General features: G+C 35.4%; 5 protein-coding genes and 1 long non-coding RNA gene across 16 annotated transcripts; 3 read left to right on the forward strand and 3 right to left on the reverse strand.

Moving 5' to 3' along the window:
- The first annotated feature begins 2,927 nt into the window (after nucleotides 1-2,927).
- On the forward strand, nucleotides 2,928-6,011 carry LOC117923447 (protein SRG1-like). Its single transcript, XM_034841735.1, has 4 exons — nucleotides 2,928-3,263; nucleotides 3,578-3,825; nucleotides 3,914-4,238; nucleotides 5,517-6,011. Exons 1-4 carry the CDS (start codon nucleotides 3,015-3,017, stop codon nucleotides 5,781-5,783), a joined length of 1,089 nt encoding a protein of 362 aa, XP_034697626.1. The 5' UTR covers nucleotides 2,928-3,014; the 3' UTR covers nucleotides 5,784-6,011.
- A 1,350-nt stretch (nucleotides 6,012-7,361) lies between these two features.
- On the reverse strand, nucleotides 7,362-7,745 carry LOC117923135 (uncharacterized mitochondrial protein AtMg00820-like). The gene has a single exon (XM_034841375.1). It carries the CDS (start codon nucleotides 7,743-7,745, stop codon nucleotides 7,362-7,364), a length of 384 nt encoding a protein of 127 aa, XP_034697266.1.
- A 3,000-nt stretch (nucleotides 7,746-10,745) lies between these two features.
- Nucleotides 10,746-18,325, forward strand: LOC117923136 (amino acid transporter AVT3B-like). The gene is made up of 2 exons (XM_034841377.1): nucleotides 10,746-10,858; nucleotides 17,071-18,325. Exons 1-2 carry the CDS (start codon nucleotides 10,746-10,748, stop codon nucleotides 18,014-18,016), a joined length of 1,059 nt encoding a protein of 352 aa, XP_034697268.1. The 3' UTR covers nucleotides 18,017-18,325.
- A 3,302-nt stretch (nucleotides 18,326-21,627) lies between these two features.
- LOC117924163 lies at nucleotides 21,628-25,049 on the reverse strand. Of its 3 annotated transcripts, none has more exons than XR_004652734.1 (6): nucleotides 24,762-25,049; nucleotides 23,500-23,544; nucleotides 22,681-22,882; nucleotides 22,498-22,599; nucleotides 22,376-22,418; nucleotides 21,628-22,098 (listed from the first exon to the last, which is right to left on the reverse strand). It is a non-coding gene; the product is annotated as an uncharacterized LOC117924163 (long non-coding RNA). The 3 variants fall into 3 exon arrangements; XR_004652732.1 differs by having other exon boundaries at nucleotides 22,376-22,421; XR_004652733.1 differs by lacking the exon at nucleotides 23,500-23,544 and having other exon boundaries at nucleotides 22,376-22,421.
- A 9,001-nt stretch (nucleotides 25,050-34,050) lies between these two features.
- LOC117924372 (eukaryotic translation initiation factor 4E-1-like) lies at nucleotides 34,051-39,191 on the forward strand. Its single transcript, XM_034842993.1, has 5 exons — nucleotides 34,051-34,430; nucleotides 36,993-37,158; nucleotides 37,240-37,365; nucleotides 38,708-38,773; nucleotides 38,879-39,191. The coding sequence occupies exons 1-5, from the start codon at nucleotides 34,129-34,131 to the stop codon at nucleotides 38,927-38,929; spliced, it is 711 nt and encodes a 236-aa protein (XP_034698884.1). The 5' UTR covers nucleotides 34,051-34,128; the 3' UTR covers nucleotides 38,930-39,191.
- A 429-nt stretch (nucleotides 39,192-39,620) lies between these two features.
- On the reverse strand, nucleotides 39,621-58,811 carry LOC117924370 (transcription factor GTE9-like). Of its 9 annotated transcripts, none has more exons than XM_034842985.1 (13): nucleotides 58,637-58,811; nucleotides 46,016-46,019; nucleotides 44,313-44,606; nucleotides 43,431-44,143; nucleotides 43,149-43,212; nucleotides 42,985-43,077; nucleotides 42,839-42,903; nucleotides 42,660-42,717; nucleotides 42,499-42,582; nucleotides 42,230-42,351; nucleotides 42,012-42,078; nucleotides 40,261-40,382; nucleotides 39,621-40,140 (listed from the first exon to the last, which is right to left on the reverse strand). In XM_034842985.1, the coding sequence occupies exons 3-13, from the start codon at nucleotides 44,401-44,403 to the stop codon at nucleotides 39,898-39,900; spliced, it is 1,722 nt and encodes a 573-aa protein (XP_034698876.1). In that variant the 5' UTR covers nucleotides 44,404-44,606; nucleotides 46,016-46,019; nucleotides 58,637-58,811; the 3' UTR covers nucleotides 39,621-39,897. The 9 variants fall into 9 exon arrangements, with proteins under 9 accessions (XP_034698876.1, XP_034698883.1, XP_034698879.1 ...); XM_034842992.1 differs by having other exon boundaries at nucleotides 44,313-44,434; nucleotides 58,637-58,749; XM_034842988.1 differs by lacking the exon at nucleotides 46,016-46,019 and having other exon boundaries at nucleotides 44,313-44,412; nucleotides 58,626-58,811.
- Nucleotides 58,812-64,700: the final 5,889 nt, after the last annotated feature.

Genomic DNA, 64,700 nt, shown 5'->3' on the forward strand with positions numbered 1-64,700 from the left:
TTTACCTATTAATATTCATTTACTGATGTAATTTCCTTTCCAATAAAGCTTATACCCATGTATATCCATTTTGATCAATGAAAAAATCAAGCTCTACCGCCTAACTTCTTACAAAAATCTTCAATACAAACTCTTTTTCAACATAAACGTACGTATATTATTGTATTTTCTAATATTAATATATATCCAAACAGCCAATTTAACATAAGTGTAATGAATATTTATCATCTACCAAAGTTTCGTGACAAATATTCATATATTAATACTTCCGTTTGATGGTATGTAAGCGAATTTATTACTTCCATCCATTGGGTGTTCTGAGGTGATGAGATCTTAATTTTCCAAGGGATTAAGATCGCCAAACACGACTCCTAACGTCTGGGCATCCAAGTACTGACAAGCCAACTTTTTTTGTGGAATCTAGTCAAAACCATAAAGGTAGACTAGCAGACAAAAAACTTTAGTTTGTCAGAGTTGCATCACGTTCCTTTGATCCTTTCTTGTCAAACTTTTTCGAAATAAATGTGGACCTCGTGTCGATTTGCAGTGTCGCAAAATATATTCCTATGCTTATTGGTAGATGACCAGCCGGGCCCTTGGACGGCAACCAACCTTCTTTTTTCAAAAGCAGACTGTCAGTTTAGTGCGCCAGACATGGGAGTGGGATATGAAGTGAAATGAACCTAACCTATGAACACATTTAACTTGTTGTGTATCACCTTTTCAATGCTGACTTAACCTCCTAGACACTGCACCAATATTTGTACCTTCTCTAATTCTAGAATAAGTTTTGGCGTTGCTTCGCAATAAATTAAATAAAAATAATTACTATATATAGGTAATAATCTGTGTTAATGTCATTAATTTAGGATAAGAACAAGAACTTGGTAAAGAAAGCAGAAAATTTTATCATTAATCAATCAATTGAGTCACCTCCAATCTTTCATTATCATGAATATGAATATGAAGTGGGCCACCAAGCCTGATAATTAAGATCATTCAAAAACTCCCTAAATTGACGTTAATTCAATTTGGATAAATTGGATGGAAAATGCCAACCAAGGATGCAATGAAATTTTCTCATGACTAATAATTCAGACAACTCGATATGAAAGCCACGTGGAAAGCAAAGAGTGGTGGCATTAGAGACAATTTGGCAATCCAAATAATTTTTCGTTGATATTTTAGGGATTTAGTCGTTGAATTTTTTCAAAAATTTGGGAGCATTCACTTTGATCCAACATTTGCACGATCTAACAATCGCAAATACACGATCCAAAGATCGTTTTAATCAAATTTTAACTACATACATACCTCATTTTAATCACAGTGCAACTAGATCTCACTTGATTATTAATCGATTGTTTATAAATCATGAATTTATTAGTTTGTTTATTAATTATAATTATGAATAAGTATTTTAATATCGAATGATTTCTATCAATACACATTTTATTATTACTCATCAATATAAATTTTATTATACATGTATTATTTTCTTAAATAAATAATTCAATATATTTGTTTATTTGTTTATTTGATTTATTTATCATCTTTTTTTATTTATTGATTAGTTTTTTATATTTTGAATATTTTGGTAAAATCCAGTCATAGGTGCTTGCTTTTTTATTATTTGTCATGATGGCAGACGGGAAATGTATGGCACGTGTTATCATCGTGTTAGACTATGGAAACAGTAATGGACACATCATTCAGTATAGCATTTTTCATGACACAAATGCCCATGGCCTTCAGGTCCATCCCATGCATTTCATCTCAATGGGGGACCATGTCGGCCAGCCAGGCATTCTTGATGGGTGCACCCAAACATAATTGAACAGCTGATACGATCCTGCTAACCATTCATTTGTGCTGAGCTTTCTCGGAATCATCATTGCTGACGATTGAGCATTTGATCAGCTTCAAGCATGTCCCAGGGAGGCTGTCCAGTCTTAATCAGGATTATATATATAATAGACATCTTTTGTTAATTTCAAACCTTACGGTTAGGTTACACATAAAAGTATTCCATATTTCAGCTCGTTTATCTTCTGAAGAAGCTTAGAGGATCCATGGCTTAAGAAACAAGACGTAGGGGGAAATAAAGGGATCCAAATTAACTAATTTTTAGGCTTAAGAAAATATGGCTTAACCATTGTACTACCTTGACTGTGGAATATTTGACGACTTTCTAGCTAGTCCGTGTGGCTATGCCTATGAGGAGTTCCATCAAGCTTTTTACTGTTTTTTACGCATTTGTATTTTAGCAAGTTATGAAGCGATCTCCTTTACTTCCTTCTGACCATTTGCTGAGAGGCAACTATCAGTAATATGGATCTTGGTACCTAAAAACATAAATTGCCAACCCTGCATAAACCTGCATTTATGTGAAAAGCAGCTAATATTGATCTTTCCAGAGTGCGATGAGGGTATTGTTGCAAAGCAAAATCTTGGTTGTTGCTTTTTCAGGATACAATTTGTCCTAATTGGATCCGTTACCAATTGAAAGGGAGAGTAACTAAATTTAGTATTAGATACGAGTTGTTTACATGGGTCTGTTGTTGGAAATCCAACATAATAAGCACTAAGAAGATGCATTGCATTTGTCATGGGGACATGATCTAGGCAGCAATAATCCAGAAACAGTCAGCTTCATTAATTCATGCGTGTACCACCATGGATAATAACACAAATGGTTCCTTAAATTTCGTTCTTATGAAAATTTGGTTTAGTCATGTTAGCAAACTTAATTTGAATTTGCTTCAATATTTGTATGTATGTATATATGTATGTATGTATGTATATATGTATACAGACATGTATGCTTACATATATTGCATTTCTGGTGCTATTTATTAATTTATTTTTTCTTGGTTCTCATCAACTTTCTAGTAGTTCTTCATAAGCTGAGTCATTTCTTGTTTCTTTTTCGTTTTTCCTCCTAAGACGCATCTGTTTTATAAATACCTATCTTAAGATGGTTGAGTAGATGCTCTCAATTAGACCCATTAGCAATGGCAGAGTCTTCGAGCTTTTCGAGTGTTCCTCCTATACTAAGTGTTCAGGAGCTCGCCAAAGAGCCCATGACTGCAGTCCCGCAGCCCTTTATCCTGGATGATCCGGAGCTTCCCCTTGATCTTTCAAAGCGAGCCTCCCTGCCAACAATCCCCACTATTGATATGAAACATTTGATCATGAGTGAAACCACGGATTTCGAGCTGGAGAACTTGCACTCGACTTGCAGGGAATGGGGCGCCTTTCAGGTTTTTCTCAGTGATCTTTATTTATTTGTCAACTTAATAAACATGATTGCACTTGAACTTTTAGGGTTTTTTTGGGTGTGTATGAAACCTAGTTTCATGGATCCAGCAAATGATGAGGAAGATATGATGGGGAACAAAAATTATTCATAAAGGATTTGGCACATATCATATAATTAAGTTGTAATTTTTGTATATAGTAGACTCGGGATTTGGGCAAACCCATTATTAATTCGGTAGGACCAGAATTTATATATTTATGTAAAGATAGGATTAGAAAAATAATGGGAACTAACAGTTGTGTTGATGACTCACAGTTGGTGAACCATGGAGTCAGCTCTTCACTTGTGGAAAAACTGAAATCTGAGATCGGAAAATTTTACAGACTCCCCTTGGAAGAGAAGATGAAATACAAGATCAGGCCAGGTAGTGTTGAAGGATACGGCCTGTCCCTAATCCGATCGCAAGATCAAAAACTTGATTGGGGTGATAGGTTTTACATGATAACCAACCCTTTTCATAGAAGGAATCCACATCTATTGTCAGAGCTCCCTCCATCACTGAGGTTCTCTCTCATGCATCTTCTTCCTCCTCCTCCTCATCATCTTCTTCTTCTCTTTCTGTCAGGCCCACATATCTTTTCTTGACTGCAGGGATACCTTGGAATCTTACTTATCGGAGATGCAAAAACTTGCGATGACGCTTCTCGGGTTTATGGCTAAAGCTCTAAATTTGGACAAGAGAGATATGGAAGAGTTGTTTGATGATGGGATGCAATCAGTGAGGATGACCTACTATCCTCCATGCCCACAACCAGAGCTGGTGATGGGCCTCACCCCTCATTCGGATGCGTCTGGCATCACCATCCTTCTCCAAGTCAATGGAGTAGATGGTCTCCAAGTAAAAAAGGATGGGGTTTGGATTCCTGTGAACTTCCTCCCAGATGCATTTGTAGTGAATCTAGGAGACATTCTAGAGGTTTTCCCATACCCCATCTCTCCCCCTTGAAAGAAAAAAAAAAAAGGGCATTAGAACAAAGTATATGACAACCTGAGTTTAGCTCATAATTTAGAGACACCGGATATAATTTTTCAAACTTTTTAAAGTTTTACGTTTTAGATAAATATCATCTTCAATCATTGTAGTTAACTTGCAGCTCAATTTCTTAAAAAAGAAAAAGAGGGGAAAAGAGAGAGAGAGAGAGAGAGAGAGAGAGAGAGAGAGAGGATCCACCCCACAACAACCTGAACTTTCCCTTTAGTTAGGCAGCGTGCATGAACGTAATAATTGTATGCTTTGAATCGATCCTGGCCCATATTCTTCACATTCTTACAGAAAAAAAAAAAGTGGGGGGGGCTACTCCAACAAAATTGCATTTTGTTCCACCTACTCATTCTAATTGGATTTCAACATCAATACATCTCAGTTGGAAGTGAGGAGTAGCACTATCACTGACTGCACAAGTGTTCATGCATGATTAGGCAAAAAGTTCTATGGTTAGGTGTCACTACTAAAATTCATTGGAGAAGCTAGCATTCTAACGAACTAATCATTTTTGGAAATCATGTTTCTTTACAAAAAAATCTATTTAAATAATTTTATAAATAAAAATTTTGCTAATTAATGAGGCTACATGATAAGTTAAATAATCAAGCCTGTGAATACTAAGGTGAATATCATGATTTAGGAAGTAGAAGCCATTTCAGTCCCATGTTTCTTGGTTTTAATAACTATATACGAGTTAGTTAAAATATCACTAAAAATTTCATATTAATTTTTTGCATTATTATTTGTGTCACCTCAAAGATAGTGGGTTTGTCATTTAAAGAAAGAATACAATCAACTTTTAGTTGGTTTTTAAGGTCAAAATTGGACTACAAATTGTGTTTTTTTACTTATTTTATACGGAGGATCGACTGGGATCTATACACATTTGCAGGTGGAGATATATAGAATCTCACTATCTACTGTGTGATCTTTTTAGTGGAAGCGGTTCCACTAACCATGCATGTATCTTCGTTTATGGATGTTATCATTGTCATTCTGAAATGGGTGAATCCTTATCCATTTTTTCTTCTTTTATTTTCAATGGAATCTGGTTTTTTGTCTCAACACAACTGTTAAAAGTTATGTACTCATGATGTATTAATAAGACTATTCTAAGTTGCGATATTCACAAAAGGAAATCAAAACAATTGCGGAAACATTTCTTCTTCTTTTTTTCTTTTTGACCAAGTAGTGCTTCCTGTATTGCAGATTGTGAGCAATGGGATCTACAACAGCATAGAGCACAGGGCAGTGGCAAATTCAGTGACAGAGAGGATCTCCATTGCCATGTTCTTCAACACCAAATTCTCGGCTGAGATTGGACCTGCAATTGGTCTGATAAATCCTCAAAACCCACCTTTGTTCAAACGAGTGGGGATGGAAAAATACTTCAGAGATTTCTTCGCCCGTAAGCTGGAAGGAAAAGCATACCTAGAGTATATGAAGATTAAAAATGGGGAAGGCGACACTGCTTGATGGCAACAATTATATGGTTACAATAACAAGTGTAAGCAATATATTATGGTTTGGCAATTGCTATCTCACTACATCTGAAAGTAAAGATTTCTTGTAATGGGTTGTTTCCTTTGTTTTTCCTTTTGTCTTTATATTGTACAAATAAAAAAATATAAAAATTATATGGTGGTTGTAAAGTTGATACATATTATCAACTTTTAATTATTTAAGCTTCAGATTAAATGGTTACATCAGAGTATACCTATGTTGAATTAAATTTGTATGAAATGTAATTTTTGTTAAAATGGTTATGCTGGAGTATATAATATGCATCCCTTGAGAAGGTACACAATAGTGTAGTAAGAATGGAGAGTTATTTTTCTGTTATTGAGCTTGAACTATTTATACAAAGAAGTTCTTGAATCTTGATCCTAACTACCCTAGGTCTAATTACTTACAGGTGTAACAGTTTAACAGTTCTGAAGTTGTTTGTTAGTGAGAGTTAGGTGCCCCGCAAGTGCAAAGGGCAAGGAAAGAAAGGTTTGTGCGAAATATACAGAACTGTGCATTTGGAACATGCTTGGTGAAGATGTCCATGACATGTTGAAGGAATATATTGAATATTTAGGTCTCGTTGAAGAATCTTATCTCGAATAAAATGGGGATCAAGTTCTATATACTTGGTGCGAGCATGGAAGACAGAATTTGCAGTAAGCGCAATGACACTTTTATTGTCACACCAAATCAGAGGAGTATTCTGTGGAATGCAGGGTTCTTTTAATTATGCTTTGAACCTATATGATTTCGGCTGTTAAGGTTACAAAACTTCTGTACTCTGATTCTGCATTGCTTCAAGAAACCACCTTTTGCTTGGATGAGGACCATGAAATAAGATTTGGTCCTAGAAAGAGGCAGTAGCCACTTGTCCTCCTACAATCATCTGGATAAGATGCTTAGTCGGCCAGCATCAGAGTATCCTTTTAAAGCAACAAATGAGGATGATTGAAGTAATAAACCATGTGCAGGTGTTCCTTTGAGATATCTAATCCTTTAACAGTAGTCCAATGCCATGCTTCGGTAAAGAATTGCATCAGAAATAGGATCACCACCGGAGAAAGATAGTGTCTTGCCTAGGCAACCAGGTGTGGGAGTTGGTTTAGCTTCAGTCAGTGTTGTTCGATGTAATAAGTCACTGATGTATTTATGCTGACTTGGATGAAAATGGGTATTATCTTTATGAATTTCAAGACCAATGAAGTAGTTAATAGGGTAAAGGTCCTACAAAGCAAATATGGAGCTAAGTTGCGCAACAAAGGAGTGAACTTGTGGTGTAGAACTCCTTGTGACTAATATGTCATCAACATAGATAAGAAAATGAGAACATCAGTTGCTATGTGGTAAAAAAAAAAAAAGGGAATTGTCAACACGAGAGCACTGGAATCCCCAAGTAATTAGTGAGTTTTTGAGTTTGTTTAAGCCCATAGATGGCTTTGTGGAGACTGCAAACACAGGAATGATGATGAGGATGAACATAACCAAGTGGTTGTTACATGAACACTTGCTCCTGAAGCTCCCTATTCAGAAATGCATTCTGAATGTCTAGTTATCGAATGGTCCATTAGAGTGCAAGGGTGAGCAATACACAGATAGTAGAGGGTTCACCACAAGGCTAAATGTTTCGAAGTAGTCAATACCCTGAGTTTGATTGAACCTTTTTGCAACGAGGCAGGCTTTGTAGCAATCTATGCTGCCGTCTGGTTTATATTTCAGCTTGAAAACCCATTTGCATCCTATTATGTTACCATGAGATGAAGGTGGAATGAGGGTCCACATATTGTTTTTCAGAAGAGCTTGATATTCAGTATCCATGGCTTGTCTCCAATTGGTGTCCTTGACAGCTTGTTGAAATGTGTGTTGTTCAGTAACTGAGAGTGTGAAGAAGATTTTGGGTTTGATAATGCCAGCTTTGGATCGAGTAGTCATGAGATGGATGCTTTTGACAGAACTGAAGAAGAGGAATCAGAAGTGGAAGGGTCAACAAAAGGCACCTATATAAGTAAAGGAATGGTTTGAGTATAGCTATCAGCTATGGCCAAAGGGAAGGGAGTGAAGTTGTTTGAAGAAGAAGACAGGGTCGATGTAGTATTATTGAGAGAAATAGCAAGAAGTACGGGTGATGGAAATTCAGGGGTGTTGACAGGCTGATAGGAAGAGGTAGATTGTTGTTACGCTAAAATTGTTTGAAATGGGAATGTGAGCTAATCAAATGTGACATGTCGGGTTATGTAAATGCAGACTGAATTAGAATGGTAGGCATATGTAGCCTTTGTGAGACATGCTATTGCCCAGGGAAATACATGGAAATGATTGAGAAGAAGTTTATGAGCATTGTAGGGCCTGAGATGTGGAAAGCAAAGGCACCCAAATACTTTGAAATATTTATAGTTTGGAGATTTTTGAAAAAGAATTTGAAAAGAAAAGACTTGAGCAAAAACTGGTGTTGGCATACCGTTGATGAGAATTGTAGATGTCCGAAATGCATAGGACCAAAATTTGAGAGGAAATTAAAAATGTTGTTTGTAGAAATGTTAGGTCGATTTCAACTATGTGGCAAAGTTGACATTCGACTATGGTGTATAGGGATAGGAGAAACAATGTTGAATGTCATGTTTGGTAACGAAATAAGTGAGGGCTTTGAACTATCCTCCATTATCAAATTGTATTTGTTTAATAGGTAGAGCAAACTATTTGTCACTAATGTTTTGAACTAGACAAAGGTAGATAACGCTTGGTCCTTAGTGTGTACAAGATAGATCCAAGAATATCTGGAGAAGTCATCAAGAAAAAACAATAAGTATTTTGCTCCTATTATGAAAGACACTAGGGTTGGTCCCCATAAGTCTATGTGAAGCAATTCAAGGGGTTAGGAGGCTCTATAAAAGGATATGGTAAAAGGTAACTTGTGACTTTTAGACATTTGACAAGAAGAATATATGTGACCTGTATTGGTATGACTATTATAGGAAATATTACAAGTGAAGAGCATTTGTTTTAAGACAGGAAGTGTTGGGTGGCCAAGTCATTGATGCCACAAGGAGACTTCATGTGAGGACTTGGTTGTAAAGGCTAAGTGATGATTTGGAATGGATGTTAAAGAGGAAACTTCTATAACCCTCGTTCAATGTTGCCTTGTAGTAATGTTTTCTTGGTGAGATAATCCTTGATACAAAAGAAGGTAGGATGGAATTCAAAGTACAAGTGATTATCATGGCAAAACTTGGAAACACTTATGAGGTTAGTGGCAAGGTGAGGTACATGAAACGCAAATTGTAAGTGAAAGAATCGGTGAGGAATATGAAATGCCTTAAAACCAATATTGGAGATTGTCAGTTTCTTACCATTGTCCATTGTAACTTGGTTGTCACCTTGATATGGTTGAACATTGTGAAAGTTGTTTTGATTGTGGGAGAAATGGTGAGTGACTCCAGTGTCTAGGAACCAAGTATCATCAAAGCCTAGAGTGGGTGAAGCCATCATGGCTTGTTTAGGGTTGTTGTTAACAATCTATTTGGATTGAACACTCTCTAGTCCTTGGAAGTTTATATCAAACATGTGGTAACAAGATACTACCATGTGACCTTACTTTCCACAAAGTTGGCATTGTGGACAGTGATTGTTACTATTGTTGTTATGGCTAGAATGTAGATTGTGACCTCGTTTACCAAAGTGGCCTCGAGCATGAGACTGGTGAGAGTTAAAATAAGTATTGAAGGAATATGGATGCTTCCTAGGTGCATGTCATCTTGGTTGGGTGGTCCATGTTTGTGTGGCAAGGTGGGGCAAGGTATTTTCTTCTTCTAGTATGGTATTTTGCACATGAATTTGTTGTTCATGGGTCAGTAGAATACTATGAACAGAATGTAGTGGTGAGTCGTCTTCTCTAACAGTTAAGATGATACTATCAAATTATATTTTGCTCCCAATCCTCCAAGAAGTTGGAAAACCTGATTTTTCTTAGATATAGGTTCACCAATAGCTACAAGATTGTCTATAAGGAATTTTAACTTGAGAGTATATTTCATCATTGACTGTGACCCATTCTGAGTGGTTTGGAATTCTAGTCTAAGCTACATGATATGTGCCTTAGATGATGTAGAAAAGATTTTCTCTAAGGCAGACCATGTCGCCTGAGATGTTTAGTGGTCAATTATCTAGCTCATTATTTCTGGTGTAAGTATGGAATAGATCCAACTAAGAATCATTCGATCATGTCTTCTCCATTATATGAATTCTAGGTTTATGGTTCCTAAATTTGTTTCTTTTGGTGAACAAACCTTTAAGCCTTCAATGTAATCCTCAAAACCATTTGCAAACACTATGTTTTCCATTTGTGTTCGCCAAATGATTTTTTTGCTTTTGGAGGCAATTGAGATAAACATTTACCTCCCTTTAATGGACAGCTATCAAAAAAACATAGGCTTGGCCCCTTATGAGGCATTATATTGCAAAAAGTAAAGATCCTCCGTATGTTGGAATGATGTTAAAGAAAAATGACTAGGCTTGAAAATGGTAAAGATAATGATGGGATAAGATATCCCAAGTTTAGAAGCATCCTCATATAGCTTAGTATAAAGAGAAGAGTTATGTTGATGTTTATCATAGATATTTGGAGTTTGAAGTAGGAAACCATGTGATCTTAGAAGTGTCACAACTAATTGGAATTTTGAGGTTTAGTGGATAGCGCAAGTTGAGTACAAGGTATGTGGGTCCATTTGGAGTTTAAGAGAAAGTCAAACACTAGTTGGTTATCAAGTTTGTTGGTAGATCGGAGGGTTGGTCACATCTATCAACTCCCCTTGTGTTCATCTTGGGCACTTGGGTGAATGCACTATAAGGATATAGTATGCGCCTTTCCTACAAGTAATTGCTTTTAGGAGAGTTGGTAGCGCCTGAGGTCTTACAAGTGGTATCAGAGCTGAAGTCATGGGTTCGAACCCCAGGGGTGTTGCTGGGGGGAAGATTGTTGGCAGATCGGAGAGTTGGCCGCATCCATCAACTCCCCTTGTGTTCGTCGTGGGCACTTGGGTGAATGCACTGTAAGAATAAGGTATGCGCATTTCCTACAAGCAATTGCTTTTAGGAAAGTTGGTAGCGCCTGAGGTCCTACAATATTTAATGTGTCCCGGTTTTTTTTATTTGAAACACACCAAATCTCTTTTTTCTTCCCATTTGTCCTTGTCACCATAAGATGAAGATTTTTTTTTTAGAAAGGTCTCTTCTAGAGGTGAACTTTCTTTCTCTAAACCTTTCACTCCTCTTATATTTGTTGAGCTTTCTTGTGATGAGGGCTAAATCATCATCTTCTTCACTTGGTTTTTCTTCTTCAACATCTTCTTCTTTCTTAGTTGTAGCTTTGAGAACTATGATTTTCTTCTTTTTGTCTTAACCCTCTTGTAGCTTCTTTGCCAAATTGATCTCATATGTCATTAATGACCCTATGAGCTCCTCCATAGGTAACTTGGTCAAGTCTTTTGCTTCTTGAATTGCGATGATCTTTGTATGCCACTTTGATGGGAGTAACCTCAATATCTTCATCACTTTTTCGGATTCCTTGTAGGTCTTTCCCAAAGCTTCAAGACCATTGACAATGTTGGTGAACCTAGTAATCATCTCAACAATAGTCTCATTTTCTTTCATCACAAACAATTCATAGTTATGAACAAGTATATTTATTTTTTACTATTTCACTTTATTTGTTCCTTCATGAGTTATTTCAAGCAATCTCCAAATTTCTTTAGCTGATTTACATTGTCATATTCTATTATATTCATTTCTATCCATAGCACATTGCAAAGTAAAAATGGTCTTAGCATTTAATTGAAAATTTCTTCTATCAAGCTCATTTCATTCTTGCTTGGGTTTTGGAACCAAGACTCCATCAACTAGTTTTGTAGGAAAAGTTTGGTCATCTTCAACGATGTCTCATACGTCTAAATCGGTTGATTGTAAATACCAAGCCATTCTAGTTTTCCAATAAGGATAGTCGGTTCCCGTAAAAAATGGAGTTCTATGTTTTGTAACATTTTCAATTTGAGATGAGCTTGATGGAATAGTCATTTCCTCTTAAATGATTAAGTCTTAAACAAGAGGTCTTGTTCTGATACCAATTGAGAAGATAAAGGTTATGCTTAATTAAGAAAAACACCCAAGAAGGGGGTGAATTGGGTTTTTCAAAAACTTTTTCAACACAGCAAATTCAAGCACAATATAATCAAAAATTAAGATCTAAAGTTAGAGAATTCAAACTTGGATTTTATAGTGGTTTGACACTTCCTTACCTATGTTCACTCTCCTCAATCTCCTAACCGAGTGAAGGTTTCACTAACTTGAAGCTTCAACCAAGCTTCAAATCCTTTACACTTGGATTCCAGTTCCAATGGGCTCTTACACAATCTCTTCAACACTCAATTTTTACAAGAAAGAATCCCTCAACCTAACTCAAAGATAGCTCAAATACAAAACAAAGCTAGGATGACTCACAAGGGTGCACTAAAAGATATGCAAGTGAGGATTCTATGCACTAAGAAAGAAATGAGAGTTTTTATGCCAAGAACAGGTAGGTAGACAATTGATTGCAAGTGTTCTCTATCTCATAAATGAAGTGAAGCTGTCAATTTATAGGTTTCTAAGCTCGAGAGCCAAGAAAAGCAAAAGGCAGTCTCGACCGGTCGAGTTGGGGGTCGACCGGTTCACTAGCCATTGGAGCATTTAATGTTTTGGCAGGTTACCATTGCCTCTATCGGACCTCGATCGAATGTCAATTAGGAAAAAGGAAATCTCAACCGGGAAGAGGAAGCTACTGGATAAGAGAAAATGTTTTTGGCACTCATCGACCGGACCTCGACCGGACAAAGGCAACCAGTCAATCGGTTCCCCAACCAGTTGAGCCGATTGGCCAGAGCCTCAACCGGTTCAACATTTTAGCCCCGAAAACCTATCTTTTTCAATTCCTTTCTTTTCTAACACTTAGGCAATATCTTTAGGTAAATTAATATGCCAATTTTGAAACGTTTTGCCTAAGGTACATTTGATAAAACTCGGGTTTTAATGAAATCGAAATTTTAAAGAATAAACCAAGTTTTCAAAGATGCATGAAAATGTATGAAAAACCTAAGTGCACCAATGCATTCATCTTACATTCGTTTCCTATGATCTAAAGTCTTCCAAAAGTCTCGATCTTGTATCCATTTGGTCATTTGATGAATTTCCGAATTTATACGTGGGATTCTTTACCATTCAAACCAATTAGTCACTTAACCATGGTTTGTTATCATCAAAACCTGATTAGGAGAACCCTTGGGCTAACAAAGTTACCATACCAACTAGTCCCTCATATAATGACAATGTACTAAATGATCTTCAATAAGAAAATACATATCAAATTCATCACACATCCTGGACACAAGTAGAATTATGCAAGGAGTTATCTTATGAGAATCAACATGTCCAGATTATGGATCATTAGGAGAGGGTACTATGAAACAATTCATACAATTATCAATTGTCTTGTGGTCCAATCGTCTTATTGAAAGAGCTACATGGAAGACAAAGTGTGAGATGAAAGGACAATACCTTTACTTGTTTAAGCAGAATTATAAGAAATTCCAAGGACAGAATTTATTGAAGGAGAAGAAATACAACATCTCTAACTTTTAATACTAATATTTTTGAAGTTTCCTTTTAATTGCCTTCTTGCTAAGCAAAAACATCACTTTTTTGCTCATCCCTTACCAAGCACGAGGTGTCTAAGGTAGGCAACCAAGCATAAGGAGTCTAAGGCAGGCAACCAAGCACGAGGTGTCTAAGGTAGGAAACCAAGCACAAAGAGTCTAAGGTAGGCAACCAAGCATGAGGTGTCTAAGTTGTCGCACCTGCCAAGCAGCTGCAAGGATTAAGCATGTGTCACATGTTGCACCTACCAAGTAGTTGTAAGGATTAATCACGTACCACGTGTCGCTTTCATGCAATAAGGAAGACACTAATCACTTCCCTTTGATCGACACCTAGCGACGGGTCACTTAGGTGTTTACTTGCTTAGATTTCTATAAATATGGGCATTCACCTACCAAGAAAGGAAACTAGAGAAGTATGAAAAGCTCTTATGGTGGTGTTATGTAAAAGGTTCAATCTTTGAGTCCTCATAAAGGATGTAGTGTGACAATTCTAGTCTAAAAAGTGAGTGATCTTATAATGCATGATTTTATATGAATTTAGAATTATATATCTCATGTTTCAAATGTTATATATTTATATATTAGTTTTCTTAAATATCATGAGATATGCTTTGAAAATGTGTTGGTTAAATGTTATGTTCATAATAGATATGTGTTCCTTATATCCTTGATATATATGTATGTAAATAGTTAAGATGGTTCTATGATCATGAAGGGATGAGTACATATTAGGGAAGCTCTATCTAAGGAAGATGGGTTTTAAGCGGGACAATTGTGACCCCTCCAATCTTTCCTAGAAGCCTACCTAGAACGTACTATTCATCGAATATCACCGGTACTGTCATTGTGGTACTTTAATTATTACTATGGATATTATTGTAATATACTCTAGGCCTATATCGTGTTGTTGAGATGGAAGGGCACACCATAGCCGATTGACCTAGTGATCTTTTGTGTCGTGAGATGAAGGGACATTGGATCAATTTGTATGAGAAGCGTTCTGAGAAATATAGGAGCACTATGTTTATAAGGCACCATGCTATGTGAGACATATGTCGTTTGCAAACACATATGTGAGACATATGTCATTTGTGGACACATATGTGAGACATATGTCATCTGTGGATGCATATGTGATATATGCCGATGGAGAAAGACACAATAATAGAAGTTATATTGTATTATATTGGGATGTGCCGAGAGTGGAGTGGCACCATAGTCGTGGATTATGCATGTGTTTGACTAATTATACATCAATTTGTCGATGTTGTATGTTTACTTGATTGTTATGCTATATATTATTTACGTTGAGTGTTACATGCATGATGAAACTTATTTTTCTATCTTAGACTGACCATCCTAAAACCTTCATTATATGATCATTCACTAAGTTATATTGACTTTGTAGTTTCCTAAATTTTTCAAATGAGGACCTAGTAGAACCAAATATTGAGCAAGTTCCAAAGGACGAACAACAAGGCATATAACCATTGTTGTCTTTTTCTTTTTGCTTCTTCTGGATAGATTGTTAAGATGTAGTCATATCCTTAGGTATGTATAAGTTTTCGATCCCTTAAGGCTAGCTCTTATGTACTAAAAACTTTGTACTTCAGAAGAATAATGATTATATAGTTCCTTTAATATGCTTCCTTCTGCTGCTATGACACAACTTATTTGCTCACAAGTTAAATCCGCTTTGTAGGATAGTATCCCCATTTCAATCTTTAGACTAGAAAGAAGCCATTGTCTTATAGGGATGGCGCCTGCAAGGGCAGGTCATCACACATTAACTCTAAAGCATCACACCGCATCACACCACATCACATCACATTACCTCATATTTCCAAAAACATCCTTTTACACTCTTAAGTATGGCAGTCATGATGATATTATCATCAATTACGGTAATCAAGGTCCTAATACTCATATCAATTGCACTAATTTTATTACATCTCAATCTAAACATTACCTAAATAATGTTTTGTTTGCAATAAAAATCTTTAAAAAATATATATATCTATGTTCCAATTTTACAATGAAAATCACATTTCCATTGAATTTTTTCTTGATTGTTTTGTTGTTAAGGACCTGAGCATTAAAGTATCTCTCATTCAAGAGCCAAATAATGGACACGTGCACAAGTGGTCATCCTCTTTAATCGTCAATAAAATTGTTTGTGTCTTCCACACCTCCAAGTCGTCAATCAACCAATAGCATCATCACCTCCATCATCCATTAATAAAAGTTCTTCAAAATGTTGTGTCCATTGAGTCTTAGCATGTTATGCATCCAATTTTAGTCATTTCAATTCTTGTTTGTGTAATAAGAGCCATAGACTTTCTTTGGGAATTTCATCTATCACTTTGGATAAACCTCGTGAAGTTTTATATAGTGATGTTTGGGATCCTGCGCCCATTGATGCCTTTGGTCAGTTTCACTAATATGTTATGTTTGTGGATTATTATACTAAATACTTTTAGCTTTATCTTATGAAACAAAAATTGAAAGTTATCGCTATATTCTAAAATTTTAAATTTGTGATTGAAAAATAATTTCAAACTAGCATCATTACAATTCACTCCAACGAAAGAAGGAATTTGACTTGGTAAATTCTTCATTCTGCCTCCATCGAGTTAGGCAAGTAGGCTTGTCGGTTGAAAATGGAATTTTGAGTATCCATTAAAAATAGTAATGATGCAAAAAGCATGAAAATAGAGCAATATGCAAAATTCTTACAAAGTAACATTAATAAAGTGTCCTATTAAGAAAGTGAGGAGTTGATAAATGCAAATTGTGGGTGAGTCGAGATGAAGGCTGACTTGTCTTTATGCTTAAGGAAAAAATTTTAAAGATCTTAATAAAAGATAAAGAAGCATTGGTGGAGAGAATCTATAAATTTTTTCTTTTTTTTTTCTTTTGAAATCACATTAACCTTGAAAATGTTGAACAATTAAAAGGAAATAAAATAGAGATTAACAATAAAATGAAAAAAGATACTAAAGCTTATAAAAGAGAAAGGTTTAGATGAAAATGATGGAATCGGAGATGGAATCGGAGATGGAAACTTGAAAAGACCGCCACTTATCAAACTAATTGAGGATTTCTAGAGAAATTGTCAATCACTCTATGAGTGATATGATAATCTCACTTAAATGCTAAGGAATAAAATTGTCAAGGCAAATATAGGAAGGGAGAATTGTGTTTTGGGCCCAGCTGGGCCCAAAAATTAACAAATGGTCTATTTAATTGACCTAATTAATGATAAGGATATCAAATGTTAACAGACGAAAATGCCCTTTACATTTCCAACTCAAATGGTTGTAAATTAATGGGTTTCACAGCTGGTAAACTTGAAATGCCATGTCACCAGAGTGAAAATTCTGAATCTTCCTACCCTTTTCTCTCCCTCTGTAAACAACATACGCACAAACGATGCCGACCTTAACTATCCCCCAATCGCTTTCTTCAGCAGCCGAGGATTGTGAGCATTTCAGAAAAGCTTTTGTAGGTATTTTATGAATGATCATTCCCAAATCCAAATGATGGGGGTCTGAATTATTTTGCTGAATTATTTGTTGTGTTCTGGCCTTCGGACGGATCGCCGTGGACGCCATGATTGTTCTCTCCCAAGCTGGGTTCTGCATTAGCTACCTTATCTTCATTGCCAATAATCTGGCGTACGTTTCCAACAGCTCGCCCTCGATTCCGATTCTAGTTTTAACTCCCAAATCGCTCTACATCTGGGGTTGCTTTCCGTTTCAACTGGGGTTGAATTCGATTCCCACACTGACTCACTTAGCTCCCTTGAGTATTTTCGCGGATGTGGTCGAGATCGGAGCCATGGGAGTGGTTATGGTGGAAGATGTATTGATTTTTCTGAAGCAAAGGCTTGCCCTGCGAGCTTTTGGGGGTTTCTCTGTTTTCTTCTATGGTCTGGGCGTTGCTGTCTACTCCTTTGAAGGAATCGGCATGGTCTTGCCATTAGAATCAGAGGCTAAAGACAAAGACAAATTCGGAAAAGTTCTCGCCCTGTCCATGGCCTTCATTTCTGTGATGTACGGAAGGTTCGACGCTTTGGGCTACTTCGCATTCGGGGAAGAAACCAAAGACATTATCACCACCAATCTGGGGCAAGGTCCGCTGAGCATCATGGTTCAGTTGGGTCTCTGTGTGAACCTCTTCTTCACTTTTCCTCTCATGATGAACCCCGTCTATGAAGTGATGGAGAGGCGGTTCCGTGATGGCGCCTACTGCCTCTGGCTGAGATGGGTGGCGGTGCTGGGAGTGATCCTGGTGGCTCTGATGGTCCCCAATTTCGCAGACTTCTTATCTCTAGTGGGCAGCAGTGTGTGTTGTGTTCTGGCCTTTGTGTTGCCCTCTTTGTTTCATCTGATAGTCTTCAAGGATCAGCTGAGCAGGAAAAGCATGGCCTTGGATGTGGCCATTCTGGTTCTTGGACTGGTTTTTGGAGTCTCTGGAACCTGGTCTTCTCTTTTGGAAATCGTCTCGCCCAGTGCCTGATCACACCCATCATGAGTAATACCACAATCAGTACTTGCAATACTGGAAATTATAATATTTTGTGATCAAAATATGAGATTTGGCTTGTTTTTCTATCCATGTTTGGCTCTGAAGAATTGCTTGGATGAGAAAATGGTGAGTACTCTAAAAGTGAGCCACAGTTAGAAGCATTTTGGTCTTCTTCAGAGTTTCCTCGTAAATTATAGACAATTGTTAGGCCTGGTGCCACATGTGATGTTTAAAAAGCTGTTCACTAGTTGAATGGAACCCATCTTTAGGCATGCTTTTTACTAAATAAAATATATGTTTGAATAATAATTTGTCATGCTTAACATATAATCTTATTTTGAATTCTAGCTGGAAAGTTGGAATTAACTTTGAATAGCTTCACATTAATGGACAGATTGCTATTTTTTAATTTGCTTGTATTGTTACAAAAGTATAGGGAACAAATTGAGACTTCAGTTTTTCCTTATTTTATTAACCAAAAGATTGCAAACATGATTAACCTATGCATGAGTAGACATTCAGTAGTGGTTGTATGGAATTTATGTCTGTGTACAAGACATTTACACTAAGTGTACAAGGTACCTGTGCTTTATGTACAAGGGTGTACAAATGTACCTATGTTGAAGTATTTGCAATGTTTTAAAATCATTTCCATTTTGAAAGGATGAGGAACATTCCCTCACACACATTCCTTGATCACGCACTCATCCCGTTCAATTTTATTACTTCATACGTGTTGATTGGATGACCAACCACAATAATGATGAATAGGAACCTATATTGGGTTTCACTTCCCCCTTTTCCCTTCCCCATTTTCCCTTAGGCATCACATTGGAACATGGTAGCTCACCCATATGCACGCTTTTAGTTTTAGGTATGTCAAATTTTTGCCATTGTATAAGACATTTACACTAAGTGTACAATGCAAATGTGCTAACTGTACAAGTGTGTACAACGCTACCTATGTTGAAGGATTTCAAATGGTTTTGAATAAATTGCTTGCTCATTTTATTTTTCTAAGGGTGACATTCCTCATAAACATTCCTCATTTCCATTTCTACACATTCATTGGATGAGATAGCGCGCTTATGATGAATAAGAACCTCGATTTGGTGTCATTTTTCCCCTTTTCAGTGAGCCATGACATTGGAACGTGGTTAACCTGGCCATATGCACTAGTTCTATTGTATCTAGGTGGAATTTCTGCAACTGTACAAGGCATTTAAACTAAGTGTACAAGGCCAATGTACTAAAAGTACAAGGGTGTACAAGGGTTTCTATCTTACTTTTTCCAATTGTGGGGAACAATCCTCAGACATGTTGCTTGATAACACACGCACTGCATGCAATTTAATTGATGTCTACCATGTTCATTCATCCTATTAGCTTCCCTAGTAATGATGAATATGAATCGAAATTAGGGTAAACATTTTTGTCATTTTCCCTAGTCCATGGTAATGGAAACATTGGTTACCCACCCATATTCACTTGAAAATATATACCTATTAGGGATTTGGTGATTAGACAAGGAATTTACACTAAGTGTACAAAGCAAATGTGCTAACTGTACAAGTGTGTACAAGGGTGCCTATCTTGAAGGATTTGAAATGCTTTTGAAAAAATTGCTTGCTCATTTATTTTTTCTAAGGGGGACATTCCTCATTTCCCTTCGTACACATTCATTGGATGAGATAGCGCGCTTATGATGAATAGGAACCTCGATTTGGTGTCATTTTTCCCCAACTCGGTGAGCCATGACATTGGAACGTGGTTAACCCAGCCATATGCACTAGTTATGTTGTATCTAGGTTGAATTTCTGCAACTGTACAAGGCATTTACACTAAGTGTATAAGGCCAATGTACTAAAAGTACAAGGGTGTACAAGGGTGTTTATCTTACTTTTTCCAAACGTGGGGAACAATCCTCACACATGTTGCTTGATAACACACGCACTGCATGCAATTTAATTGATGTCTACCATGTTCATTCATCCTATTAGCTTCCCTAGTAATGATGAATATGAATCGAAATTAGGGTAAACATTTTTGTCATTTTCCCTAGTCCATGGTAATGGAAACATTGGTTACCCACCCATATTCACTTGAAAATAAATACCTATTAGGGATTTGGTGATTGGACAAGGCATTTACACTAAGTGTACAAAGCAAATGTGCTAACTGTACAAGTGTGTACAAGGGTGCCTATCTTGAAGGATTTGAAATGCTTTTGAAAAAATTGCTTGCTCATTTATTTTTTATAAGGGGGACATTCCTCATTTCCCTTCGTACACATTCATTGGATGAGATAGCGCGCTTATGATGAATAGGAACCTCGATTTGGTGTCATTTTTCCCCAACTTGGTGAGCCATGACATTGGAACGTGGTTAACCCAGCCATATGCACTAGTTATGTTGTATCTAGGTTGAATTTCTGCAACTGTACAAGGCATTTACACTAAGTGTACAAGGCCAATGTACTAAAAGTACAAGGGTGTACAAGGGTGTCTATCTTACTTTTTCCAAACATGAGGAAACAAGTCCATTGATAATTTAAACACAAATATTGACTATAAGTCTCTGAAAAACCTTATTATTATAATCAATCAAGCCAATATCCACCCAACTAACCTAAGGGCAAAGTGGGTTCTTATTACCAAGCCATGAGCAAAGTGGGTCTTGGTATTAAAAAGCTACCAACAAACCAACAAGGTGTTGCTAGGCAAGTGCATCTAGAGGTTTGCCTCAGAGAATGGGTCCCTTTGGAAGCGGGTTATTGTTGAAAAGTATGGGGAGGAGGGGGGGTTTCCTAAGGTAGTAGGGGTAATCATTTTATAAGGGCTATTGGTTTGCATCAGTTTTATTGTAAGTAATCATTTGTGGAATCATTTTCTGCTTCATAGGTCCCTCTAAACAATATGTTTGGGTACTCAACATCTCTTCGTTCAATGACTCAGGTAAAACCAAGTATCATTTTATAAGGGCTATGCCATAGCTGGAGTTGCTCTGCAGAATATGTTAAAATATATGTTATTTGATCCTCTATGTGCAGGGGAAAGGTGAATTCACAATGGAATACAAAGAGCATTCACTGGTTTCTCAAGATGTGCAGCTGCAATTAGTGAACACCTACAAGGCCAATAAGGCAGCTTAAAATAGTTAGGATTCTGCTGTGACTTTTTTAGGAACACGTCCCTACATTCATAGTGTAAGCCATCTCTTATTTTTTGATATTTTTCCGGGCCAAAAGTGTTCTGGTCTCTAAATTTTGACAAGCCAAATAATTGTTACCTACATTCTTTAATACAAAGAATGTATGAAATCACTGTACTTTAAACAGGTATTCATCACAGTCAAATTGTCTTAAAAAGGATAAAAGGGCTATGCAATTTTCATCTCCTTCTCTCTCAAATTGTCTCATATTGTCTTTAAACAGGTATTTATGACAAAGGAAGAAAATGATGGATCTTCAACTTGAATGATAATTCAAATTTTCAATTGAAAAGTTACAATATGTAGTTAAATTAAAATAGGAAAACCAATCTTTGTTTCAAATAGCCTATACTGCAGAGAAGGGTAATATAATGTTTTCAACTATGCCCTAGAATGACCCATTAAAATGAAATCGTGTTCTATTAAGATGTTTTATTACAAGGGATCCATTACATTAACCCAGAAAATTCCAAAGCAGAGAACCCAAAACTTGAAAGACTGCACTTCATAGAAGCTTATTGACGCTTGTGTTTGCTTGGTTTTTCTCCAGAGACAATTTCTGTTGTTTCTCATAGGAAGAGTTTCCAGGAGACAAAAAACATTGGTTTTAGGAATGTCTAGCTTACCATTGCATAAACAAAGTAAACCTGTGTAATGCAACCATAACCAATTTTCCCAAAGGGCAGGCTATCATGTCATATTGCATCCACATTTCCCTACTTCTCAAGTCACTCAAATCAGATAACAAAATTTTTCTTTTTGGCCATCTGGGTAAATGCTTCTTCCTTTCTTGTTGGCATCTCTAGTTCTGGCTCCAGCTTCCACCATGTCATTGGATACTTGTTCCAAGCTAGGGGGATCCACTGCATGTATAAAAATGACAATAATCTTACAATCTAAACTGCTTGATGGCTAATTGCACATGATAAGCAGCGTAGCAATATCACCAACACGGTTTTGATAACCTAGTGGGAGCGGATTATGATAATTCAGTGATTGTGAGAACCCCAACTTATGCATTTTCTCATTAACAACCATTTTTAGGCATTGAAAAGTGGAACTTTTTATTGGATTGTCACAACCCCCATGGAAATATCATCATCCTCCAACGTACTGGAAAATAATGTACACTACTGATACATTTAGCTGCATAGTCCTTTTCCACCATTCATGCTCGGACCCCCTACTAAAAAAAGGACAGAAATAGAGTGAAAAGACCAAGAAAGTTTCTATATCCACTAGGAAATAAAGAAACTTTGTACCTCACGAAAGTAATTGGAAATCTGTCCAGAAAATCCTTGAACAGACCTTCTATACTCACAGACAAGGCATTGATCATGAGTTTGAAATCTGCCTTCTCGTATCTGAACCAGCCATCAATGCAATGTTAGAACCAAGAGTGATCTGGGGCCAACACAGAAATAAAATGAGTAGAAGGGACTCACTGATCTCAGGCAAACCTTCAAGCTCAATGGTGAAGCTTCTTTAAGCCTCTTTAAAGTTGAATATCACCAAGGGTCTTGAGTTCTTGCAGTCTCACTTTCCTGACAAATTTTGTGATTTTCAGACATGATCACAAGCTGTACTAAATCCAAAAATGGAAACCCCTGCTATGCTGCCCATGGTAATGCCATCCAAAATTGCCACCTAAATGCAGGTTCTTAATGCATTAGTATAATGATGGTGACTAATGTAGCTAAGATAAATAGATAAACTAGAAGTTCCATCTAAATGATTTCTCTATCCATTCCATCAGAAGAAAAAACAGAAAACCCAAAATCAGACCCCAGTTGTACTAAATAATTCACGTATCAAAAGACAAAAAAGCAAATATCATGTTAATCAGAAGTTAATGCTTTGTTTTTTAACAGTACAGGAGAAAGAAAAGTAAAAGAAAAAGGGAAAACATGGACAAAAGGAATTGCTCAAGTATTAGACCATGAATAATAGTTCAAAGAAAAACATAAGAGAGTTGTTTGCAGCAATTTTTTTTTCCTTTATCTGTTGGTGAATCAAGAATTTATTGTCGTCAGAAGGTCAGCCACCCATGCACGTGAATCATACACTATAAGGCATGAAGTAGCAATTTGAAGTCATCACTGAATTTACTAAAAGAGAGTTATAACCCTATCCCCAGGAAGCTACTCCATAAAACAAAAAAATAAAAATAAGATATCTTCCACAAATGAACTTCAGCTTCACAAAATTGAAACATTCTACCATCTGTGAATTAGCATAGCAATAAAAGGAGAGTGTCAACTAACCTCCATGTTCAATAATATCTTTTTGCTTAAAAGAATCTCAATGGTCTGAAATACAGAGGTAATTTCATTAAAAATAATTCATCTGAAAGAAGATAGGGCCTAAATCTGAGAAAAAAGTATCTATAGAAGAGTGGAAGTAGATGTGTAAACATGCAAAAGGAATCATGGAAACCCATATAAATGCACAATATGCAACAGCAAAGTATAGGCTATTGAAATGCAAAAGATGCAATAAATACGAAAACAGAGAGAATCTAAAAGCTGAAGATATATCTTTCAAAAGCACGTGGGAAGGACATGTTTTTGTCTAGGTATGAACCATTGCAGAGTCTAGGACCACAAAATATAGCATTCCACTTGGTTTAATTTCTCATCAATCACCTTTTTCTTTCATCAGTTTCAACTCATCTTTGGTAGCTTAGTAACTATGTTTTAATTAGACATTTTTTAATTGTATGTTCTAGAAAAGAAGCAAGTAAAGTGCTCTACCCATATAAATTTTGAATAAATACCCAAAAAAGAAGAAAAACAAGTGCAGCCTATAGAAGATTTTGTTAAAAAATGAAGTTCAATCTCCACTTCGTGTCCCACATGTGCGTGTATTGTTTCAAAGTTCTTTATTCAAGAACCTATCTTTGTTTTCGAGAAATGAGTTTGGAGATGCCTACCCCATATAATTTAATATTCAAGCAAAAGCTAAGAAAATGAAATGGCCACTTCAGTAAAAAAACCAGTTTTAACAAGTTGCTCCACATGAACTCTGTGTGTGTGCAAGTTCTTTATTCAACCCAGTAAATCTAAAGGAAATTTTAAAAGTTATCTTGGGTCTTAATGACATTAAGGGCATGGAGAACTAAAAACTGAATGATCAATGCATTGGCAAGCTTATGCTACCATGAAGCCTTCAAAAATCCGATTCTTTCCTAAAAATTGAGAAGCTGCTGACAAGCCAAAGACACATCATAATCTCTTTCTTTAGAATGAAAAATTTAAAAGCAGCTGGAAAAACATATTTACAAAGCACAAACCGACTAAAATATGAGTTTATGTCATAGAACAAGATTCCCATTCCTTCAGTTTTGTTGTTTTCTGACAAGGAAATCAATTCAACCAAACTGAAAAAGGGCAAAAACCCATGTAAACAAATATTATAATACAGCAAAAAATAAAGGATCAGAAGGATCTAACAACTAAATGTAACCTTGCTTAGCAATCTACTAACCTCAAATATGCAACAAGAGAGACCCAAATGAAATCCATACCTTATTCAAATTTTCGAGAGAGACGAATGCGAGAAAAAATGAAAGAGCCGCAGAGATTGAGATGCAACCGATGGAGGTGCTCGGGAGGAAGAGAAGAAAACGGCTTCTAGGCTTGAAATGCTGAAGAGAGACCAAAATTAGGGCAAAATTCCAAAAAGCAGCAGAGATTGAGATGCAAGCGATGGAGAAACTCGGGACGAACAGAAAAAACGGCTTCTAGGCAGAGAAGAAAACGACTTCTAGGCAGAGAAGAAAACGGCTTCTAGGCAAAGAAGAAAATGGCTTATAAGCTTGAAATGCTGAAGAGAGCAAAATTAGGGCAAAATTCCAAAGAGCCGTAGAGATTGAGATGCAAGCGATGGAGGAACTCGGGATGAAGAGAAGAAAACGGCTTCTAGGCTTAAAATCTGAAGAGACACCAAAATTAGGGCAAAATTCCAACCTGGATTTTTTTGTTTATTATTTTTTTTTTCATAATCAGCAAAGGTTATTCTTGGAATTAATAAAAGTGCATATCCTTCTTTTTAATTTTGACACTTCCTATGGGTTTTCAGCTTAAATGGGTCGATTAGATGGACCATTTGTTAATTTTTGGGCCCAACTGGGCCCAAAACACAATTCTCCCATATAGGAAAGGTACTTCATCTATCAGTAGTTTAAAGTCAAATTCAGATCATTTAACAAAGGAAAGGAGCAATAAAAATAAAAAAGCTTTGAGCAAAAAACCTAGAAGCAGAGGAAATCATCACACATTGGAAATCTAAAGTTGAAAGGTTGAATGGTAAAAATAAATAAATAAACTTTTGATTGAGAATGGAGGTCTGAAGAGAAAAAAAACTAGACAATACTAGTAATTTAGAAGTTGAACTAAACTAGAGATTGGAATATTTAAAGCAAGAAAGAGAATTTAATCATAAGAAAAGAGACTATCATGAGAAGGAGCAACAAACATAAACTTCTTCATTCAAGAAAGCAGATGGACAATGACAAGAGGAGAGGCCATCGAGATAAAGACAAGGGAGCACAACACAGTGAAAAAGATGATAATTTAAAGAGTCATTATATGGACACTTGGATGAACTCCATAGCAAAAGAAGGAAAAATGAGGAATACCTAAGAAATGGTCATGCTGACAAAGAAGAAATCTTCTATAGCCACAAAGAAAGTACCAATTATTGGAAACGCGAAAATGATGTTATTTTGGATTGGCACAAAAGAGATAATCAACCAAGAATAAGCGATAATCTGATGATCACCATTCTATCAGACACAAAAATGAGGGTTAATTAGATGCAAAGGGAAAAGGAAAAAAAAAAAAGTAAGAAATGGGCAAGATGCAAAAGACAAAGTGGGTAACCCATACTAGGAGAAAGAATGAGTATAAAGGCTCTAATATTATATAGTAAAAGAAGAAGATTGAGAAAATATAACAGTCTTCTCATTGATGATTGGTGAATACTTATATACAAATATCTTTTGAGTCTAACCTCTACTTTAATTCAAACTCTTATCTTTTACTCTAATCAAAACTAATAATAATTATCTTCTATTTTAAGTTAAAATAATAAAGAAATAAATTATAATATTTAAATTAAGAATAAACATTAACTTTTGTTAACAATTAAAATGTTCACATATTATAATTAACTTTTAAGATATGTTAATTAGTATTATTATATAAATGATAATATTTTTTTTTCACTTTGTTAGGTTATATCTTTTATTTAAAGAATTAAAAATACAAATACAAATTAATTTGACAAATTTACAAGTCCCATAAGAAATGTAATTAATTATTATTATTATTTAAAAAGAAAATACAATACGCCTTGACCCTTATGAGAAATGTCAATGTACATATTTGGTTTGAAATACAATGATGTCTTCTACAAGTATCAACATATTTAAAGCATATGATGATATTTGCTCTTTAACTTAATACTTTTTAGGCATCAACATTGACAAAAGATGATACTTCTAAAGCCTCGAAGTTTTTCACCACATATCTTGTCAATAATATTAAACATGACGCTTTCTATAATAACCGTCAATAAAATGAAACAATGGAGCAAAAAATGTGAATGATTAAATTTTTTGTAGTAGTGACGTGTGACTTCAGGTATTTCAATAGAGCACCATCATGAAGTAGCTAGTAACGATTCCCCTAGAGTTATTTGAGCCAAACTCGACCCACAAGACAAAACTTAGATGTTAAAGCTCCCATTAATCCTCCTATCCATCCCTAGTGGTTACCTTTGAGAAAGACATCTAGACCTTAGGCTGTATAGAACTCCTTCATGTGGAATACCTCATCATCCATGTCTATAGCTACTTTCAGACAGGATAAAGATGAAATCCCTTAAACCATGGTAATTGTCTTCTAATTTCCTCTCATGATCATCCATAAAAAGCAACAATGAGTAGAAACTAATAAGAGACAAGTAAAAAAAAACGTGAGTTTATTCAAATATCCTCATTGCTGACAAAGTGACAAGAAAGGGTATAGAAAAAGAATCTCAGGACCTCCTCTTTCCCACTATCAAAAGGGAGGAAGATTTTTTACTTTTTTTCTCACAAATTATCATTACATTTTGAAGTTATGTAGCTGCTATTCTTCGTGGAATCTTTCTTGCCGTGAAATTTGAATGGAAAGTGAGTTGTGGAAACCGGAAAGTAAAAAGGTTTGTCCACAGAAAGCAAGAGTGCATGCACTACCAAAACCCAAGTTTCATGCCTTCAGAAAGTTTCACGTGAATATACGATCAAGTCTACCTCCTCAGATGTGACGCCCATATCTAAAGTTAGATAATAATTTTGATTTGAACTTCTATCTTATTGTTTGTGGGTACTGCCCATAGTTTCAGAATGGTAGAAATGGTGAAATTAGTTGAAAGTCAGGTGGTTTTTGTTTGTATTGATTTTGCACTTGGAAACTATATGTTTTAAAAGTCATGTGTTAGTAGAAAATAAGGATAATGAGATAGCTTCAAAAGTTTGTTACACTGATGAGAAAAATGTAGGAGTCTCTTAATTTATTAGAACCTACTCTATACTTGCCAAAAATATTTTGAAATTAATAAATGATATTAAATTAATGAAATTTGAATTAGTTTTATTACATTTCATTTGGGATGTTGGGAATCGAGCACTTTATTGAGCTTGCAAGGATCAAGTTATCTAATTAGCTCGTAGGAGTTAAAGGGGGCAACATCCCTAAACAAAACATTATGTGATGAATGAAAATCTACTCCTATTATAAATTTCATCCTTTTAAATTTTAGGGTTTTATTCTTAATATGTGCATCGCAATTGAGAAGAGTTTTTTTTTTTTAGAACTTCACCAATGTAACCCTTTCTTTCTTTTGAAAATTATTAAAGTGTTGATACAATTCATGAACGTAGGGATTATATTAATCATCAAATCATACCTAAAAATCTTGTGTTTTATTTATTTTTTGTTCGTGTGTATATGTGATTTGATTAACAAATAAATGGGTTTAATTAATACTCTTACAAAAATAATAATAATAATTGCATTTTATCATTTTTTATAATTAATATAAAATATTTTTTAAAAATAATCGTTTTAAAAAAACAATAATTTAAGATGTTTTTAATTATTTTAAAATAAAAAATTTTATTATAATAATACAAATTTTAAAAATATTATTTTATATAATATTTATTATTATAATAATTGGTGGAATACCGGAGCAGGAGGAAAACATTGAGTAATGGCAAAGAAAAACAAACAAGACGTTGAAGGCACTTTTTCATTTATATATATAAATTGAGTATTTAAAGTAATTAATTATATGATTTCTAAGCATAATAAAATGATTTAATGATTTAATTTAAATTATTAAATATATTAAATATTGTTAGTATATTAATGTAGAATACTAAGGTGACAATTTTGTTCTTTCAAATTGAAAACCACCTTCAATGAAATTTTATTTTGTTGTATTTAAAGGGTGTTTGGGTTTTTAATTTTTTTGTTAAAAGTAAATTACTCTGAGACTCTAAATCATTTATTTTTTTATTTTTTATGATTTATTATAAATTTTTTATGATTTAAAGGTGCATAGATTGTCCAAAGTCCAAACGTTTATCGTCCAAATCTAATATAGAATAAAATAGGAAGTCCAATAAGGTAGAAGAGTGGAAACTAATACAAAAACAATATTTTAAATTTTTTTAAATTTCTTAGACTCATTTTTGCATTATAATCAATTAGTAACCATTTGTTTCCATACTTCTTCGAGTCTTCAATATTTGGTCTTAAAACCAATAAGTCCATTAAAAGTAATAGCATTAATAATTCGTTTTAAGTTTTCTAGTACTAAGAGATACTTAGGATATGTTTTCTAGTACATAGCTCCTAATAGTAAAGAATCATAGTTTTAAAAATCGGACCGTCGTCATGAACCACCATCAAACCAAACGACCAGCCAAATCCGATCCAGGTTGGCGATTGAGTTGGAAGAGTCATGAGCCGCCATCGAACCAAACGACCCAACGATTGAACCATTGAGTCCGATAACTAGGCCCCCAGTTCGAGCCTGTATTCTTTTGGCCAAAATGAGTTATGCTGTTGGGCTTCGATTGAACCATTGAGTCGGAGAACTAGGCCCCCAGTTCGAGCCTGTATTCTTTTGGCCCAAATGAGTTATGCTGTTGGGCTTTAAGTTTAGGAAGTGAACAGGCCACCACATTTAGACATTGGGCAAGCCAACAATATAAAGGCATTTCGATTCTCCATACCATTTCGAAGTGGGACTCCTTTGAAAATTGGGAGAATAAAATGCAACATGGGGATTTGACCCCATAACATCAAGCTTAAAAGTCAAGACTCCCATCATTAGCTATTCATGACTTATGTAAACATTTCCACATCAGCTAAAAAAAATAGATTCTTCCCAAAAATTTTATAATAATAAAAATGCAAATAATTTAAAGCAAAATAATATAATTTTTTTAAAACTATAAAATAATTAAATATATATATGAATTAAATAACTTCACATTTAATTATTATATATATTTTGTTTAATAAAATGTTAAAATATTAATACATCTATATAGTGTATACTAATATGATAATATTAAATAAATAAATATTTTTAATTTTTAATTTTCTTACATATTTAAATTTTTACAAAAATTTTAAATTTTAATAATATATAAATTACATATTTATGACGTCACCAGTTCGACCGCAATTTGACCACCGGTCCGACCAGTGAATCATGAACTGATAACTTTTCCGATTCAATAACCAGTTCAATTATGAAAACATTAAAAAAAAAAACTTTGTTAAAACTAAAAAAAAATATTCTTATTTCATAAACACCTACTAAAATAATGTACATCTGTTCCTTTTGTCGCAAAAAGGTCACACTAATAATAATTATCACATTAAAAAAGTTTAAGAAACTCTATAGATAAATTAGCAAGCTCATGATTGAGTCTAGAGCATTAAGAAATAAAATCATATTTAACAAGAGAAAAAGAAAAAAAAAGAATAGCTAGCAAGCTTCTAAAGCTCTTACCCAAGATAAGCATACGATGAATTTTAATAATCCCCATGTTAGTATTTCCATTCCTAATTCTTCAAATTCATTTTCTAAAGTTTCAAAGATCGGGCAAATTTGAGTTAAAAAAGATAAACTAATTGCATTCAAATTAAAGGCCTAATAAGTTTCAATTCCACTCTTTAAGATTTCCCTTCTTTTTTCTTTTTTCTTTTTTTAGAATTTCATCTTCTAGGTAATCTTTAAGAATTTACACTACTTAATAGTGCAACTTGTTTCATGCCTAGGATCATATCTTAGCTCTTCATTCTTTATCTTTAGTGTCATGTCATTTTAGAAATCCTTTGATATTTCTATTTTTGTTTTAGGACTTTATTGTTAGTGGGCTATATTGTTAGTATAATTGGTATTTCTATTCAAAATCATATTAGGATATTTATGAAATAGTATAATTGGTTCTATTCAAAAGAAGAAAATGAAAATAAGAATATTTTGCTCTGGTGAAAATGGTTACCTTATTCAAATTATAATTTCATTTCGTTAAGTCAAGAATAAAAGTCATCACTTGCAAAAATGGAAAATATTTTCTATGGGTAAAAAGACTATCTTATCCTCTGGAAGTAATTTTGAGATATTAAGATTTAAACCCATCATATCATAAAAAGGGGAGGAAAGATAAGCCACAAAAAAATTTAAATATTAAATTTAATTTAACTAATTGATAAAATAAAAATACATAACTCATTTAAAGGAACTTATTTTAATTTTACCTTAATTTAATATCATACTAAATTATTCATATAAAAGAAATTTGAAGAATAAAAATGCAAATTAAAAATTTTAAGTTCCTAAAAACCACTTATTATGTTTTACCTTAAATGAAAAAAAATTCCCATCTAATTAACAAATTAAGTGGGTTTTGATCAAAATTAAGTGATAAGTAGCATAAATTTAAGTCAAAAAAGATAAAATTCATGTTATCAAACATTATTATAAAATGAAATCTACCGATTTTTCGCTTTTTAATAAGTAATTATTTTATTAAATACCCTATTAATTAATATTTTATATGAAGTTAAAAATATTTGTGGGCAATATGTATTCAAGAAAAGAATGATATGCAACTATTGTTTAAATTATATAATATAGTTGAACGAGCTTCAATACACACAAAGGGCCTCATTCGGGCCCAATTCTGAGCATTTGGGCGGGGGCCCAAAGACGCGCACTATTAGGCCTGAGTCCACTTTAAGGGCCCAAAAATCAGTCTTCAACTTATATTATTTAAATTATTTCATATACTAATCAAATTCTCAACAAAAAAAAAATCAAATATAAATCAACATTATTGAGTGGGAAACTCTGGATTGAATCTCATATACATCGGCCTCATCAAGAAGAATTTTGATGATCCTTAAATTGACATATATATATATATATATATATATATATATATATATATATATAGTTTAAGTGAATTTTTATTTAATTAAACTTCAAAAATAAAAAAAGTTTCAAAGTTTCAAATTCAAAAATAAATAATAATAAATTTTTATTTATTATTTTTTTAGTTTTATTGAAATCCTAATTATTATTAGTACTTAATCATTAAGCATAAATGTTATTTATTTAATTAAAAATATTTTTTAGCCTTTAGAAAATCTAGAGGGCCAAAATTTCTAATTTTTTTTTTATAAATTCTTAATACTCTAATACGTCATTAAAATAAGTGTGAGCAACCCCCAATAAGGGTCAATCATACAATATATGGTGGATGGGCCCGTTCTTTTTCCATTTGAACAGGTACATAGTCTCACAATTATAAAGCCTAAGTTTATCCCTATAGATTTTATATATGGACTTCTCATCAATTTTGCAAAATCCCTACCTTGTTGACCAATTATTATGTTGGAGAGTGCATGCATCTAAGATCATGGGCATAACAAAAGCCAGAAAAATTTAAACTTCAACCTCATAGGATATGTTAGAAATTATAATTAGAATTTGAATGCTTTGAAACCCAAATCCTTTTATAGTAGAGATCTTGAAACCTCATGATTTTTCACCTGATAACTCTCTCTCAAAACTAGGCACCAAAGAAGGGTGGACTTCTCTCCATAGGGATGGAATTTAAGGTTCTCGATCTCTCTGGAAGACAAAATAGTTAAATGATGCAAGCCTTAAACCCTAAAGAGACTTATATAGACTTACATATACGTTTAAGTGATTTGATTCCTTCTTAAGTCTAGGTCACTTAACCTAGCTCACTGGGTCTTAATTAATTAATTAATCATATCAGGTTTCAATTAATTAATTAGCCTAATTTAGAAAAATCATTTATAAGCTCCCATACAAGATTATGTTTCTATCAAAACACCCTTATGCATACTTATGAATAAGAAAATTCATCTATCCCTTAAATGATATGCCACCAAGAAATATGAGTTTAAATAAGGATCATTCATGCCCATAGGAAAATACCGACTCCCTTAAAATTCAATTTTGAAGTAAACTTAACACTCCACTAAAGAAAGTCAACTCTACTAGTATCTTATGTCATTACATCAAAATAAGAATTGATTAAATCCAATTCAATCAATTCCTTAAATCTATGACCTATTATCCAATGCATATAGATTCCTTATAAATCGGTGTTAGTAATCTAATTAGATAAATGTCATCATCCTCTCAAAATTACATCTATAATCTTTGAGTATTAAATGCTCCTATTATATAATTAATTAATATACTCTAACTCACTAAAAGTATATATCAAAATTCCACTAAAGAATTACTATGGTGCCACAGATTTCATAATTACAAATTATTTGGATCAATCAAGAGAGCATACTATCACATACCTATGAGATATCATGTTGTTTACCTTGATAATACATATTATCACTTATTTTAATCAATAATAACTTAACACATAAAGAATATATAACCACCTTACGATCTCACCCATAGGTTAAAGTCATTGAAAACCTCAATACTAGCTCAATATTCTTATAAGATTGAAAATCTATGTAATATAATAGCTTGGTGAATCATAACTACCTAATAATCAATATCATAATTCACAGTAGGTTTTGTCTAATATATAACCGTACATATTAGTGCATTCACTAAGGGAAAATCATATTTATGACCAAAACAGGTCATTTCTCTAATTAAGAGGTAGTACACTACAATCTTAGATTGGTTACCTAAGTTTATGAACCATCTGTGAATAACTCTTCGACTTATAAAGAATTTATGACTTAGATATTTCGTGCAACACCTAATACATTCTGATAATGTATAATACAAAATATACAAATCTAAATGCTTAAATAAATATCAATGCAAATAAGGGTAGAATAGCAACATCATGTATTATTTTTAAAGGGTTATATCCCAATGTATCAACAACAAAGAACAAATGAACAAAAACATGTAGAAAGCGAAAGAAGCATTTTAGTTTTCTCGGAACAATGGGTAAGGGTGCGGTGGAGTCCACGTGTTGTAGCGGATTCTAGGTGTTGCCATGGGCATGGCACAAGGATTCCTTGAGTGAGACCCTACCATCCTTTCAACCAAGATCAACCCATTATTCTATTTGATTATATTCTTATCAGTGATTAGTCTTCACTCTTCAGGATGATCCGGGTTGACCCGTCTAGAATTCGGTAAAAGAAGGCCGACTCGACCCATGGCCCATGGCCCATGACCCATTCTCCATTCCTTTATATCTGATGGAGGCCGGCAGCATTGTCTAATACAGAGAAAATACAGAGAGCGAGACAGCGTTGGAAAATAAACCAAAGAAAGCCAAGAGAGTGAAGGAAAAAATGGGAGATACGGTTGTAGAGGAGCTACCGAGGTCTGCCACCACGGAGGATCAGGGTTCCACCCACAACCCTAACCCTAGGCCTCATGGCGACGATGAAGAGGACCTCGAGGAGGGAGAGATCGTTGTCGATGACGCCTCGGTGTCACTGAAGCAGTCGGCGGCGATAACCCATCAACCTCACCCGCTGGAGCATTCGTGGACTTTCTGGTTTGACAACCCCAGCGCTAAATCGAAGCAAGCCGCATGGGGCAGTTCGATGCGCCCGATCTACACTTTCTCTAACGTTGAAGAGTTCTGGAGGTATCCGATTTCTTGGTCCTTTTTCTGTTTTTTTTTTCTCTGTTTGTTTTCCGAGAAATTTCAGGAAAAAAGAAGAAAATAAAATGAATTTCAGTTAAGTTGCGGTATTACGGTACAGTTGGTATAGTTGTGTGTTGGGATTGATTTAGGGTTTGATTGGTTTCAACGATGTTTGTTGGTCAATTTTGCATTCTAACCGTATCATCATCTGTTGAAAATTGGTCAATCTTGTAGTTACATTCTAATTAGGTTCAGTTTCATTGTTGGGAAAGCTGGGTGGGAGCAAAGATAAAGTAACCTTTTTAATGTTGAATTGTTAATATTTCATGAAACAATCAAGGTTTACCTTACCTGTGATGTTCGGTTGTGCTTGTTGCCTGGTTGCATGATATCAACAAACTGTATCCAGGGCTTTTGTATTAAATTGTTTCTTGATTTTATTGGAGAAAATTTTCTAGAAACCTGCTAGTGTACACTAGGTTTTGGGATGCTTGGGCGAGCGTTTTCAAATGATCTTATCGATGATAAGTTGATATTCAAAATTGATCTCACATTCATTCCCCAGCACTGAATTGTAAATCACCAAGAAAAATAGGCTTGTTCATTTTTTCCTCTGTAGTTGTGTAATCAGTTTGATGTTATATTTTTCATTTCTTGCTTGTCATTGTTTGTCTTTGGTTGAATCTATACAACCATAAGAGTGATTTCTTGCGTTGGATCTTGAAACGTTTCATGCTGAAATTCTTGGATTTTGATGCTGAAAATTTATGCACCTTAAGGAAATATGAACTTTTTTCTACTTTCAGAATTTTGTATTACAAGTTTGTGAATGATGGTTCTTTTTTGTTAATTATTGCGGCAGTTCAGTTTTCTTGTATCATTGATTGTTTGTGAAAAATCATCACTATTTGTGAATGAACGGTGCTTGTGTTATCGTATTCCCCATGAGAACCAAGATGACTATTCCTTCTGTGCAATCTTATTGATCTTCTGTGTTCTATTTGCTTTCTCTTTTCCTTTTTGCTTCAACCTAGTCATTCCTGAGGAAGCTGGATGTTGTTCTTTTGTTTTTCCTGGTTTTTCCGTTTCATGTTTTTCTGATTGGTTTATTTATCTTGAAAATGTGCCAAATTATAGAGATCAAAGTATTTGACCTTGATATAGTGAGGAAACTGGTGACATGTGTTAGATGTTGTTTACGCTTATGTGTACACACTAAGAAGATTTAAGCTGTAAAAATTGAAGTCCCATTTCTCCACCCTGGTCATTTTATAATCCCATCATCCATCCAAAAGAATGTTATGCTTTTACTTCTTGATTGAAGGTTCAAGTTGCTTCCTCTACTTGAATTGAATGTGAGTGAGGCAGTTGAACCAACTGCAGTTTTGCTTTTGGTAAATTTGAAGAGATCAAGACCCTTGATTTGCAGTTGCTTCTGTATTTCTGTCTGAATTATTGGCTTTAATTAGTCTTTGTTGGAGTGTGAACCTGCAATTATGATTTAATAGGAAAAGATCTTTTGTTCTTCATGTGGAGCAAATTTAAGCCTGACAAATCTTTTAATTTACTCTGATAAATTTTTTATCATAGAATCACAAATAGAAAATAGTAAAATGATAGGTGAAGAAGAAAATTAGTGAATTTTTTTATAGACAAATGAAAAACTTTATTAAAAGGAAAACAAAAATTAAAGAAACTTATGTTCATGAAAAGCCCAAAGCAAAACTATTTTTCCTGTCTAATTTGCCTTTGCTTCAAATGGTTACTTTCCTTTTATGAAGTAGCCATATTCTAACAAACAAGTTATTTGAGTTTTCAAGAAATTTGAGCTAAAAGTCCTTGAGGCTTGGCTTAAGTAGGAAGGGAATGGGATGTGGAAGGGACCAAATCTTGGTTCAATTCCTTATTAAAAGGCAAAAACAAACATAACAATAAATAAAATCCCTTTCCTTATCAGAAGAAAAAAAAATGGGGAAAAAATCGAGCTAAAAGCAAAGAGAACTTAGTGCATATTGCATATACTTTTTGCCTTAAGTAGTGATGTGTATTGCTAAGGACATTGATTTGAGTTGGAATTTAATAAGGAGCTAAAAATGTATTTATAAAATTGCAAGTTCTTGGCTCATGACTATATTCTTTAAATCTTCATATGCTAATTCTTAACATGAACAGAAAATAAAAACCGATCACCACCACCACCAAAAAAAAAAAAAATGATGTATGAATATAAGCTTTTGTCTGGTGATCAGTTCTCTGGTTCACCTGCTAATGTCTGGCCGTGAGTTCCTCAAATACTGTGATGTTACTTCAAGGGATCTGGGCCTTCATGCTGCACCTAAAGCTGTTTCCCTTGAAAGTCTCTTCAAGACGTGATCAAAGGCATAATCGTTATGCCTTTTAGAAGCTTCTATTCACCTTTGCTTGTTGTGCAACTGCATTTTCCTTTGTTCCTTTGTCCATAATTGCTGTCCTAGTGTTTCTCCTTCCAAACTGAAATTGCCTTTCCTTCATCTTTTCTTTAATGACTGATATAGTTGTCATGAAAATTCATTTTGTATTTAGCATTTACAACAATATACATCATCCGAGCAAGTTAGCTGTCGGAGCAGACTTCCATTGTTTCAAACACAAAATTGAGCCAAAATGGGAGGACCCTGTTTGTGCTAATGGGGGGAAGTGGACTGTAACCTTTGCTAAAGGGAAATCTGATACCTGTTGGCTTTATACGGTATGCTTTAGGCTGTACAGAAATTTTATGTTGAGCCTTAAATTTTTAATGTGGCTTCTAATTTTCAATATATGCTACTAGTTGCTAGCCATGATCGGAGAACAGTTTGATCATGGAGATGAAATCTGTGGAGCAGTGATCAATGTCAGAACTAGACAGGAGAAAATAGCTCTATGGACCAAGAATGCTTCAAATGAAGCTGCTCAGGTAGCTAAATTTTATAAATTAATCTGCATTTTCTGAGGTTGTCCTAACTATTATGTTTTGGTTTATTTAACATGTTTTAATGAGTGACAATTGAATTATTGTTGTTGTTGTTGTTGTTGTTGTTGTTGTTCCTGCTGTTGTTAACGCATTTCAACGTTCTTCCTATTTTCTACTCTGAATGCTCTACTTGGTTGCATGAAAGAAGAGAAATTTTGGGATCAATAGGGCTGGAACTTATGTTGTAAAATCCAATTTTTCTGCTTCTTTCTCCTTTGATGTTCAACAAACAAAACCGAGTAGAGCTGGTGGAGTCCAAGTGATTATTTTTATTTTATCTTCAAAAGGAGTTCATTTCTTATTCTTTGATATGAATTACATTGCTGCATTTATTGAAGCTGGTTTTAAGTGAACCTTTTTGGTTCATCATCTTAAACAGTCCATTTCTAACTGCAGTCATCAAGCTCATTCACATGTATTGATTGCATTGTCTGGCCCTTAAGCCTGGCTCAAGTGGTAAAGGGTTGGGGAGGGTTTGTGTGAGGTTCCAAGTTCAAGTCCCAATAGAAACAAAATTGATTGCATTGTCCAGCTTTGCATGTTCGTTTGTGAGTATCTTAGTGCTATTACTGTTGTTTTCTGAACAATGTGACAATATGGTGCATTTTGTTGGTCTATGTTGGGAAGTTAGTCTATATAAATGATTCTATGCGATCTGTTAGTCTTTTGGATGATTTCTCTGATCCAGTTAGCCTGTTGGCGATTAGATTGTACAGTTTCCAGGTATTACTAACTCAACTCGCCGGTTTCATGTCTGCCGGTAGTGTTCCAAATTGCTTTCATGTCTGTTAGTTATAAATGAATTGACTGCTTATTTTCGAAACAAGGTGGTTGCTGCCTGTTATTCGCAACATTATGTTAATTGATTAATGGAGTTGAAGAAGGGGCAAATGTAAAACTGTAATATGAAGGGATGCAAAGCATTGATGCGGTTCTAAAATAACTTGGATAAAATTTATTTACATCAACCACAACTTTAGTTAACAGTCAGGAGATTGACAGGAATCATGTTTCAGTGGTCTCACTATTTCCATCCTGTCTTTGTACAAATGGAAGTCCAAAAACTATGCACACCAAGATATTGATTATAGAATAGAACCAAGCTAGGACAACAAGTATGTTGAGATGGATTGTAGTGACTCTTGCAAATTAGATAAGATCACAAGTTAGCACATGGAATACTTGAGATTCACAGCAATAAAGCTGGATTTGTCAATTGTCTCCACTTGCAATAATTGCTCAACTCGCACTTGCAGAGTGCCTTACTTAAAGTTTCTTGTTGCAGCTGAGCATTGGAAAACAATGGAAGGAATTTCTGGATTACAGCGAAAGCATAGGCTTCATATTTCATGTAAGGATTTTGTGTTTGATGCATAGTAGAAGCATCTGCCTGCCCTTTCTGGTTCCAATTCATCAAAAGCTAGTGGCTACATAATGTTCTATTTTTCTGTTGCAGGAGGATGCAAAGAAGCTTGACAGAGCTGCCAAGAATCGATACACCATATGAGGCTGTACAGAATTATGTCTGGACACCAAATGATTCAAGACGTCAGCCAACATGTTAAGAACTTACAATACTTAGTTAAGAATTCAGAACTGAGTTTTGGCTGTCTTCTTGTCCTGTTTGCTTCTGTTTAGGGCTTGTTATAGAAAGCAGTCTTTACCATCTTAATTTTTCTCTTCAAATTCTCATTTCGTTCTCCTCCTCCCCCCATTTAAATTTTATATGTACCAATATATACTTGGTAGAAGTTGTCACGTTTCAATCATTTTAATCTCCATGTAGAGTTAGGAAGCGCTTTTACTTTTAAAAAGTGTTTTTGAAAAAAGAAAAAAAAAAGGTATTTGATGATGTTAATTGCTTCCCAAACTTACGAGAAACTAAATTCATATAATGCAGTGGATTTTATGGCATTTATTCACTTGTTTTGAACCTGTAGGAATTGAGAAAATTAATGTTCAATTAACTTGTTTACACCATATTAGAGATGGGTATGGTGAATTTAGGTTGTATTAGAACTGATTTGATTATTAAATCAAACTAATCCAATTACAAAACATATATATGATATGGGTTCAATTGGACTCGCCAGCCCTGTACCATTCATCTTCTTATGGAGTTCAAAAATTAAGTCTTACAAGCACTTGTGAGGAGAGATTCAAAAAAGAAAATAAAACAAAAGTAAAAATCATTCTTATATTACCCAAAAAAGGAAAAAGTATTTATTGGATCTGTATCAGGACGGGTGAGTACTAGCATATTTCACTACAACGCTATAAAGAATATTCATTTACAATTCCTTTACAAGTAGAGAATAAGGTGACAAGGTAAACACCTAGATGATCAAAATTAGTAAATTCAGTAGAATGTTCTTTAAAAATAACACTCATTTATAACCATTGTCTTCTTTCCCTCTCCAATTACAAAATATATAAACAAATTGAGCTGGAAAAAAGACAGTTTGGGTTTCAGTACTAATAAAGAATCTCTCCCTCCTCCCCATCTTCATTCAAAATTATCTTTTCATCTTCATCAACGAAGAAGTCGTCCTTTATATATAAACCCAATCGCTCTAACGGATTTCCAAAGTTGAAAGACCTCAATTGCACTTTGGAGTCTCTCTGACGATAATACTGGTAAGTGAGGACACAACCACTGAGCTTCTCAAGCTCTTTTACAATCTGCACATTATTCTCGAACTCAACAGTCCTTGCCATCTGAGGAGAGACATCCGACAGCATTGTGTAAATGAGAACTTTTTATGGTATGATTTTAAAAAGACTTTTAAGACTTTTTTATGAAAGCAAAAATATGAAAGCAATGAACGATAAAACAACCTTCTGCAATGCAATTCGTGCAGCTTCCCTTTCTTTTTCCCGCTGCAGTTTGGATTCAGTCTCTGCCTTCATTCGTGAAGCAGCTTCAGCAGCTCTGACTTGAGCTTCAAGTCTACCTTTCTCTGTACAGGAAAAAGCACAAGCATTAATTATCAGTTTTTAAAAAATAAATAAATATATAAAAAGAAAACAGAGAAGATGACATGCACACAAAAGAGGATAAGCCGGATAAGCCGAACTTGATGATCTGTACAACAATTACAAGTCCCCTAACAATAAGGCACATTGTTATTGTTATAGTTAAATATGCACACCTCCAATTGATAAGATTATCAATTGAGAACAATGTGATAGCAATATGCAGGACTTCCAATTTGATTACAATATTGAGAAAATATCATCCAAATGAACCCAGATTTTGATGTCCTCTCTGAATTTGAAGCTGTTCACAGGATATAACAGTTAGAAGGGTAGTCTGTGTGTTCATATAATGGGGAAATCTGGGTATTAGAAGGCATGTTACAAATAATGCCTACCTAAAGATGTGGGGTTGTAGAGACTTGTGCACCAAAGTCTTGCATATACATAAAAGGAAGCCTACAAAATTCATCATATTTCCTGTAAAGTGGCATCCCATGCCCTAACCCCAATTGACTCGAGCGTTCTTTTAAATGAAGCCTACACTCATTTGCAACCAGTCTTCTTCCCCACTCCCATTTATATACACCCAATCGACTTGAGCGAAGGCCCTAACACCCCACTCATATCAAACTTTTCATCTTATAGGCAATTGCGATTTATTTTTGATAGGCAATTGAAATTTTATAGAAAAGCACATAACAAAAGTGGGCTCACCTTAATCAATCATATCATACTTGAAAAGGTTCTAATTTCTATTTCATCAATTTTGTACAGATCTAAAAGCCAAAAAAAAAATCTACTTACAAAAAAAAAAACAAAAGGCCAAAAAAAAAAATCAAAGATTGTTAAGCGATAGCCCTAACACCCCACCTCAATCCAGAGAAAATAAACAAGCAATAGGCTTCAAACTCATGAATTCCTGGAGAGAGAGGCCCAATTACCATGTTAAGTCACCAATTTAACCCAAAAGTTTAAACTTTTTTTTTTTTTTTTGATGGTTAAAAAGGGTGGCAACAAAAGTTTAAAATATTTGGTAATGGATACTAGTGTAAATCAAGCCAAACTTTGGCTAAAGCCTACTATAGGTTTTTGCACTTTCTAGAAAATTGTCACAATTACAGTTTTGTTTCAAGGCAAGACTTAATTGCCAGAAATCTAAAAAAAAATTCAAGCACTTCATAAAAACAGGAAAATATAGATGAAAATTGCAATTTTGTGATGAATCTTACGCTTAATAGTCACGCACACCAATGTATGTATAATAAAGCAAGAAATTATTTGACCATTGACAAGCATGAAGTTGATTAAAATTTTGTCACAATTACAGTTTTTTCTTTTTTTTTGATAAGTAAATCATAATTGTATTAAAACAGAGGCGAAAAGCCACAAAGCATACAGGGGGTACACAAAGCAACTAACACCTCTCAAGGTAAAGACTTAATTGCCAAAAATCTAAAAAAAATTCATGCACTTCATAAAAACAGGAAAATATAGATGAAAATTGCAATTTTGTGATAAATCTTACTCTTAATAGTCCACGCACACTAATCTATGTACAATAAAGCGAGAAATTATTTGACCATAGACAAGCATGAAGTTGATTAAAGCACCTTCAAGCTGTTTCTTTTCTAGTCTTTCCTTTTTCTGTTGCATTTTCACTCGATCAGCTTTATTACCCTGAACAATCAGTCAACAGCATGCATCAGCAACATTTCATATTAAATCAATTAACAATTTCTCACTTGCTAAATGAAAACAACCAAGTTATCCCCCTCCCAACCCCCCCCCCCCCAACACACACAGACAGAGAGAAGGTTAAAGGCATTACATGGTCAAGAAGTGTCTTCTGTTGTGCTTTCAAGATAGTGTCTGCAAAACGGCTTTTTAGCATTGCCGCACGGAGAGCTTTCTTCGGTGATAGTTGGACATCAAAAATTGGAGTTATCCATCCTGAATGAAATAAACATACACAAAACATTAAACAGAGCAAGATATGCCACAAGTTTGTTTGGTAAAGAAGTTTGATGGCCGAAATTGAAATTTAATTCAACAAGAAAAGTAATACATAAATCGGACATCAAGAGTAGGCAAACTGACCTTCACCGGGAACAGCTGCTGTAGTAGGAGTCATAGGGTGAGAACTAGTACAGATGTTTTCATCATCCACTGCACTTACTGCACCTTCAGATCATTTCCACATCAGTACCTCATATTATGAAGTAATAACTAGTGGAATATCAAAGGGAAAACATCCTCACCATCAGAATCTGGATCTGATTTGCTAATCCGTGATATTGTGTTTTTCACCTGACAATTCTAAATTTCAAATATTCAGTAAAAGTTTCAGTTAAATTTTGCACAGCGCACAGACCAAGTACAATTAGTCAATAATCTCTACAAAGATCAAGATATAAGATAAAGCACAATTATTTTATACCGGTTCAGAAGCATCACTTGAACATGCACGATAATCTTTAACGAATGATCTCTCTGTAGATAGATCTGAACAAAAGCAAAACATACTTGAGGCAACAACTAGTGAAAATCAAGAATAAAGAGCAGCAAAAGAGCAAAATAACTAACCACTTGAGGATCCATTGTTTGAATCATTCTGAAGGCTCAATGGCAACTTGGTATTCCCAGAACCACAAGCATGAGCATTGTTTCTATCAGTGCCTATAAGACACATTGCCAATTAGCTCCTGTAAAGAGCCTTAAAGCAGAAACTGTAATTTGCCAATTCATACCTTTGTCTAGGTCTTTCCCAGATGATTTGGTTCTGCAATTTTGTGCTGTTTTAGTGCACTCTACCTATGTAACAAGAATAAGTACTCATTGATCAAATAATAGAAAATAAGAAAAGATTCAATTTAGTAAAGAAAAAAAAAACAAAACTCAACCAAACATAAAACCATCATATAATCTTTGCTAGGATTAAAAAGCTTTAATTGGTTCAATAGTTTGGCAAGTTATTATCTTGGTTTCAGTTTACACAAACACGTGATTCCAAAATTGTGAAATTTACTTACCTTTTCAGTTCTTGCTTCGCATGAGATCTTCATCACTCTTCTCAGCTCCAATAAAGTTTCTTCATCAAATTTATCAATGTTCAGCTCCATTGTTTCTACATTTTGGCAGGTCATGCCATGTCTTCGAAGAAAACCACCCAAGTCGGGTGGCATCTTTCCCCTTGACACTTCCATGAGCTCTTTTCTCAGCTTTTGCTTGTCCTCAAATGGCATTGAACTGGCATGCAAGGAAGGTGTTGTTCTACATTTCTGCCTTGAACTATTGATTGTTTTTCCTCTACCTCCACTTAATATTTTCCCTGGATCAACCTTTGAGCTTTCAGACCAGTTTGTGTCCACAGTTTTCCATCTTGTATTAAAAAGGTCATTTAGTTTCTTCGCCATCTGATGAACATTATTAGAAGGAGGATTATATAGCATGGCATTGGCAAAAGTTAGCCTGACATCAGCTGCAAATTCTTCAGTAGCAAGGTACATATTTTTCTCCAGTTTGGACTTTATTGTTCCCAAATCCATTGGTTTAGATATAATAGAAAAGTAGTCTGGGATATTCAATGCCACGGGATCCACTGGTTGATTGAAAACCCAACCAGCTGGATGAGTCATCAGTTTTTTCAGAATGGAAGTACACTGGAGTGTCGTACTACGATCCATCTTCTGCCTCTTCGCCTTCGGAACATCTGTAATGCCCGGTGCGCCACGCTTCTTTGTGCCTGCAATAGAAGATTTTGCCTCTGACTTGTCAGTAGCCAAATTATTTTTAGATCATCTGAAGAATGAGCCATAGAATTATATAGTTTATTCATCTGAAAATTATCATTTTTAGTGACATAGTACCATGAACAGATTCATCAGTAAGTGAAATATCATTCCCAAACTCACATGATAGTGTCACAGGTTCAGCTTCAACTTTTTTAGCTGCAAATTTGATCTTCAACTTCCGATTCGGTAATATCTTTCCAATAGCAGCCATAGTGAGGAGCTGCAAGAATCGAAGAGGAGGACTGTCTAGATGCTCAGATGGATGCTCATTCGACAAAACTGTTAAAACTCTTTATATGCAATGACAACAACCAAAGCAGTAACTGCTCAGCCTCCCACCCAAAAGGAAATCAACAAGAGGGAAGAGCAAAAGAAAACCAGCATGCGTCAAGAGCAAAACAAAGCAGAGGCTCACTGCACAATAATTGTATCACATTAGCACAATAAAAAAGACACTGATGCAGTATTAGTGTAGTCCTGAAAAAATAATAAGCTAGTAGGGGAGAAAATTTTGGGCAACTTCCCTAATGAAAATAGAACATAGTTTTAACCTTTCATTGCTTAACACCCTTTTTAATTTCTAAAATAGGAGAAAGAAAATTGGAGTCAAACAGCTGTTCCATTCTCAAATAGCAGTAAGGTCCCAAATATTCTTTCCTCTTCCCTTTTCTTCTCAAGAGAACCAAGTAGAGGTGATGATTCTTAGTAGACCCATGAAAATGACTCAAAATAAACACAAAATTAGTGGGCTGGGACGAAGTTTAATTCTGTTTGTGTCATAGTCAGATCGATCCACTTACCCTGGATATAGCCTATCAAAACAAAAAAAAAAAAAGTTACCCTGTCAATTAAACAGGTCATGTTTGAGTTAGGGTTTCACCCTGTTTAATTGTCATGTCATGTTGACTTGATTGTCACTCAACCCCTTTTATAACCCGTTCAGTTATCAACCCCTTTTGTAGCCCTTTCAGTTATCATATCAGGTTGACATAATTATGACTAGATAGGTAGAAGACCTTGATTCATATTGTTTTATATATTAAGATGAAAAATTTTAAAACTATAAGAAGGCTTTTTCAGGATTAGGAGATGAGAAAGGTGGATAAATTCATGAATCTCAATCATGTTGTTGTCTTTTTTGGCCTTGTATACATCATGTATACTTTAGGTGCTCTTTCGGCGCTTTTAATACATATGCTTTATGTATCAAAAATAAATAAATCATGTTATAGTCCACAAGCAGGAGTGAAGGGCAATTTACTCTGAAGGGAGGACAAGAAGGGGAGTTTCTGAGTTAAACGCTGTTATATAACTCATTAATAGCAGAGAATTTAGAGCTGTTCTCTACCAAGGAAATTCGTGGTACCTGCACTCCATTGAGAACCCCTGATTCTTGCTTGGAAGGCAGTTTCAGGAAAGATACTAACAATTGATCTGCCTACGAGGAGAGTATTTTTTTAAGTAAATAGGTACACTCTGTGTATGGTAAGTGAAGAATCAGCAAATCACATTATAATTTGAACTAGAAAATTGCAGGACATGAGGGAAGGCTCCAAGATAAAAAATTAAAGGAGAACCTCATTCAATCCCTTTGGGAGTGGGTCTAGAGCCTGTTAGGATTGAAAAATTATACAGTGTTGGACTTTTTGGACAGTCTAAACCATAGATAGCAGTTATGACACAGGCTTTTTGTCTAGGTGTTTTTTTTTTTTTTTTTTGATAAATGAGCAATCATATATAATAGAAAAGGCTAAAAAGCCACATGTATACAGGGAGTATACTGACCAACCCCAATCAAGGCTGGAAAAACAAAAAAATCTGACCAACCTCACCCACCCTCAAGTGGTCCCAAGCCATTCCAAAAAGCCTAACAGAGTGTGAGTTTCCTCACCAATGTACACCCTAGCCCAACTCCACAAGTTACATACAAAAGAATTCTTAAATTTCTGAATATCTAAGGACCCTCCCCTGAATACTATCCTATTCCTTTCTTTCCAAACCGTCCAAAATATGCACAACGGGATGGAATTCCATATCTTTTTTCTTTTTTTCCCCACAAAAGAACCCCCCCAACTACGTAACACCTCTATAACTGACTCTGGGAATACCCATTGAACTCCAAAAATGGCAAGGGAGATTTCCCAAATAGTTTTAACCACTATACAATGTAATAAAATATGATTTGCATTCTCCTCTTCGCATCCGCATAGGTAGCACCGATTAGGGAGCTGCCATCCCCTTCTTTGAAGCTTGTCCAAGGTGAGGATCTTCCCCCATGATGCCTCCCAAGCAAAAAAAGACACCTTTGTTGGAACTTTATCCAACCAAATGCGTCTATTTGGAAAAGCACCGGCTGAGGGGCCACTCAAACTTATGTAGGCCCCTTTGGCCCCAAACACACCATTGCCTTCCCGCTTCCAACTCACAGAGTCCTCCTCAGGAGCTATCCTGAAATCCTTCAGAAGATACAACAAGCCACCTATCTGCTCCATCTCCCAATCATTGAGATCTCTAACTAATCTGAGATTCCAACCTCCTTGACCCATACTAGAATCCCACACTTCACAGACTTTAGCATTCTTATGGCCCGCCAAGGTAAATAACTGAGGATAGGTTTGAGAAAACGCCTCATTGCCACACCACTTGTCCGTCCAAAACAAAACTCTAGTCCCATTCCCCACCTTAAAAGCCATGCTCTCCCAACACCAGTCCGCCTCCTTCATGATCTCCCTCCATAACCCCATCCCATAAGGCCCACTAACTTCCTTAGTCCTCCACCCACATTCCTCTTGACCATATTTCATCCCTATCACCATTTTCCAAAGGTTATCCTTTTCATAGGCATATCTCCAAACCCATTTACCCAAAAGAGTTTTGTTCCATACATCTATCTTTCGGATGCCTAAACCCCCCTCCTCCTTAGGCCTACACACCACCTTCCAATTAATCAAGTGAGCTTTTCCCTCTAATCTTCCTCCCCCCCACAAAAAATCTCTTTGAATCTTTTCAATCCTTCTTGCCACAGCCTTAGGAATACGAATAAGGGAAAGGAGGTAGATGGGTATGTTGGCCAAAGTGCTCTTTATGAGAGTAATTCTTCCCCCCTTCGATATATATTGCCTTTTCCACTGAGTTAGTCGTCTTCTCATTCTCTCCTCCACCCCATCCCAAGAAGAGGAATTTTTGTGACGGGCTCCAAGGGGCAGCCCTAGGTACACAGTGGGAAGAGCCCCCAAACTGCAGCCTAGCTCAGCCGCCAGCTCCTCCGCCTCATCCACTTCCCCCACCGGAAAAACAGCACTCTTAGCTAGGTTAATTTTAAGGCCAGATGCAGCCTCAAACCAAGCTAAAATCCAACTCAAATAGGTCAATTGTTCTCTTTCAGCTTTGCAAAAAATGAGAGTGTCGTCAGCAAAGAGAAGATGACTAACAGACAGCTCTTCCCCCCCTCTCCCCCTCATCTTACATCCTGAAATAAAACCCCCCTCACCAGCCCGTCTAATTATATTACTAAGCACTTCCATTCCCAATACGAAAAGGTAAGGAGAGAGGGGGTCTCCTTGCCTCAACCCCTTTGAGTTTGAAAAAAACCCAGCTGGAACCCCGTTGATTAAAATAGAGAATTTAGCAGTAGAAATACACCACCACATCCATTCCATCCAACGAGCCCCAAACCCCATCTTCCGAAGAACCTTCATAAGAAATTTCCAATTGACGCTATCATAGGCTTTTTCGATGTCCAACTTGCATAACAAGCCTTTCTCTTTTCTTTTATACCAATAATCAATCACCTCATTAGCTACTAGGGAAGCATCCAAAATCTGCCTCCCTCTCACAAAAGCATTTTGGTCGACTGAAACCACCTTATCCAGCACTTTTTTTAGCCTATTAGCTAGGACTTTGGCTAAAAGTTTATACAAACCCCCAAGCAAGCTGATTGGCCTAAAATCCCCCAGGTCTTCAGCTCCACCTTTCTTAGGGATGAGGACCAAAAAGGTTGTGTTGAGAGACTTGGCAAACGACCCATACTCAAAGAATTCCTTAAACATATCCACCACCTCCTCCTTCACAAAATCCCAGCAGTCTTGCCAGAAGGCCACGGTAAAACCATCCGGGCCTGGGGCTTTGTCACCCCTCATCTCCATCAGAGCAGATTTGATTTCCTCCTCAGAGAAAGGCACCTCCAAACCATCAGCTTCCCGGGAATTCAATTGATTAAACTGCAGTCCCTCAATATCCGCTCTCCACCCCGGCTCTTCTGAGAGCAAGTTCTGGAAGGCATTCACTATCCCATCCCTCACCTCTTGGTCCTCAGACAGCAGCTCCCCATTGATTACAATTCTGTCCAGCGAATTGTTCCTACGGTGGGCATTGGCCATACGGTGAAAATAACCGGTGTTCCTATCCCCCTCCTTGAGCCATAACTCCCTTGACTTCTGCCTCCAATGCACTTCTTCCATTAACACCCATTTATAGAAGGCATCCTTTGCTTCTTTTTTCTGCTCGGTTTCAGCTATAGTCAGGCTTCTCTCACTTTCCACTCCATCCCAGTATTCCAGCTGCTGAAGGGCGGAGTTTTTATTAACCTCCAACCTGCCAAACACCTCCTTATTCCAAATTTTAATATTATGCTTCAAAACCTTCAACTTGTAGGCCAATCTGAAGCTAGCCCTTCCTCCCACCTCAATTCCTTGCCACCACCCCCGGAGAAGACCCTTAAAGTCGTCCACTTTCAGCCACATATTCTCGAATCTGAACGGAATAGGGCCCCTCCTTATTCCCCCGCCCATCAGCAATATGGGGAAATGATCGGATATGGGTCTTTGCAATCTGCATTGGGTTACCCCACTGAACATGTCTAGCCACTGCTGAGTCACCAAGAATCTGTCAAGCCTCGCCCAGGATTGGTTATTCCTTCCCCCACTCCAAGTGGCATTACCCCCTTGCATAGGCAGATCAGTGAGTTCTAAATCCTCTACAGTTTGGGCAAAACTTCTCATGGCCCCAGATAACCTTCCCTGACTACTTCTTTCTTGCTGGGACAAGATGACATTGAAGTCCCCCCCTAAGCACCATGGTTCTTCCCACAAGCCTCTAATTGCCCCTAGTTCTTCCCACAAACACACTCTATCTTCTCTGGAGAAAGGCCATACACCCCAGTAAAAATCCAGGTCATCCCATTTTCCACATTCCTAATCCTACAGGAAACAGAAAATTTTCCAGCCTCCGTCTCCATCACCTCCAGAGACCTTCTATCCCAACACACCAAAATCCCTCCCGCAGTGCCCAAAGCGTCCAAAGCCACCCAATTAGACCACCTACCCGAGCCCAGACTTCTCACCAGTCCCTCCGACAAAGCCTGGATTTTGGTCTCCTGGAGACAAAAAAGATCCACCCTCTGACTTCTGATCATTGCCTTAATAACCCTTCTTTTGGCGCTGTCATTGGCCCCCCGAACATTCCAGCTTAAGATTCTTAGCTTCATTTAAACTCCGTAATTTGGCACCCCCTTATTTGTCCTCCATCAGTTTGCTTTTTCCCCCCTTCATAGTTAATAGAGCACTCCAATCTTTTTAATTCTCTCTCAAATTTGGATTTCTCCAGACTGTTCTTACTGTGAACCCTTTCCCTTCTCTTGCGAATTTTGATCAGGAATTCCATGATGTCCTTCTCCAGACCTTCTGTCGAAAAACCCAAGAACGCACTAAATCTGGCGAAGTCACTTTTCTCCCAATTAAGCTCCCCCCCTGCCTTATTTACTCGAGGTACTATTTGATCAGAACCCAACTCCTTACCATTATCATCATTTCTACTTTTGTTGACCTCCACCAGATCCCAACATTCAACAGTCTCTGACACAGGGGTTTCCAATCCCATGATCACTTGGAGCGGATGATCGTCCTCGCCCCTCTGCTTTTCTGACCCAGAAAGGTCGCAAAACTCCCCCACTGGAGTCCGACCAAAACAAAGAGAAGGGGAAGAAGGAAACACCGGGACCAAGGAATCGGACTGTACATACCTCGTCGCTTCCTCAATAAGGGCGTTATCAGTCTTCGATCGCCCTATGAGGAGGAGTTCTGCCTCACTCTGCCTGTGCAGTCCATCCTTCTCTCCAAATAGAGAGAAATCAGAGAATGGGCTTCCCGATTTTGCTTCGCACCTCTGGGCTTCAGCAGGCTGGCCACATGGTTTCCTTACTGGACTCTGACCAGCGCCTACTAGGCCCACATCCGCCACGGGCTTACGGGCCATGGTCCAACTTTCTCTTTGACCAACAGTCTCCTTAGCGTAGGAGGATGAACTGCTGCCCTCAGCCCCACTGGGCTTCATCAAAAGGCCCAACACAGCTGGCCCATTTTGTTTCAGCCCCACTCCCTTGGGCCTTAGCTGTAGCTCCCCAGGCCCACGAGCCCCCTCTGTGGATCGCCCTGACCCAACAGACAGCTCTCGCGTCCCATCCGCAGTCTGTCGCTGCTCCTCGAGTTTCGAGCCCCCTTCAGCCTCCCTCACGCGCTTGCCCTCGCGTGACTGGACCTCTCCCTCTACCTCTCCGTCTTTTGCTATTTGTTTTTCCTCCTCGCCGGACGGCACCACTCGCAGCGTCGGCCTCGTCTCCCACCACAGAGTGAGGGAGTAGCATGTATTTTCGGCCCAGATTTCCAACATGTTAGGATTTTTCCCCTCTTTTCTCCTTACCCGGATTCTAGCCCACTGTAGTTCTTCCTTCCTCTCCGTCTTGACGTCTATCTCTAACAGACCCCCACATCCGTCTCCTATCTTGCACAGAATGTCCCGATTCCAGTACGAAATGGGAAGACCCACTATCCTTACCCAGGCCTCTCTTTCTTTCTCTTCCTCCATCAAGCATCCCGTCCTTTGGCTCCATTTTTCCAAACGCAAGACGAGGCCATCGACCTCTATTTCCCCACCGATTAGGGCTTTTTCGGCTTCATTTATCAACTCAAACTCCAAAAGTGCCTTGCCGTCCTCCAATTTGGCCAATCCTAAATTGCCCTTAAGCCCCCACCATTTCGACATTTGGGTCCCCCATCTTCTTAAATCTTCCCCCCCATCTTGTGTTAGATTCCAACAACCAACAAGGCAGTGGTCCAGCTTCTCCAAGTTCACATTTACATCTCTGTTATTCACTGTCACCCTCACCACCCCTTTGTCTAGGTGTTATATACTTTTCTCTTTTCTTTCATTGTTGGCCCATCTTGTACATACATAGGGTGTGCCCCATTTTTTCTAGGCTGTTATGTGCTGTTTAATACATCCTCCGTGTGTCTATCAAAAGAATAAAACAAAATTCTATAGAAAATGTACTTTAAATATTCAAGCGTAAAAATTAAATAAAAGTAAAAGCCAGTTGTTCTATTGTATTCTTCAAGCACACATAGGAGGAGGGATCTCAAAGAGCCAGTCTAGAAGTCGTGGCTGGCTCCTAGAAGCCGTCCAAAGTTGGGGTGGCATGACAAAATCCTTATAATTGACAAACTTATTAGTAGAAAGTGGATAGATTACAAATACATGCTTGAGGTGTTTGGGAGGACAGATTGAACATAACAATAAAATGATTGTCATGTTAATAAGTGCTCTTCATTGACCTTGTAATGAGTTCCTTTGAGATATTGTGGTTTGAGGTCTTGAATTCTGTTTCACCTTGGAGACAACAGAATCTATTAATGCCTACTCCATGGTTTTTGGCTTTTCATTATTATTATTATTATTATCATTATTATTATTTGATAGGTATTCTTTTGTCCCCATTGGGAGAGGGGAGTCTGTCTCAACAATGCGCAAGCCGAAAACTCTAGACTCTATGGATCGAGAGCTAGTGTCATCTTTAGCAAATCTTGATGATCAAAAGATGGTTTACAATGAGGCTGCTCTATCTTTGTTGGTTCACTCCTCCCTAAGCCCAGAGGAGAGAGTGTCATCTGCAGATAACACCCTTGTTTTGAAGTAGAAGGTTTTGCCAATAAGTTATTGCCTTTGCAAGAGCTGAAGGGCTCCGATCTGTCTTTCAAGAAATTCACCTTCTTTTGCAAGTTTTTAGGATTTCTCATGGAAGGGTATGAGAGGGAAATTGTGTCCCTACTGAGAAAGTTGAAAGCCAAAAAGGATCGTAGAGTAGTGACATTAAGTATAAAAAGGAGGCCTTCCTCTATGTCCTGCTTTGACAGGGAGCTTCAAAAATTGGAGTGCTTGATTAATTATAGCAAATCAAACAGAAAAGAGAGGATTTGAAACAGTGGGTGGGTTATGTTTGGTGAGTGATCATGAAGTTTGAGATTTTCGGTTTGCAATTGTTTGGTTTAGAGGTTGGGTGTTCGGCTCTCCTCAAAAAAAGGATGGATAGAGAAGAGGAGACAAATTGGAATTGTATCACTAGGTCTTGAGGTAAGGGTTTTGGAGATGTGGGCTTGTTTTGTAATTCCTATGGGAACATAAGGTAGTCATTTCAAGAAGTGGGGAGGGAGAGTAGAATCGGCAATAGTGGGTAGATAAAGTTTGTTTTTACCCAAGGGCTCAATAAGATTGTAGTTTGTGGATTTGGGTTGCAAGCTTGAAAGGCCTCTCTTAGGTGTTTGTCTTTTTAGGCCTTTAGGGTGATGTTTTTGTATTTGGTTATGGTTTGTTGTTTCTCTTCTCTTTTACTTGCCTTATGTGTTATTTGTATACTTTGTGTGTACTTTGTGCATCTTTTCCAAGTGCTTTTAATATATTTGTTTAATTTAATTTACCAATCAAAAAAAAAAGCCCACCCAACCCTTGCAGTTTATTTTTTTCCTTAATATTACATTGATGGTGGAGCTCAGGCATATGAATTCATTATTTGTTACTTGCAGCATGCATAATATTTGTGCAGTTTATAACTTTTTAGTCAGGTATTAGGACACAAGGTTAGGACACGTCCACAGGAACTCTAATCTAGGTGAAGGGAAGAAAAATACAAAGAGAAACAAGAGTTTTCACTGATGCTATAGCTTCTTGCCAAAAAATAAAATTGTATATAGATTAAAAACCAAAAATATGCTCGATCTAGTACATTTCAACCATGTGGATGTCCACACAGATGGATTGATGCTTTTTGTTTTCCTTTGCTTTTCCTTTTCAACATGGCAAAATCACAGTCATGGAGTACATTTTTTATCTATTTAAAAAAGCCCAAAATAAAAAACCTTGATCTATGCTTTTTTCCCTCTTGAAAAAAGCGTAAAAAGGCAATAATGGAATACATTTTAGAGTTTTCCTTTTCTTCAGTTTCACATATGTGTTCCGTCTTTTTCTTCAAATTAAATTTGAAAAATCTAAATTGAAGAAATTTGAGCGTGAGAGAAAGAGTGATCCTAACAAATAAGCCATTATTTCTCTGTACTTTCTAAGTGCTAGTTTCATGACCTTGGTTTTCTATTTTTTCTTTTGATAGGCAAATGGACAACATATGAAAAGATCAGCACCTAACAAAAAGAGGCACACCCAATGTACACTAGGGGTATACAAAAGGAACCAAAAATAAAGGTAATAAAGGAACGAAACAAGAAAGCCCACAAAAAATGGTCCATCTATTTCACAATTAAGGCCATCTAAAAAATCCAACTTTGTGAAGATCTCAATCCTTATCAAATCCCAGACCACTTCAACAATGATTGTCAAAAGGGTCTCCTTAAAACTCTGTTATACCAGTTCTTCGTCATTGAAGACCCTTCGATTACACTCTTTCCACATGCACCACCAAAATAAGCATAGGGGAGACATGCCCCAGATCTTCCTTTGCCTTTTCTCCATCCCCTTGACCTTCCACCCTAAAAGAAGGTTTTTCAATGAGTCCACAAACACCCACTGCAACCCAAAAATTGCTAAATAAAATTCTACAACTTTTTTGTCCTATTGCAATTGATTACAATGTGATTGTTGTACTTTCACTATCTTTACAAATGCCACATCTATATTTACCATCATCCACCCTCTTCTCACGAGAATATCTATTATAAGAATCCCCCCCGACAGCTTCCCATTTAAAAAAGTTCTTAGAGGAGCATGAAGCCTTCAAATATCCATGGTTGAGAACAATTTTTTACTCTCACCACATAAAGAACTATAGTAGGACTTCTAACACAAGTTGCCTTTCATATCTTCTTTTCAATGTAAGCTATCTCAACGATGTACTTTCACTATCTTTACAAATGCTACACCTATATTTACCATCATCCACCCTCTTCTCACGAGGATATCTATTATAAGAATCTTCCCCCCCAGACTACTTCCCATTTAAAAAAGTTCTTAGAGCATGAAACCTTCAAATATCCATGGTTGAGAACAATTTCTTACTCTCACCATATAAAGAACTACAGTAGGACTTCTAACACAAGTTGCCTTTCATATCTTCTTTTCAATGTAAGCTATCCACCCCCTCTCCTTACACTCACTAAATGTATGAGCTAGAAAAATTGAACCACCACATCCATGTCCCAATCCTAAAAGTGTCCTCTGAACCACACAGACCTATGGTCTCAATTCCCTTCCCCTTCCCACAAATCTGCTTTTGCAGCATCTTTGGCAAAGACTAAACTACAAACTCTCATCCACCCACCTGTCCTACCAGAATTTAAGAATTTTGTTCTCATACCACATCTAACTTGAATAGTTGTTTTGATTCTAAAATAATCTAATTCTCTTCTACTGATTTTTCATAAACTTACACCAAAAGACCCTCTCACCTAGAGAGTGCTCCCAACCCCATCCGTTTCTCTATACATGGCATGGATGAACTTCCTCTAAGTACTATCATGCTCATGTGCAAACCTTCATAATAATTTGCTTATGGTAGCTCAATTTAAGGCCTTCAACTTCTTGCTTCCCAATCCACCATACTTCCTTTCCTTGCAAACAATTCCCCAACTTACTAGAAGCATTTCCTTTTCTTCTAACTGGTGACCCCACAATAAATCTCTCTGAATTTTTTTCAATCTAATCCTTAATCTTCTGGGAATTGAAAAAGGGACACGAAGTAAACTAGAAGACTTCATAAAGTGCCCTCTAATATTGTTAACCTCCCTTCTTCTCACTTAGATAGATATTGCTTCTTCTCGGAGGCCAATCATCTCTCCTCTACCAAGTCCCACACAACACAGAAATCCTGAACTGGTCTTAGAGGCAAGCAAAGATATGAGGTGGGAAGACTCCAAACTTGCATCTAAATAGCAAAGTAAATTGTCCACCCTACCACCTCTCCCACAGGGACCATCTCATTTTTGTTAGTTTATCTTTAAGCCTAACACAAATTTGAAATAGATAACAACCCCTCCCAATATCTAAACACATCCACATCATCCTCATAGAAAATAAGCATGTTATCTGTAAACAGTAAACGGGATATATTCATCATCTATCTTCTCTACCCTTCACGACAAAACCTCTAATGAAACCACCTTGCCCTGCTTTAATAATGAGGCAACTGAGAGCCTCCATTATTAGCACAAAGGGGATAGTGTATCACCCTATCACATGTTTTACAACTCTAAAAAATATCCATGGGATGTCATTAACAATGACAATCTCACAATGGATATGCTAAAATATATCTTCTTTCTCAATGCATGATCAAAAATTATTGTTTAGACGACAAAGAGGAGGAACTTTTAATTTAAATGATCATATATTTTTTTTATATCCAACTTGAAAACAAGGCTGGAGCTTTTTTTTCTCAAGTCAATGCCCTTGTTGGCGATCTCTAGGTTTTTTCTTCTCTTTTCTTTTTTAGTTTTGTTCTATAAATGCTTTAAATTTTAACAAGTATTGTCTTCTATATAACTTCATTCTTCTCAATTCATAAAAAGCTTTTTTTTTTTTGGTAGCCTTCTTAGGGAGATTGTCAGCACACCCCTTGTTTGTGGAGACCGATGATGCCATGGTATGGTAGCCTACAAAGGATGGTGCTTTCTTTGTTAAGTCCTTCTACTACTCCTTGGCCGATAGGAGAGTGGAACTGTTCCCCCACGATACTGTTTGGAATTCTTGGGTGCCCCCAAGAATTAGCTTCTTTGCTTGGGAAGCAACTTGGGCCAAGATTTTGACTCTAGATCAACTCAAAAGGAGGGGTTGGAGGATTCCTAATAGATGTTACTTGTATAAGGAAGAAGAAGAAACTAGTGACCATATTTTCATCCATTGTTCGAAAGCTTGTTTGTTGTGGCAATTGATCTTTGCACATTTTGGCATTCAGTGGGTGTTGAGTTGTTCGGTTAGAGAGGTCCTTCTGAGTTGGCATGAGTCCTTTGTGGGTAAAAAAATGAAGAAGGCTTGGAAAGCTGCTCTGTTGTGTATGTTTTTGGGCTTTATGGTGGGAGAGAAATAGGAGGGCTTTTGACAACTTTGAAGGCATGGATCAAACAATTAAAAATTCTTTTTTGTATATATTTTGGGGTTGGGCTAAATTGTAGGGCAGATCTTTATCATTGTTAGACTTTGTGGATTGGGTAAGCTCACGATAGGGTGCGGTAACGGGTTTTTGAGTTTTCATGCCTTTTTGTCCTTTTTTTCTTCGTATACGTGTACACTTTTTTTTTTTTTAATGCAACTCTTATTTACTTATCAAAAAAAAAAAGCTTTTTTTAGGGGAAATTTTTCATATTTTAAATCATTTTTCTTTTACTTTTCTTTCATAAATTCTTTTTTTTTTATAGGTCAAAAAAAGCTTTTTGTGAATTGAGAAGAACAAAGTTATATAAAAGACAATACTTACTAAAATTTAAAGCATTTATAGAAAAAAGTTAAGAAAAGAAAAGAAAAAACCCAGAGATCACCAACTACTTTTCTTTCATAAATTCTCATATATTATTAATTTTGTATGCTATTACTTTTAACTCAAAAACATTATTTTGAATTTTTTAAATTTTTTAAAATTTTAAGTTCAATTTTTAGGTAAGTAGAAAGCTATAGGAAGTGGGGAACTAGGGGTGAGATTTATATGAATAATACAAAATCTAAACAATATACAATTAATATATCTATATCTATCTATTTTAAAAAAATAAAAAATGTCTCCTCAATATGTTATGGGTAACCAATATAACTTTTCACAAATTTCATAATTTAAAATTATATACTGTGATATTAATTTCAAGAAAAACTGGTTTACAAATTTTAAAGGAAAAACTAAGGAAAAACATTGTACACCCTAAAAATAGTTCTCACAATTTTTTTTTTTTAAAAAAAAAAGAAGTGACAAGAAAATTAATAAACAGAATCTTAAACTTTACTCTTACTCAAAAAAAAAAAAAAAGGAAGAAGAAATGGGAAAGGAAAACCTTCTAAATAAATTTTAAAAAAAATGCAGACTGATTTTTGACCATTTTTGAAGAGACAAAACCGCATGCCATGGATGCAAATTTTGTTAGTTTTATGTCCCAAATTGCAGTCATGTCTGCACTTTTCCTTTTTTTAAAATGTCCAAACATGCAGCTATAGCCTGTTGCTTTTACCTACTTTAATGCCCAAACACACAGGTTTTGTCCACATGGCAGAGAAGCACTAGATTGAGTTTGTTTGCATTCTAATCTAAAAGCATCTGTTTTTTTTTCCCTGGAAGAAGCTCTACTATGGATGCAAACTCAACAGGCCAAAAAAGAAAAACTAAAAAAACAAGACCTAAGTGAATATACCAAAAACAGCATGATCATATTTTAAAAACCCGAGGTGCAAGTGTTTATGCTGTACATGATCTAAGTGGCATACACATACGAAAAGGTGCAAGCACCATACCCTTCTGGTGCCAATCTTGGTTGAACTATAAGCCACAAGGTCTTCGCTGAAGAAAAATTGTGTTTATTTCATTTTTAAGAAAATGATGGTCTAGCTTAATGAAGAAAAAAAAAATCAATGGGTCTAAACACTGAAATAGGAGACCTTTTCTCAGAACAAATCAAAATGAATTTTATCCGCACACAAAAACCCAATCATCAGAAACCAAAACAAAAAATAAAGGAAACAAACAGAAAACTAGGATTTAGGATTCGAACAAGAATCAACAAAACCCAATCAACATCGCAAATCTGCGATCAAAAACCTTGAATTCATATTACAAGAGGACCTCAAAAAAATATTATACGAAACAGCAATCTATTGAAACGCAGACCATCAAGCCACACAGAATTTCTAACAAAGCAGTAAGACGGATTCCTACTTTAAAAAAAAAATTAAAAAAAAAAAAAGGGATTCATCGGTTTTTCAAAAAAGAGAAACCCGGAAACTCGTAAACTCCGATGGTACCCCACTGAGCATTAGGTTTACGATTTTTATTGGCTCCCAAAAACTGAAAATCGAAGATCGATCCTCTTTTCTCCATAACATAACTAGAAACCTCACAAACTAAAACAGAAAGCGAAATTAAAAAAGAAATTAGGGTTTAGAATTGGGAAGATAACTCACCAAAAGTGTACAGAACCCGCGAAAAGCTCCGATCGAAGACCTGGAATCACAGCGCAGAAGAAAGAGCGAACCGCGGAAAGGGAATCCTCTGGGCTTCGAAAGAGAAAGAGCTTCGACACGGAGAACGGCACTGTACTACCGCGAGGGATATCGGAGGGAGCGAGGTTTTAGAGTGGACAGTAGTAAAACAAGGACTAGGGCTTTTCTATTTCTTGATTACAAAGTTACTTTTAAACTCCCTAAAATCCCGGTGAATATCATTTTAACGCGGTGTGATTACAACCAGGTCCTCCTTTTTTCTCAATTTCCATTTTACACCCGAATGCATCTAATTTCATTCGCATATTACCCCTCCATTCATCATATTCATTTTTTTTAAAATTACACAACCTGTCTAAAATTTTACTAAATTACACAAACTTCATATCTTTTAAAATTATATTTCAACGCAAAAGCCTCAATTGAATCTTCTCCTTCCAGAAAAAAATCTCTTAAGCCCAAATAAATTAAAACTCTAACAGCCACTTAAATTAATAAAAAGAATCCAATTTTTTCCTCAAGTCAATCAAATCCTATGATGATCCAATCAAAATCAAAGAAATAAAAAAATTTAAAAAATAAATAAATAAGACCAAGTATCATGGGGAAGGAGATAAAGATAAAAGTGGCCCCACTTGTTCTCTTAGGGATAGTGAAGTCAAACTTTTTTATCTTTATTTAATCATAAGCTAAAATATGACATAGGCATATATTATATATCATATATTTATTTTTTCATTATTTTTTCATTATTTTATTTTTTTAAATAAAATTTTAATTTAAAAAGTAAATTTATAGTTGAAAAAAACTAAAAATGTATCAAATATATCATAAATAATATTAATATATATATTATTTAATATATATATATATATATATATATATATATATTATTTTTATATATTGAATAACATAAAATAAGTTTATTATAAATTTTAAATATTTTAATCATGACTATTATTAACAAATAAATAAAAAATTATTTACTAAATTTTAAATTGTTAAACAATTTTCATATAATGTTGCACATATGAGAGATTTCATAAACTTGTTTGGTTGTTATTTTCAAGAACTGATTTTTATTCTTAAAAATAATAAAAATAATAAAAAGAAATGATGTGTCTTTATTTTTTTGTATTTTCCATATTCTCAAAAACCACTTTTTTATAACAATAAAAATGTGTTTTTATTGGTTTTTCACTATTTAAAAAATAAATTATCTTTCATGTTTTTTCTTCATTCTTTTTATGTTTTCCTAACTGTTTTTTTTTTTTTTTTTTCTACGAAGGTGAGCTACACCCAACCACCTACCCCCACCTGCAAGCCCTTTCTTCTTAAATTATTGAAATTTTACACATGGTTACAAAGTTATCATTTGTTTAAGAAAATTATAATTTGTATAAAATTTTGAAAATAGAATATATTTTTTTAATTTAAATGAATTGTACATATAAAAATTATTTATATATTTATAATATCAAGTTAATGGAAGAAAATACTTTATTAATTAAAAAAAACAACTTTCAAACATATTTTTTGTTTAACTTATTCTAAAAAAAATTATTAAATTAACCAAACATTGTTTTTTTTCCATAATTTAGTTTCCAAACACAATTTTTTTTTTCTAAAAATACCAAAAACTGTTTTCCAAGACCGTTTTCAAAAACAACCAAACAGGCCTCATATTTCTTTTAATAACAAATATTAAAGTGAAATAAAATTTTTGTTTTAAATAAATATTGAACATTAAAAAATAATATGTTTTTATTTTATTTTTTATTCATTTTAAAAATCAAAACATAATATATCCTAAAATAAGATTTTGGAATATTATGTCCACTTAATATAACATTCATTGATATTATATATCATTTAAGAGGTGTTTGGTACGTAAGAATAGGGAATGAAAATAAATATTTTGTTTCCATTCCTATTTCTTAGTGGATAGAAATGAATTTGATGATTTCATTTCTAGCATTTGGATGACCTTAGAAATGCAAAATTGGAATCATTATTTGTTTCCATTTCAATGTTTGATAATAATAATAGGAATGGAAATGAAAAAGAAATAAATTTACAATAATATCCTTCCATATAATTTAAAATATATATATATATTTTTTTAAATAAATTTTGAGATTTTTTTTGTTATTAAATAATAAGACTATATATATATATATATATATATATATATATATACTCAATAAATAAAAAATTAACCATAAAAAATCATATAACCCTAATGTACAAATATTCAATTATCATTTTTATTAAAAATTTGAATAATTTGTCATGCTTAAGTAGTTACAAAATTATATTTTACCAAAAAAAAATATTTATTATAATATTTAAATTCTCAAAGCTAGCAAATGTTTTTCCAATTTCCAAAAGAGAAAATAAAAGAATTCAAATTTCATTCAAAACCCTAGAAATTAGAAATTGAAAATTTTTTTCTAAATGTCGTGAAAGGTTTGATTGATTCAATTTTGGAGAATCACTTGTTGCATAGAAGTGGATAATGAATGGGTCTCTAACTTTCCAAAGAAGATAAGCATCGAACTTGAAGAATGAGATAAGAGGGTAAAATAGTAAATTTTATCAAATGGGTTTAATGAATTAGAATATCACCTACTTTTGATGAATTCAAATCCGACTTATAAGTTGGATTTGATTTCTACCTAAATAATTTTTTATTTCATTTCTACCTTCTTAACATTTATCCAAACTTAGGAATAAGGGAGAAAATGAATGAGATGTCTATTCTCACTTCCTATTCTAGTATACCAAACACCCCTTTAAGGTATATCTTATCCTCCAAACCAAACATAATCTCAAGATTTAGTTAAGTTTCATTTAGGATTATTTAGTTACTTTAAGGATTACTATGAAATCAATTAAATTAGATATTAGTTAATAATTATGATGAGTTAATATTAATTTATTTTTAATTTCAAAACTAATTTGGACAAACACCAAATGATGCCTTTTTAATCAAATCCATCATGGGAATAAGTCTAATAATTTGAAATGAAAAATGTATTACGAGATTACCTCTAATTTCATAGATGATTAGGGTACTTTATACCCAATTTTCTCAACACGGATTGGACAATCATACCAAATAAGAGCTACTAATTGGTGTCGTTTGTTGTCTATCGTGCAAGAATTCTGGACCATATCATTGACTATGCATTTACATTTACCAATGCTGTCGATTGTGTGTAACGACTGGATGACATTGATTTTTGAGTATAAATGTTGTCTTGATTGTCACTCAAACATTGGTGGTGATTAATCATTCATTCAATGCTTGAAATTTCTGACTGGCTTGGTTTGTCTATCTGGAAGTCCTCGGTCGGCTTGGTTTGTTCATTCCGTCTAGCATTGGAGAAGAAATAAATGTCTTTCCTTTTGCGCCAGAGCTTGTCTTGGTCCAAATGGATTGCTCCCAGATGAATTATTTGTTTACCTTGAACTACAAAAAGGTCTTAAACCTGAGAAAGACACATGGAGGAAAGCTTCCCACACTATTGATTATGTCCTATGCATTGGGCACTTTTTGGGGAAGGTGATTTTTCCTTCACTCGATACAACATTTTAAGCAGTTTTTCTTCCATGAGAAATATTCTTAAATGTGAGAACTTTGATTTATAGATTCTATAATTGTACATTCGCCCAACATGCATAATCCATGCTGATACATCGTTACTATTTGAGATTCACTTTACTTACTATTAGTTTGACTCTCACCCAGAACAGTTTTGATGATTCATGAAGCTTACATCTTTGCCAATTCAAGAACACACGAGAAGTTTGTCTTGTAACTTGTGCCAAACCTTTGTCCTTCTTGATGTTAGAGAGAAGTTTAAGCTTACAGTAGTTCATGCAGTTCCTCCCCAGGTCTAGTATTCATCTCCAGTGTCTACCTAGCCGAAGATGAAATACAGCCAAAAAATATAAATTCCGCTTGTTTCTTTTGCATTAAGTCATGCCCACATTTATCCATCACACAAAATAGAAGCAGCATATATTATACATGCATCCTGGAGTTCTAGGTGTTGGTTGAAAGTTCTTTGCAGAATGGAGTGACATAAAAGATTTCCAATTGTAGTAGTAGCTATTGATTTCATACTTAGTGATATGCATGCATTATTAAAGGATATGGCAGAATTTTCAAGACCATGTTGAGCTTATCTTGTTGCTTTCAGTCTGACGATGGAAGCCTTGCACATCTAGATGGTTTACCAGTCTATAGAAATTGAGCTACTGTATGAAAGGGTATCAGTTGTAGCAAGAACATATTTCCTGAACATCTAAATTATAGATGGTGTTTTTTGTCAAATGATTGAACAGAAATAAAGTGATGGGCTCCAAAAAGTTTTCTAATCTTACCAGTCTATTTTTTAAATTTGCCTACGTACCCTGTCGCAGGCTTTTGTTTTACTATGTTAGTCATAGGAATGATAATCATTATGACTTTAAAACAAAAAGGGTGTTTTTCATTTAGGATTTTGGCCATTCAACTGTGATGGTAATAATTTCCAAACACAGCCCAGGATGAACATTCTTCAATAAAATCCGATATGACTTTATGCACACAAGAGGGAAATCACATGCAGAATGTTGAGATATTAGGAATACTTTTCTTATATCATTATTTCCTTATATCATTTAGTGTTTAGATATTAGGAAAGTTAAGATATTATGAATATTGAGATATTCGGAAAGTTGAAATATTAGGATATTAGTTGTTATTTCTTTATATTATTCTTTCCTTGTATCATCCTTTCCCATTCTTAGAATGGTGATTACCCTCTATATATACTCTGTACATGAACGAAATAAAGTATGAATGAAAAACTATCATTCATCAATTTGAAGATGGTATCAGAGCCAGGGAACTAAAATCCTGGATATTTTGCCGTAAGGCTAACAATTGTCCCTCCTTTGCTAGAGAAAAAAAAAATGAGTGAAAAAAATACTATTGTTTTTCAATCTGAAGGTAGTTTCAATCAAGAAATTATTTTGACGGAATCAAACTATGACGTTTGGTCACAACTCGTAGAGATGCATATTGTCGAACGGGAAAAACTTTCCTACATTCGAGGTAAGACAAATCTACCAAAAGAGTCAGAAGATGGATATGAAAAATGTGTGCAGGAAGCCTTAGTTGATCCAAGGTGGAAAACAAGATTGGTTAGCCGATATCCTCACCAAAGTTGCCTCAAGTCAAGTATTCTCAAAATTTTTTTAGACAAGTTGGGCATGTGTGACATCTATGCACCAACTTGAGGGGGAATGTTGAGATATTAGGAATGTTTTCCTTATATCATTATTTCCTTATATCATTTAGTGTTTAGATATTAGGAAAGTTAAGATATTATGAATATTGAGATGTTAGAAAAGTTGAGATATTAGGATATTAGTTGTTATTTCTTTATATTATTCTTTCCTTGTATCATCCTTTCTCATTCTTAGAATGGTGATTACCCTCTATATATACTCTGTACATGAACGAAATAAAGTATGAATGAAAAACTATCATTCATCAATTTGAAGACAGAATTCGCCGACTTCCCTTTGGATTTGGTGTCCTTCCCTACACTCTAAAGAAAGTCCCTTGGCAATTCTCATTATCCCTTTCTAGGTGAAATAAGCACGCGCCCACCTTCCATCCCATGCCACCTTCGACAGATTTGAGTTGAATATTTATCTGGGTTCTGAGATCAGATGTAGAGTATGGCTATAAAAAGGTAGCTAGGGAAGGGGGCTTTAAACCCAAAGCCCTAGTGGAGGAGCCAAGCCTCTTGACGATTTTGAAGTTGATGTGTATGACTCTCATGCATATGAAGACATTCTCTCCTTTTCCCCAATCCAAAAAGATTTTGCCGAGTAAGACAAAGAGATGAATCTGAGTTAGAGGTCAGCTGCCTCAAAAGCTATATTGGAAAAGGTGAGTTGCAGAGTTTGAAATCTGAATGAGAAGGCATGCCAAACCGAACAAGTGGTACACAAGTAAACCAGTGAGCAGGAAGT

Source organism: Vitis riparia, chromosome 10 (genome assembly GCF_004353265.1).
Source record: "Vitis riparia cultivar Riparia Gloire de Montpellier isolate 1030 chromosome 10, EGFV_Vit.rip_1.0, whole genome shotgun sequence".
NCBI lineage: Eukaryota > Viridiplantae > Streptophyta > Magnoliopsida > Vitales > Vitaceae > Vitis > Vitis riparia.

Excerpts from the sequence above, each read along its gene's own strand:
- LOC117924370 (XM_034842985.1), bottom strand. The coding sequence starts at position 44,403 with ATGGCTGCTATTGGAAAGATATTACCGAATCGGAAGTTGAAGATCAAA. Across the intron at positions 42,583-42,659 it reads ATCAGATCCAGATTCTGATG|GTGCAGTAAGTGCAGTGGAT; the intron begins GTGAGGATGTTT and ends AATGATCTGAAG. Across the intron at positions 42,352-42,498 it reads AGCAGCTGTTCCCGGTGAAG|GATGGATAACTCCAATTTTT; the intron begins GTCAGTTTGCCT and ends TATTTCATTCAG.
- LOC117923136 (XM_034841377.1), top strand. The coding sequence starts at position 10,746 with ATGGGTTCGAACCCCAGGGGTGTTGCTGGGGGGAAGATTGTTGGCAGA. Across the intron at positions 10,859-17,070 it reads GGCACTTGGGTGAATGCACT|TTGTGTTCTGGCCTTCGGAC; the intron begins GTAAGAATAAGG and ends CTGAATTATTTG.
- LOC117923135 (XM_034841375.1), bottom strand. The coding sequence starts at position 7,745 with ATGACTACTCGATCCAAAGCTGGCATTATCAAACCCAAAATCTTCTTC.
- LOC117924372 (XM_034842993.1), top strand. The coding sequence starts at position 34,129 with ATGGGAGATACGGTTGTAGAGGAGCTACCGAGGTCTGCCACCACGGAG. Across the intron at positions 37,159-37,239 it reads ATACCTGTTGGCTTTATACG|TTGCTAGCCATGATCGGAGA; the intron begins GTATGCTTTAGG and ends ATATGCTACTAG. Across the intron at positions 37,366-38,707 it reads CTTCAAATGAAGCTGCTCAG|CTGAGCATTGGAAAACAATG; the intron begins GTAGCTAAATTT and ends TTCTTGTTGCAG.
- LOC117923447 (XM_034841735.1), top strand. The coding sequence starts at position 3,015 with ATGGCAGAGTCTTCGAGCTTTTCGAGTGTTCCTCCTATACTAAGTGTT. Across the intron at positions 3,264-3,577 it reads GGGAATGGGGCGCCTTTCAG|TTGGTGAACCATGGAGTCAG; the intron begins GTTTTTCTCAGT and ends GATGACTCACAG. Across the intron at positions 4,239-5,516 it reads ATCTAGGAGACATTCTAGAG|ATTGTGAGCAATGGGATCTA; the intron begins GTTTTCCCATAC and ends CCTGTATTGCAG.